Source organism: Choloepus didactylus, chromosome 1, assembly GCF_015220235.1.
Source record: "Choloepus didactylus isolate mChoDid1 chromosome 1, mChoDid1.pri, whole genome shotgun sequence".
NCBI classification, from domain to species: domain Eukaryota; kingdom Metazoa; phylum Chordata; class Mammalia; order Pilosa; family Megalonychidae; genus Choloepus; species Choloepus didactylus.
Window position 1 is genome coordinate 97,259,331 of NC_051307.1, and position 71,070 is coordinate 97,330,400.

The following is a 71,070-nucleotide window of genomic DNA, read 5'->3' on the forward strand; positions in this document are numbered from 1 at the left end:
TTCCCTATTTCCATACTGCAATTACAGTGTCTAGCACATTTCACTGTAATTCTTTGTGTTCTGATCTCCTTAACTGGGCTCTGTGGGGTGAAAGCCATGTGTTAGTCTTTCCCCATGGTGCTGGTACACACTTGGCACATAGTAGGTGCTCAGACTTAGCTCCTGAACAGATGACTGTGTAATACATAAGTCAGGTACCCAGAACGGGACCCGATGAGAGGTCCCGTTGTGCTATTAGGAGATTTTGTCCTTTGTCCTTACTGCCCTTAAAAGAGTTAACTATTCTTCCTTATTTAGGTTTTGGAAAATCAGAATTTGCCACAAATATTTAGTTATGATGAGCCACAAGGTGCCAATGACTCTGCTCTTTCTGAGCAAGTGGTGCCCTCCTGTCCGAGTCTCTGATCCTTAGGTCAGGAGATCAAGTCACAGGGTAACAGGAAGGAGAGGGGGGGAGTGGATAGGCCGCCTGTTGGATCTCCAGAAGGAGGGTGGTTTGACATGTTGCCCTGCAGTTTGAATGCTGCTTCAGTCCCGGGGAGCTGCATATTAATCAAATGGAGAGAATTCAATAGAAAATAATCAGGCTGGAAGGTAGGGAGGTGTGGAACTGGAATCCAGTCATGTGGAAACTGGTTGAAAGAACCAGGGGTGTTCAGCCTAGAAAAGAGGTGAATGGGGGTACTGGTTACTATGTTTAACCAGTTCAAGGGTTAAATGGGGGAAGAGTGAGGATATTTGTTCTCTGTGTTTTCAAGGAATAGAATGAGGGCCAATTGACAGGAAATACAGAGAGGGAGATTTCGGCTGAATCCCAGGAAGAGCTTGGCCAACACGGCCCACCGAAGGGATGGCTGGCCACACAGGGCCAAGAGCTCCGGTCTCGGTAGGAGTTCAAACTGAGGCTGCGCAGCCACATGAGAGAAGGAGATCCAGTGTTTGATGGAGGTAAATGTGAGGCTGGAAAATGGTCTTTATGATCCCTTCTGCCTTATCCAGCCTGTGATTAATTGGCCCTGCCCTGGGTTGAACTGGGTGGATGTGGGTGTAACCCACTGCCTGGGCATTGGTCATTTGGGACACTGACCGTGGCCTTGTCAAGCTGACCTGTGCTGAGTGGAAGAACGATTTGCTGGCACTGTGTTGGCTTGGGTGCTTAATGCCCTGGGATCAGTCCATGTCCTCAAATAAACAAACACATGTAAAACCAGCCGTCCAATAACAGGCTTTTTGCAGCTTGCTGTTTCCAGGGGATGGGGCCTCTCGCTGGCCTGCAGGTGCCTCCTTGGATTTTATATTCTTGCCTGGCTTTGAAAAAGCTCAATCATAGCTTCACATGCAGTCCTTATGGGGCTGGCCTCTGGCCAGACTGAGGGGGCAGAAGTGTGTGTCTGGTTTTCTTGCATCTTCTCTGTGCCCCTTCCTCTAGATCCAGTACCCCCTGCCCCTCCCCTGGGCACCCTTGTAGAACTCTCCTTTCCAGGAGCCCTTCAGGCTTCTGACCTTTCTCTCCCTCCGGCCCTTTATCACAACTTAGTTCTGGCCCTTTCCTTCTCTGCCAGGTAACCCTCAGAAAGGCCCTGTGTGATGACTTTGCTGGGAGGTGAAGACTGGTAATGCTGGAATGGGTCCCCTGGTCCGTGATCGGGAGGAGGGGACCTGTCAGATCTCACCCACTACATTCAGAGTTCAGAAATGGGACTAGAGAGAGAGAAGACGGAAGAGTGGCCAGGAGTTCCTAATCTTCAGGTTCAAATCTTCACTTTGCTACTCACCAGCTGTGTGACTTTGAGTGAACACTTTCCACTCTCTGAGCCTTAGTGTTCCCACCTATAAAATGGGGCTTTGGACTGGAGGGCCATTCCAACTCAGATGCTACAGGGACCAAGAATCCTGAATTGAAGTGCTCATTTCACTCCTCACTTTCCCTCCCTTGTCTGTCTACCTCCTTTCAAAGACACATCCCTGTCACCTGTTCCTGCCTTCCCAAGCTGCACCTAAATGCTGGCTCTCCCATCTCCCTCCCAACACTCAAGCAGCTGCACAATGAATGGGAAATTGGTTCCAGTGCCTGCCCGATGGCCCTGTCCCATGCACTCCCACCAGTCACATCACACTTTGCAGAAAAGCATCTTGGCTGCTTGTTCTTGTGGCTCCTGGTTGGAGGGAGCCTTGGTGAGGTCCTTCCGGTTCAGTTCATGCTGTGGCTGGGAGCAAGGCTCCCTGCCAACTGGGAACACTGCCTGTGTGATCCATGGCAGTTCCTGGCTGCCCAGGACTTGCCCACAAAAAGAAAGCTTGTCCTATTGCACTAGGACATGGAATCTTATTTTTCCTAGTACAACAATAAAAGGTAGGCTGGGTTATTGCAGCCTATTCTTACCTCCACTGATGGCTGGGAATAGGTGTCCTTCGAACAGTCATAGTGGGAACATGGATGAGAAAATGCTCTGTGACCTGCACAGCACTGGGTGAGGAAGTACCACCTCCAGAAGGCCAGCTGGGCAGCCACGATACACAGCGAAGCAGACTCTCCCCAGGACTTTGGTCTCCCTGTGGTAGCATATGGGGAGGCAACTAATAGGTCAGCATGTGTACCAGGGTTAGAGGGGTTGGGTTCAGATGCTTCCTGGAGCGGGGGGAGGGACAGAGGAAGGGAGGGAGAGAGAGAGAGGAGGCATGTGCTGGACATGGGGCTCCCTACTTGGCTCTGCCCCTCACTGAATGACCCTGAGCAAATTCTTTCCCTTTCCAGACTCAGTTTCCTCAACTGTACAGTGAACAGGTTCATTTCAGTTCTGGGGACTTCCACGTGCTCCTGCTCTGGGCAAGGCTCTGCAAACTCAAGCGCCCTCTCTGCTTCCCTGGGGTTCCTGGACCACACAGCCCTTGAGTTGCCACTGAGGCTGAGGCAGCAGGGACACCAGAGTGGCCTGGGCAGCTCTGCAGTTGAACACTGGAGCCAGTGGACACTCGAGATCCCTGTTTGTGCTGCTCCGCGGGCCTGGCCCCTCCCTTACCGAGGAGGGGCCTGTGGAAGAGAGTGGGGCTGATTCACAAGGACCCGTCCCTACCACGGGAGACATGGCTTCCCAAGCATGTCATCCTCCTGACAGACCTGCCATGTCATCCTCTTAAACTGAGCCCAGCCCTATGGTCCTGGTTTATAGATTGAGTTATGGGATGTTACTTAAATGCCCAGTTGGAAACCAACTCCTGCATCTTCCTTCTTCCTGAGAAATTCCTGCTTTTGCTTAGATTAACCAAGTAGTTCCTTTCTTGAACATGTCAAGACACTTCCTTTTTTGGCAAATTGATTTTATAAGAAGAGGTGAACTTCAGCGTGAGTTGGTCTGTGTTTTCTGGAGATGGGAAGTCCTGCATTTTGACAGTTGACCAAGAGGGTGGGGTCAGCCTCATGGCCACTCAACATTGTTTAAAAGCACCGGGAAGAGGAATAATATTTAGGAGAGTTGCTGGAAAGAGGCCTGCTGTTGATCAGACCTTCTGGTAATCTAAAATATGACTCTCAAATCAGCCGGAGGAGCAGAAACGTAGGGTCCAGACCAGGTGTATTGGGTCCTCAAGAGAATTTGCTTCCTATTTTGTGGTGACACCATCAGCTCACACTGAGCGATGCTGTAAGAAACCACCCCGTGGACCTTACAGCTCTGTCTGTTGTTAGGATGCTTTTGTTAGGGATGTTTGTGCTAAGTGACTCTGTCCATGCACAAACACTCCGGGTCACTTGCACTCCTCCTCAGCCACTGGTCTTTGGGTCTGGGGTGGAAATGGACCTGGTTTCCTTTTCCTTACTGCCTGTTAGAAGCTTAGAGGCAAATGTCTGGCCCACTTTGGCAAGGTTCCCCTGCCTTCCTACTTCTCCGGTTGTCTTTCCTCAGTTTCCCCTGCAGGCTCAGCCCTGAAATGCTGGGAGCTCCTGAAGCATCTGGCCCTGCCTGCCTCTCCGGGCTGGTTTTCTTTTTTTAAAAAAAAGTTATTAAAAAACCTTTCCAAATGAATACTCCCCTTTTCCCCCTCCCCCAAGCCCCTGGTAACCTCTAATCTACTTTCTGTCTCTGCAAATTTACTATTTCTAATCATCTCTTATTACACAAATTCAAATACTTGTCCTTATGTGACTTATTTCACTGAGCATATTTTCAAGGTGCTTCCATTTGCAGTATGTGTCTGAACTTCATTCTTTCATATGGCTGAATAATATTCCATTGTGCATATGTATCACTTTTGTTCATCCATTCGTTTGTTGATGGGCACTTCGGTTGTTTCCACTTGTTGGCTATTGTGAATAATGCTGCTATGAACACTGGTGGACAAGTGTCTGTTTGAGACCCTGTTCTCATTTTCTTCAGGTATATACCTAGCTGAGGGATTGCTGGGTCATATGGCAATTTCATGTTTAACCTTTGAGTAACTGCCATATTGTTTTCCACAGTGGCTGCACCATTTTCTATTCCCACCAACAATGCATGAGGGTTCTAATTTCTCTGCACCATCTCCAGCACTTGTTTCTTGTCTGCTTCCTGCACTGCCATCTGTGGCCTGTGGCATTTGTCCCCATGGCTGCTATACCCCTAGCCTCATGTTTGCATTCCAGGTGGGGAGAAGAGAGAAGGGTGTAGGGCAAAATGTATGCCAGCCTAGCCTATGCCTTTCCAAAAAATAAATGGATTTGTTAAACCATCTCTCATACATACAGAAAGTGCACAAATCACATGTGTACTGTCGGATAAATGACCACAAATGGACCACCTGCTTAGTTTTACCCTTATTGGGATGTTCACTTTTACCCTCATTCCTGGCTCCCTTTTAGTCCTTCACTTTCGTTTTTCTTCCTTCTCTTCTTACCGCTTTTAATTTATGCTACCTTGTTATATTTTGTGTGAGCTTTCTGAAATCCTTTCTGGAACCAGGAGGGATAAAAATAAGTGCACAGTGGATGAGTGGGTGGAAGGGCGCATACTTCTTTCCCTGACATGGCCGGGAAGTTGATGCAACCAGGGCCACCGGTCCTGAGCCTTGGCTGGGTCCTAGGTGTGAAGCAATGCCTCCCTGGAGGGACGGGACAGGCGGGTCTGGGTCCAAGCAGGAGCTGAGCCCGGTGGGTCATCCTTATCTAGCTCTGACATCCTCTCTCCTCCCCCTCACCCCTGGTTGGTTGAATCTCCGTCTGTCCTGTTAACGACTTGTCCCTTCCCACCTCCATTCTCCCTCCCGCTATAATGAGCACCATCCCGGCCTTCCGTCTTCAAAGTACTCTGCTGCAAGAAACAAGGCCCAATCATTTCCCTTAATTTGCCAACAGGGAAATAGCCAGTGATGGACAGACCGTCTGTTGCTCCACGGATTCAGCAATGGCTCTGAAGTGGAACCATTGCCATCATGTAGCATTTATTAAACAACTACTCTAGGCTGGGCAAATCAGGTTCTATATTGACATACATGTGATGGGCTGTGCAAAGAGTCAAGAGAGTCTCAAATTATTCAAGGTGGAAGCAAATATGAACTGTGGACAGTTTACCTGCTACCTTCCCCCTCCCCTCCCTTCTTTCCCCTCCCCTCCCTTTCTTTCTCCTTCCCTCCCCTCCTCTCTTCCTTCCTTCTCCTTCTTTACCAGATGAGGTAGGCTGAACAGATATGATATTTTCATCAAATAATAAACCATAACTTGCAATCTAGAGTAATGTCACCACTTTGTGGATAGGGAAACTGATATCCAGAGGAGGAAGCAACTTGACAAGGCCCATGTTCTGTGTTCTTAGCCTTCCATGTCTTTCTTGGACTTGTTTTTCTAGTTAATGGCACTTTCCTGTTCCTTTTTGGGTTGCATACTGAGAGGAATGGGGGGTGGGGGGGTGGGGGGAGACTGGTGCTCCCTGGCTTTAGCCCACCTGCCACTGTGTTTCTGTGCAACTTGCAGTCATGCAGGGCATTCAAAACAGGCCTGTTCATTCACGTACTAATTAAGGAAAACACAACAGCTCTTACAGCACCATCTCTGACCTTTAATTAGGTGTGGTGACGCGCTGGAAGCTGTGCCAGCCATGAGGACGGCGAAGTTGTTAGTTTAATCATTTCAAAGGCTGCTCTGTTTTATTGCAGCATAAAATTTAGAAGTCTCATATTAAAATGTACAATTAAATGTAACTCGAATAAATTGCTTCAGGCCAAAGAGAACTTTTCCCTTCTTGTTCCTGCAACCAGCCCTGTCCCCCTTCCCCATCTGTTAACTGTCTATTTTCAAACTCTGAAACCTTTCTAGGGGAAGGGGTAGGTGGGTTCTTTGAAAAACAATGGTTTAAAGGCATTTTGTAAGCTTAACTGAACCAGCCTGCAGATTTGGAGACAGTTGTCAGCTGAGCTCAGAACATCCTTGAGGCTGGAGGATCTGGGTGGTCCAGTGTTTCTCTTTTTTTTTTTTTTTTTATTAGCGCAGTCGTCAATCTACAGAAAGATCTTGCAGAAAATACAGAGTCCCCATATACTGCCACCCTCGTTAGTAACACCTTGCATTAGTGTGGTACATTTGTTACCATTGATGAAAGAACATTATTATAACTGAACGATTAACCACAACCCATGGTTTACATTAGGGTTCATTGTTTGTATTGTACAGACCTATGGTTTTGTTCTTGTTGTTTTTTAAATTTGATTCCAGTAACATGTATACAACCTAAGATTTTCCCTTACATGGTCTAATTTCTTGGTAAAACAAATGAAACAACACCAACAATGAAAACCCTTGCTGGGTTCCCAATCACCTATGGAAAAAAAATCCAAACTCCTTGGCCTGGTGTACAAGGGCCTCACAATCCAGTCACCTGTAAAAACTCACTCCCCACCCCCCACCCTCCTGCCTTGGTGTCTTTCCTTACTGGCGCCCCTTGCTCGGAAGATCCACCCACCCCTTCAAGCCCTTTCAAAATCACCTCTATCTTCCAAAGCCCCACGTCATCCCCACCATGCCAGCCTTGATCCATCCTGGCTGGACAAATCTTTCCCACCTCCATCCTTCTGGGACACGTGGCTCATTCATGAGGTCAGGACTGGTTTGGGGTTTGTTGTTTGTGTGTCTCCATCCCCTGAGACAGTGAGCTCGGGGGCTGGGGGGCCGAAGCTGGTTCCTCTCTGTATCTGCAGGGCCCTCGCAGAGGGCCTGCCTGGAGTCCAGCTGCTGACCATGAAGGCTGGCTGGGGCTCCTGCTCGTGTAGAATCGGGCTGTGGAACCTCCGCTCCTACCAGGATGACTCACCCAAGAGAACATTTCTCTCAGGAGCTAATCCTGGGCAGCCGCCATCCATCCTGAGAAAGACAGGCTCGCTCACTGAGGGGGCTGGGCACGGAGCTTGGCAGCTTTAAAATATACAGAATACAATAAACGTCTTTTCCTTTGTAAAAATCACCAAGTTGATTTCAAGAAATACGAAAATCATAAAAGACGAACTTATAGGGGAAAGAAAGATGGCGAGGGGAGAAGACATCAGCACAGAGCAGAGGGGTGGGTTCTACTGTCTCCTCACTCTCTCCATGGCCAGGCCGAACTGGGGACCCACTCAGCAGGGACTCAGACTGGGTTTCTATGTTCTGTATTTTCAGGCATGTTTTCAGAAAGGCCTAATTTAAAAATTCATGGAATAGCATTTCACCAGTTAAAAAAATGGTCCTTGGTTCTCTCCAGCATAATTCAGTCTGAAGAGTGCATTTTCACGTGTGCAATCCTCCAATTCTCCCTTCCCTGCACCCCACTGCTCCCAGGCTTGAGATTCTCTGGACAAACAGCCTCCTTGGAAACCTCATGACTCTGAAACACATCATCATCAGGAACGGAACGCCAGGCTGAGAACAATTTTATGAAACTTGTTGTTGGAGAAACACCACTAATAATCAGGTATGGCTGGCGATGAGTCTGGGAGTTGTCACGGGATTTTAAGAAGGTGACTGTCTGCTTGATTGTGCCTTTATTATTATTCTATATATTTTTGGGGTTTCTGGCTTCATTCTTCCCACATGAGGATGGTGCATAATGCTTTAAATAGACTAAATCCTGCCCCTTTGGGACAGTAGGAAGTTTATAAAGTCCTTTCCTCAAAGACTCTGATTTTTCCCTTTGCACTAAAAGGTAACACATGCCATGAAAAGGAGAAGGGTTTGGGGTGAGGGTGAGGGGGCACATTCACTTACTGAGCATCTCTGTGGTCAGGCCCGAAGGTGGGCATTTGACAGAGGATTTTTCTTCTAATCCTTTCATCAGTCCAGTGAGGCAAGGTTGTTATCTGAGTTTACACATGATGACGAGGAGGCTCAGAAAGGTGGATTTGCTTGCCTAAGTCCTGGCCAGGGACTGGCAGGGCTGGGATTTGGAAACCATCCTGGATGCCCGAGCTCTTTCTGTGATAGTGAGCACATCTGCTCCTGGCTGCTGGGAGACCACACCTGGAAACACACCTGGAAACACACCTGGGAACACACCTGGAAACACACCTGGGCCCTGAGTTTGATTTTAGGAGCCTGATTCAAGAAGAAAATATCGTTCACTCTCTTCTCTTCTCAATAGCTGTGGTTATCCATTTATTTCTGTTTAATTGATTATTTCATTAACAAATTACTTAATTTTTTAGAGCAGTTGTAGGTTTACAGAAAAATCATGCAGAAAGTTCAGTGTTCCCATATATCCTCCTCCTTACACATAGTTTTCTCTATTATTAGCATTTTTCATTAGTGTGGTATATTTGTTAGAATTGCTGAGCCAATATTATAATTATATTATTAACTATAGTCCATAGTTTACATTAGGGTTCACTCTTTGTGTTGTACAGTCCTGTGGGTTTTGTTTTTTATTTTTTATTGTGGTAACATATATACAACATAAAATTTCCCATTTTAATCACTTTCAAATACATAATTCAGTGGCATTTATGTGTTTTTTAAATAATCATATTGTGTACATACATTAATCTGTGACTTGCCTTTTTTGCTTGGTATGTCTGATATACCTTCTTCCTCAGCAAATAAAGATGCATTTCATCTTTTAAAATTGGCTACTTGGTATGGATTTCCATCATATATTTAATCATCGCCTTATGGATGGACATTTAGTTATTTACAATTTTTTATTACAAATAATGGTGCAGTGCACATTCTTGAATGTATAGCTTTGTGCACATTCTCAATCATGCCGTGGGCAGACCCTGGTGAAGTTTACACAGTGTGAATTTTGACAGCTGCTGCTCTATCAATTTATATGCCTACCTCCTTGCTAATCCTGGGTGTCATCCATCTTTTTTATTTTTGCCAGTCTACCAGGGGGGCCTCATGGTGAAGTAATGATATCCCCACCCCTGGGGTGGACCCAGCAGGGGTTTCAACTCCATCAATCAAGGGTGCTGTGGATGACATGACCTCCGATTCCCTGGATTCTATGCTTATTAAATAGAACAGAGAAATGTGTGTGGGTGGGAGGCATCAGACTTCCTTGAGCCTTGCAGCAACCCAGGCCAATCTGGTTCTCCCAGGGGGGCTAGAAAGTGAGCCCTGAGGATTACAGGCTGGAAAAGTCCTGTGGGCTGTGAATCAGCCTTTTACTTTCCGGTCATGATAATTCCAGCAATAATAGACCTCACTTCTGGGGGCTGACTGGGTGCCATTTTGCTCCCGCTATAGGAGAGAGTGCACCTTCCCCTGAAAGAGAGGGTCTCGGTGAGCTAGTGAAACTCAGAGTTCCTGTAGCTGGATCTCCACGGCCACTCCCCATCTGGGGAACTGAGCGCTTCCTGCAGGGTCTAGGGACTGCACTGAAACCCAGGTCCAGTCAGAGGCTTGAAGAGGATGAGAGGACTGTTGGGAAGTCTGTCATGTCCTGCAGACGTTCAAGGATCCTCCATGAAACCTGGAAACCCTGCCATATTAAACTTGCCCCAGAGCTGCTCCGACTGAGCTTCTCTCCTCCTCGAAAGCCTCTAGCAGCTTCCTACTGCCCACAGAGGGACATCATACTCCTCAGGGAGACTCCGAACCCCCCCAACTCAGCAGTATCTTCTGCTCTCCCTCTAGCAGTGACTTGATGATTTTCTTTAACTCACCAGAACCTCCCTCCACATTTCTAGATACCACTCACCTTTTGAGGACACCTTCCATGTGAAACTCAAGCCCCATCCCTCCAAATGCACCTACATTTATTGACCTCACCCTGTGACCTCGGCCCCTCATCCTCACACAGTCCACTTTCTGCACCACTCTTAAGGCAGTCACCCTTCCAGCCTCTCATGGATCATACATGTCCCAGCACCCAATCCAATGATGGTGGAAACAACACAGACCTACAGGCTAGGGTTTGAATCCTGACTCTTTCACTTAGGGTACATCCTTGGGGAAATTAGCTAACTGGCCTGGGCCTCAGTTCCCTTATCAGTAAAACATGGGTGGTTATGCCCACTCACAGGATTATTTCATAGAATGGTGGTTCTCAACAGGAGTGGGGTTTGTCCCCCTCTCCTTCCTCTTCAAGCCCAGTACTATTTGGCAATGTCCAGACAGGGCAGGGCTACTGGCATCTAGTGTGTAGAGGCCATAGATACTAAATGTCCTACAATGGACAGTACAGCCCCTCATGACAAAAAATTATCCAACTTAAATGTTAGTAGTGGCAAGGCCGAGAACCAGGTACCAAAGAAATGAAGTACAGATGAAATAGGTACTCTTAGGGTTTCTAATTCATCATGGGTCCTTCACAAATGTCCATCCCTTCTTGCTTCTCCCAGAGTGTCAGCTACTTATGGGCAAGAAATGTATCTGATCCATCTCTGGATTGGCCACAGCTCCCAGCACAGTGCCTAGCCCAGAGGAGCCAGATGTCAGGATTAGGAAGAAAGGAAAGAAGATATTCTCATTCTTGCAGGTCCTATAGAGAGGAAGAGGAGGACCCCGATTTTAGGATGTGAAAGCACCAGAGTGACAAGAGGAAGAGCATTCTCCACGTGGACTATCCTCTGGAAGGGAAGCTGGTAGTTGAAGAGATGAGCTGGGGGTGATGGAGACTGACCTCCAGCACTGCCTGCCCCTCCTGGGCTCGTGTCACTTACAGGACAGGGAGCTCTTTGTTTCAGGCTCTCAATCCCAGAGCCATGGTGAGGAGGAGTGTGGCATGACTCAGGCGGTAGGGCTTGACCACGGCAAGCCACCCAGATGAGTATTTCAATAATAACACTACGCACTTTTATATCTTCCTTTCATCGCAGATCTAAAAGCACAGTGCAAACGTTCATTAAGGCTCTTGGCATTCCACGAGGCACTGTATGTAAATATCACTCTCCCCACTTGGCGGAGAGGGTAAACTGAGCCAGGGTAGGGCAGGGTGACTTCAGCTCCAAACAGCTCGTGCCTTGTAGGGGCTTCATCCTGCAGGAGAAGCTGGAGTTTGGCAGCCTCCCTGCCTCTCCAACTCTGGCTTCTGTATCTTCTTCCCCAGGCCCTCCTGGTGATGCCATGCACAGAAATGGTTTCTGGTCCCTCAATGGGGTAGGGGGCAGAGGTGGGCAGCAGGGCTTGAGTGTCAATGCAGAGATCAGGGGCACAGGGGAGACTTGCATTCTTGTATGTGCCCTGTGACCTTCTATCCCGAGCCCAGAGACACATCTGTATGCAAATCTGTGAGATGACAGTAAGGGGACGGAGGATGATGTCAGAAAGGAGTAAAAAAACATCATTTTTAGGAAGGACACAGAGTGGGAGTAACTTAATCTTTCCTTGAAATTTAAAATAAATGACTTTTTCAAAAGTTCCATAGGCGAATGGGTTTAAGTGTCTGAGTGTTTTTTGCATTATTTTTGCAAATTTTCTGTAAATTTGAAATGAATTCCTCCCCCCAAAAAAAGTTTAAAAAAGAAAAAAGAATGAATGCCTTTTCTAGAGCCACAGTGGGAGGAAATTGCCACTACTTTTGCCAGCCCTGAAGGGGCAGCCTCTGACTCCGGCGGCCTCTGTGGGGCTCGGCTCCTTGGGCGGTGCAGGGTGAGAGCCGAGGTTCCCAGTCATTTAGGGAGGAGGATCTGTTTTGGGAGGTTGGGGGGGGGGGGTACAGTGTCCACTGCGGCAAGTGAATCCAAAAGAAACACTGGGGGGAAGGAGAAAAAGAGGAAAATGCGGTCCTTTTAAAAACGTGGCAGGACATTTCTTAAACTTCAGAACCCAGGTTGTGCTTTCTTGGGGAAGGGCCGGGACAGCGGACATCACTGGATGTCGGAGAGCTGCAGTTGCGCGCAAAGTCGGTCCTCCCCCCGCTCCATTACCCCCAACCCCACCCCCGACACTGCCCCCTGCGGTGACTCACGCCGGGATCCTTTAAATGCCGGGAGCGCCCCGCGAGCCACACTCATGCTGCAGCCTTGAGCGGCCCCGCGTCGTCCTCTCCGGCTCCCTCTTCGCCGCGGAGCTGCTGGTAAGTAGGCGCCCCCCTCCTCCCTCCCGCCGGCCTGCCAGGGCCGGGTTTCCCGCCCTCCCGTCTTTTCTGCTGTCCCCTCACACCCGCCCCGGGAGAGACTCGAGAGTCCCCGGGAGGGGCAGGGCTGGCCCCGCGCCTGGGGATGCGCTGAAGAACCCCCAGGTGCATCTTGCGCTGCAGGTGTGCGTGGCCGGCCCCCACCTCCCCACCGCCCAGGGCCCCCACTGCGGAATCCCTGACCAGCTTCTTGCTTCACTGGCTCCTACCATCCGGTGGCCTCCACCTGGGAGGCTGGGAAGATGTTTTCCTCTGTCTGGCAAGGTGGCAAGGTGGAGTTAAAGTTGACAAAATCACACCAGTCACCCACGGATCTTAACCTCTTTCTGGATATTTGCTCCTTTGAGGAAAATGTTTCTCTTTTTAAGCTTCAAATTTATTGAACCTGCATCCTCTTTTCCTGCCCTTACTGTGGTAGCCAGTGGTGGTGGGCCCTCCACTGAGGTTTGTCCAGAACCCAGAAGACCTTCCTCCATGGGGTTTTGCTGTGGGAGAGATCTCTTTTCATAGACGAGTTGCTACAAAAGCACCAGCAGCAGACACGCTGGTGCCTGGTTCAGACTGCCAATTTGGAATTCAGCTGTGGGCTTAGAATTGTTTGGGGTCCTGCTTAGGAGACCCTGTTTGACAGTGTTCCCCTCTTGCCAGCTAGAAGTGTCTGGCCTTGACTGAGGCTAATGGCTTTGAGCAGGATGAGTATGTGATGAAGTGTGGTGTGGCTTTAAAATCTGGACCATTGTGACTTTACCAGTGTCTCCACTCAAACATAAAGGCAGGACCTGGGGCCAAAGAACCAACTGTGGAAAACCAGAACTGCCAGGGCCAAATGTGTTCTTGAGGGCAGCCTACACCTCTTTCTTGCATGCCACACGCACCACACTGAGGGGGCCGGATGCCTGCCTGTGACCCTCTCAGCTTCTCCTTTAGGGTTATCTGGGATTTTATCACCTTATCTTGGCCCACTCTCAGATGTGTTGGCTCCACTGGCTCTGTAATTTAGAAATTCTCTAACAGTAGTCACTTCTTCCAGTCTGCATCGGATGAACATCTGGGGGTAAATACAGGGCCAGATGTTCCAATTTCCCTGTGGTCTTGAGTCAGGCAGGCTCAGCAGTGATGAAACAGGCGTCTGAGAGAGGACAAAGCCAGAGGAAAGTGTTCTAAATATATCTGGCATAATGTCAGAGCATGGGTATACTACCTTGGCTTGCTCAACAAAAGGGGGGCCTGGCAGGGTGAGGGCGGGAGCAGTCCCAGACATGGAGCGATAAGAGGAGGTGAGAGAGAAGCCCAGAATTTGCTGCGCCCACTCCGTCCTGCCTGCAAACACTCTGAGGCTGGGATTGCAGTTGGCAATTTGCTTCCCTAAATCCTGACCACAAAGATGGACTGCAGCTTCTGGTTTCACTGACTCCCTTGGCTTTGGGGACACAGAATTTAGAAACCACTGCCACGATGCTTTGATTAGAGTCTGATCCATTTTTATCTAATCTTGACACCCACCCCACCCCACCCCCAAGAAGGGGGCTGTTTGGGGACCCCGGCTGCTTTTGTAAAAGCCCCGTTTGGGAGGTTCTCCCTGTTCTGCTGGGAAGTTTGTCCATATTCTCTGCCACTTATGCCACTCTAATTACAGCCCAGCTCCAGCTCCTGTAGGAAGCTGGGTTCTATGCCCCCACTCCCACCCCAACCCTAGGAGGATGCCCAAAAGAGGGACTGGTTAAGGAATGGCTTTTTCTATTCATTTTCTTTTTTAAACAAATGAGCAATGTTTTGGCTTTGAAGGGCCATGGGAGATGGAGGTCAACAATTGTGCAGGTTTGGGGATGAAGATGTGGCAGGCTCTGTCTAGCCTTACCTTGGGGTTCAAGGATGCTTTGTGTTTGGTCTAAAGTGTCCCTAAACAGACCATGAATGGAGCTGTGTGTTCAGGTTACTGAGGGCCACTCCTTCTGGAGACCCCTCGCCCTTCCCATCCCTTGCTTCATGCCATCCAGGTGAAAATGAGCAAATGTGAGCACTAGAGCTGTCTTAGAGCAGAACATCCCTGATAACATGCAGCCTGGGGGATGGGAGAAGCACTTGACGTTGGTTAATAACTCTGAACAGCTTAAGGGTTGATTGTGCATGAGCCTCCCAGATCATTTTAAGATGGAAGTAGCAAAGCCACCTCTCCTTCCCTCCCAGCCATTTTGCTGAAGTCCTGAAGTTAAGGGGTTCATCAAGCTCTAGGGTTAGGGGCCCTGATCTGGTGTCAGGGGTCTCCAGCAGACCATGTAGCCTTGGACAAGTCACCTCCTCCCTCTGGATCTCAGTTTTCCCATCTACAAAATGACCAGATGGTTTCAAAAGGCCCTTGTGACACTCTGGACTCTAAGTGCTGCTTCTGGAAGCAGCTTCTACTTCTGGGTTCAACTCAGCACAAACCCCAGATTCCTGTCGGGGATGCAGAAAGGGCCAGAGAGGGAATTACTGATAGAGGAAGCGGGGCCAGGCTTGTGACCTGACGTTTGTCCTCCCCAATCCTGGCTTCTCTGTGTCTGATCTTCTTGACAGTAAATGACACAGAGCATGGGTGGGGACTCCCAGCTGCTCCAAGCTGCAAGTGATATTTCTTAGTGTGGTCTGGGGACCTCTGCATCAGAATCGCTTGAGGAATTTGTTAAACATGCAGAGCCCTGGGCCCCACCCAGGCCTATGGAATCCGGATCTCTGTGGGTGGGGCCCCCAGAGATCCTGATTTTGCTCAACAACAAAAATAATAATTGTAGCTAATCTTTATTGGGTACTCACTTTGTGTCAAGAACTAGTCTAAGCACTTTTCATGTATTAGCTCATTTCATCCTCACAGCAATGCTATGAGGCTGACTCCCGTGAACGAGGCTCCTGGGTGATCTTTTTGTCCTGATCTGGAGGAGGGGGCAGTAACCCCCTGTTTAGTGAGAGGGGGCTGGGGAGGGAGGGTGGTTCTTGCTGTGCAGAGGTCTGAGCTCAAAGTGGAGCCTGTCAGTCAGATGGTGACCTGTTGCTAGAAGGAGCTCCAAGGCTGGGCATTTCTCTTGGGAACCTTTGGGCCCTCACTGCAAATGAGGTCATGGTTAGGGAGCCCTGGTTCGGGGAGAGGACACGGGCCAGGGGAGGAGGACCTCTCTCTGGAATTCAGTTTCCCCAGGTGTGCCAGGAGGCAGTGGGGCCAGAGGATCACTAAGGCTCCTCTCAGTTCTTGGATTCCATGAAAGGGCTATGGCTGGATGTGACGATGCTCCAATTCACAAGAGGGATTGCCCTGCCTGGAAAACTTTTGAAACAAGGTGGGCCTGCAAAGATGGGTATGTGTCCCTTAGACTCCAGCATGACAGTGGCACTGCTGGTGGGCTGGCGTGACCTGGAGGAAAGAGGGAATGAAGAAAATCAGGCCCAATCTCCTTCCTGCCTCCAGTCAGAAGATGGAGCTGGAAGGGACCCTGAGAGTCTTTACAGGAGGGGAAACTGAGACCCGGAGAATTTACCAAAACTCACACTCCAACTTTATGTCAAGACCAGAGGAGAACATCAGTCTACCAGGCTCTTTCCAAAAGCTTTGCTCCGTGGAATTGCACTAAGAAGGCTTCTCCTCCCAGGGAAACTTGTGTTTGCGGAATGTGAATGACAGTGTTAAAGCAAAGCCAAAAAAAAAAAAATCCCAACCCACCAACCAGCAGAGCTCAGGGCTTTGCGGCTAATTATGTGTTTGCTCGTGAGTCACAGGGTGTCCTTGGTAACGAGACCCACAGCTGGACCATCCTGATTCAAGCGCTTCTACCCCTGGGGAGGGAGTGCTTTGGAGTGTCCAGGTGAGCTGTTCGTCTGTCTGTCTGCTTTGGCTCGCTGACTCCAAGGGCCGGCTACAGATGCCAGGCTGCACCCCCTCCCCAGGACAATGGCAGTGACTGAGGACGCGCTCTGCTGCCTGGAGGAGAAGGGTGTAATTAGGATAGCTTCGTGGGCCTTTAACTGGCATCTGCCACAGCTGCCAAGCAGCACCGGACAGCGTGGGCTATTAGGCCGCTGTGTGTGCAGCTCCTGAGGGGACCGGGGCCACTGCACTTGCTGAAAATCCAAGGGCCAAGCTGTCCAGCCCAGCTTCTGCTGCCCCTTCTTCCCGGACAGCTCTGCAGCTGGCTTTGAGGGGAGCTCCCCAAGATCCCTTTGGAGCAGTCTGTGCCAGCTGTGGCGGTGATGAGTGCCGGAAAACAGGAAACCGCTGAATGTGGTGCTTGGAGAACTCTGGAGATGTGAGGATTTATAAAAAGGAAAATCCACAAATTCTTGCAATATTTGTCAAACTGAGTGTGGCCCACTTTAGACAACAATGGTTCTGTTCCCAGTGAGGGAATTATCTTTTCACTCCTCCCCCCAGGCCATGAGGCCTCCACCCCTGGCTATGGGCCTTTCAGGGGTCGGCTTGACCCCCACTTCCCACCTGGAGATGCAGACCAGAGAAAGTCACGTGGAGATGGGTCCTCAGGGTGCTTCATCCCATCCCTTGTTTTACAGATGGGGAAACTCAACAGAAACTGCCCTGGGCTGGCCACATTATGGCCACTTAATTTAGTCTCTGATACTTAGGCTGCAATAGCATTTTGAAGTAGGCTGAGCCTAGGAGTATACATTATAAATACATAAAGTGCTGCCAAGTATGTCACCAGGAGCAATTAGAGCTTCAACTTTGTAAGTCAGTCCAGAGGATAACTCTCTCTCTCTCTCTCTGTCTCTCTCTCACACACACACACACACACACACAGAGACACACACACACCTGGGGGATGGGCAGACACCCACACCTGTCCTCACAGACTCTGTAGATGTCCTGGTAGATGGATCTCACATCCATGGTCTGGGACTCAGTCTTAGAATCGTAAAAACTTAGGCATGGACATCAACTGTCTTCCCATCCAGTACCCTATCAGATTTAGGAATCTTCTCTCCAGCCTCCTTATTAAGTGGTTGCTGAGCATCTATTTGAATATTTCTGGTGACAGCAAACTTAATACTCTGTGATGCTGTCTGCTCTGACTTTGGAAAGGTCTCTTTGGTGGTGAATTGGAGTCTACTACCTATAGCTTCTACCCACTAGTTTTGACCTGTGGGGCCACACTAAGCATGGCTGTTTCCGCCATCTCATGGCTGCCCTGCAGGTATGCCAAGAAGGTTCATGTGGGCTCCTCACATCTTTTCCTCTCACTGTTCATCCATGGTTCCTTCAGTGGATGCTTGGATGTTGTGGTTTTTGGGTCCCCTCACCATCCTGGCCACTCTTCTCTAGATACCCTTCAGTTTGTCACTGGCCTTTTTGACATGCAGGGGTGGAACCGAGTACAGCAGTAAAGGGGTGGCCTGATCCGGGCAGTGCAGTGTGAGACCATCACCTCCCCTGTTTCAGTCTTGATACTTCTATTAATGCAGCCTAAGATTATATTATCTTTTGTGGGCAGCCCTCCTTCTTTGTTGACTCAGATATACTTAACCATCAATAAAAAGTCCTAAGTCTTTCTCCTGGGGTGGATGTTGAGCCACCTTTTCTGTGTTCCCTGCTTAGGCAGTTAGTTGTCTGCTCTCAAGTTCTGGACCTGACATCTGTCTCTATGACTTTGTCTTTATAAATGTGTCCACGGCAAAGCCTATCCTATTCCTTTGCATCTAGACTCTTGGCCAAACCATCTTCCTCTTCCCTTCTCTTTTTTTCTCCACTGTTTTAAATACTTAGTTAAGTCCTTCATGTAAAAGCACTACAGGTTAGGCCTTGGATGGGCTGTGAATAAGTGAAAAGTCAAGGTCTGTTTGGGTGGTGGATGAACTTGGATTTGGTCTCAGGGTAAGTTGGTTGGTGGAGACTGGGGTGGTGGACCGGGCTGAGGCCAGAAGGGGAGGCCTGGGTTATTCATGAGTTCAGGGGCACAGGGGCCAGGGAAATACCTTCCCCATCCAGCCAGGTTATGTCTTATATTCTGTCATTCGAAATCCTTCCTCTGACTCAGGATTTTTGCTCATTAAAAGGAAAGGTGCAGCATTAATCCTCCAAGTGCTTGCCTGGGAGCCCAGAGACCTGGATCTTAAGCCCTGAGCCCCTGTTTTCCTGCTCCCTGCATCCCCACAAAGTGATGGGGGTGAATGGTCATCAGGTTTTAACCCTTTGGGTGTAACAGACCTCTTTGAACCTCTAATGGAGGTTTGCACAGTCCTGTGCGGGACGCCTTCACCTTCATCTCCCATCTGCTCTTCACGGCAGCCTGGGGAGAGGGGGCAGAAGTTACCATCCCCACTCAACAGATGAGAGAGGGGATGGGGGCCTCGAGCAAGTGACTCTTTCAACGTCAGACAACTAGTTTGCGGGCCTTACATACTCACGGAGGGGACTCTCTACATTTTATGTAGAAATATAAACATAATATAAAATCGTGAACATCAGCGACCTCAAACGTCAAAACTTTCATGCATTTGGCTCCATTCCCACAGCGGCCCTGTGTCTGAGTGAGTGTTAGTTCCTACTGCCTTTTAGCTCAAAGCACATCCTAGTTTCTGGGACTTTCTCAAGGCCACCCGATGTTTCTTTGTGGAAACTGGAATTAGTACCCAGAAGTCGGTCCGCAGGCATTGACTTCCTGGCAAGACCAGGAAGTGGTGCAGACAGATAATTTCCTTTTATTGGGGAGGAGGTTTGAATTAAATGTCGATGAAGCACATGTGAAAGGTAAGCAAAGGCTGTTGATAGTGATGATGGGGTGGGCTGGGCTGGGGCAGGGCAGGGCGAGGGAGAGGCCAGGCTGAGCCACCCCTGCGGTCTCTCCCCGCCTCTGCCGAATGCTGCTCTTCCCGCAGCCACCGTGTTTGCGCCCTTAGCATCTTTCCCCAGACTCAGGTTCTGTTTTTGTTTTTGTCATTTCTTTGTTCTTCCTGAGGGGGCTGGGTTCAACCAGCATGTTCAACTGCTGTGAGGGAATGAGATACAGACCCTGCCTTAAGCAATGTGTAGGGATGAAAGATGAATATCCTCATCCCTGAAAAGCTTATTGACTAGTGGAGGTGACAGAAGGGAATGTAATGCATGCCACACTAGGCTGGCTGTGGCATGGAATGGAGGGTGAGGAGACCACTTAAGGAAGGATAACTCATTCTGACTCCTGGGATCTGGGTCAGCTACCTAGAGGTGTTCACATTTGAGCTAGACTTTGAAGTATGGAAAAGCTTTGGATGAGGAAGAAGAGACCCCAAGTGAGTGAAGCTACGGAAGTGGGAAGACATGGGGGAAGGGGAACGGGCTTGTCCTACGCTGGCAAGAGCCCAGGGCAAGAGCCTAAGTTGGGTGTGTAGTGATGGGGCTCAGAGACAAGCCAGGGTTTGGCACTGAGGATTGGCATTGGCCCAAAAGCAGCCACCATGTAGGTGAGATGACCCTGACTAATGTGTGCTCTTTCCCCTTGCAGAGGCCATGCCACTGAAACATTATCTCCTTTTGCTGGTGGGCTGCCATGCCTGGGGCATAGGGTTTGCCTACTATGGCTGCCCTAGCGAGTGCACCTGCTCCAGGGCCTCCCAGGTGGAGTGCACAGGGGCACGCATCGTGGCGGTGCCCACGCCTCTGCCCTGGAACGCCATGAGCCTGCAGATCCTCAACACGCACATCACTGAACTCAATGAGTCCCCGTTCCTCAACATCTCGGCCCTCATCGCCCTGAGGATTGAGAAGAATGAGCTGTCTCACATCATGCCTGGTGCTTTCCGCAACCTGGGCTCACTGCGCTATCTCAGCCTTGCCAACAACAAGCTTCAGATTCTGCCTATCGGCCTCTTCCAAGGCCTGGTCAACCTTGAGTCGCTCCTTCTGTCAAGCAACCAGATAATGCAGATCCAACCGGCCCACTTCTCCCAGTTCAGCAACCTCAAGGAACTGCAATTGCATGGCAATCACCTGGAATACATCCCTGATGGCGTCTTCGACCACCTGGTAGGCCTCACCAAGCTCAATCTGGGCAAAAACAGCCTCACACAACTCTCACCCAGGGCTTTCCAGCACCTGGGCAACCTTGAGGTCCTCCGGCTGTATGAGAACAGGCTCTCTGACATCCCCATGGGCACTTTTGATGGGCTTGGCAACCTCCAGGAACTGGCTCTCCAACAGAATGATATCTGTACGCTCTCTCCAGGCCTCTTCCACAACAACCGTAACCTCCAGAAACTCTATCTGTCCAACAACCACATCTCCCAGCTGCCCCCTGGCATCTTCATGCAGCTGCCCCAGATCAACCGACTCACGCTGTTTGGGAACTCCCTGAAGGAGCTCACTCCAGGGATCTTCGGGCCCATGCCCCACCTGCGGGAGCTTTGGCTCTATGACAACCATATCACTTCCATACCTGACAACGTCTTCAGCAGCCTCACCCAGTTGCTTGTCCTGATCCTAAGTCGCAACCAGATCAGCTTCATCAGCCCAGGTGCCTTCAATGGGCTGACGGAGCTGCAGGAGCTGTCACTCCACACCAATGCCCTGCGGGAACTGGATGGAAATGTCTTCCGCATGTTGGCCCACCTGCAGAACATCTCCCTGCAGAACAACCGCCTCAGAGTGCTCCCGGGGAATATCTTTGCCAACGCCAATGGCCTCATGACCATCCAACTGCAGAACAACCAGCTGGAGAACCTGCCCATGGGCATCTTTGACCACTTGGGGAACCTGAATGAGCTGCGGCTCTATGACAACCCCTGGAGGTGTGACGCAGCCATCCTTCCGCTCCGCAATTGGCTCCTGATTAATAGGCCCAGGCTGGGGACAGACGCCCTCCCAGTGTGCTTCAGCCCTGCCAGTTTCAGAGGCCAGCCCCTCATCGTCATTAACATCAATGTGGCTACCCCCAGTGTCCAGGTCCCCGTGGGCTCCGAGGTGCCCAGCTACTCAGAATCACCCCAGTCCCCGGACACACCCAGCTACCCTGACAGATCCGGCTCCACTGACACATCCACCTACCCTGACACACCCAGCTACCCTGACACATCCAGCTACCCTGACACCACATCCATCTCCTTCACCACTGGGTACACCACCTCCATGGAAGACTTCACTGACCTGACCACCATCGCGGTCACTGAAGACCGCAGCACGTGGGGCATGACCCAGGCCCAGAGCGGGCTGGCCATTGCCGCCATTGTCATTGGTATCATTGCCCTGGCCTGCTCCCTGGCTGCCTGCATCTGTTGTTGCTGTTGCAAGAAGAGGAGCCAAGCGGTCCTGATGCAGATGAAGGCACCCAATGAATGTTAAAGAGGCAGGCTGGAGGCAGGGCTGGGGCCGGGGGCCGGGGGATCCTGGAGGTATGGCAGGGGATGTCATCGTTCCGCCTCCACCCTGGGTCCACGGAGCTGTTCCCTGATCTCTATCTCTGTGCCCTGAGAGAAAAGTTTCCCCACCTTTTCCTGACCTCTCAGATTCTCCCGCAGAGAAGCATGTCTTGGAGGGCCTGGTAATATCAGGGAGATCCAACTGGCCATGGTGAAGACCCTGGGGGATTTCCAAGTCTCCTGCCTGGGCTTCCTTCTCGGAGGCCCCTCCTCCAAATCCTCACCACCGCTACTCCAAGAACAGCCTTCTCTCTGCCCACGCCCCCTCCTGGCCTCTGTAGACTCAGTTATTCCAAAGCCTGCTCACTTTGTGGGAATAGTTCTCTGCTGGGGACAGCCTCTCTCCTAAAAGTATTATGTAAGTTGATTTCTCTTCTCTCGCTCCTCCTGTGTCCTGGCTCTCCTTGATTTTCTGCTCCTGAAGGCAGGGTGAGTACTCTCCTCAAAGAAGGCCTCAAACCACTTAGCTGGTTTCTTCAGAGCTGCCCAGTGCCCCGGCTTTGAGGAAGCGGCGAAAGAGAGGAGAAACGATGCCACCCTGTTCCTGGAACCCAGAGCCATCATCAGAGTCTCTCCTGTGATTTTTATCTGGAAAAGGAAGAAAGTCACCTGTGCAATAAGTTCAGCCTTATAGAGAATGATATTTCTGAACTGCAGCTTTGCTTCAAAAATTTCAGCCCTTTAAGGAATAAAATCATGCAGAACGTCTGACCTCTAAACACATTAAATTCTGCAAATTGGTACTGGGGGTCTGTGCACTCACCCCTAGAGTTGTTCTTTTTTAACTTTTCATCAAAGGATAACACAGATGCAGAAAAGTGGGGACATGTTAAGTGTACAGCTTGATGAAGTTTCACAAACTGATCACACTCATTTAATCAGCAGCCAGATCACGAGAACAAGGCACCACCGGTATCACCAGAACACGGACTTTTACCCGAGAAGGCTGGGGCTTCTGGAGATGGTGTGGGCTTCCCTGAGAACTGCTCCCCAAAGGACCGGCCCCTTGCTGCCCTCTCACCACCAGTCCTTGCAAAGACCCAGCTGTCAGGCATGGAGGAGAACATGTGGATACATTCAACCTGGAGACCACGTGGCCCCCGGGCTGGCCAGGTCAGAAACACCCGACCGTAAAGGCCCACGTGGCCCCCACCCTTTCCTGCCAACGTGCCGTCTGCTGCTCACTGGAATCCTCTCCGCCCGGGCCTTTTATGGGCATGATATGCCTATATCTGTTTTTAATTTTCATTCTCTGTTTGGGTGCAGTGAAATAGCTCAGAGATGAGATCCTTTAATTGAACAGCCAAGTGTAATGGAATCCAGCAATTCCTCCAATGTCGTGGTAAAATTCCCCATCTCATTACAGCCAGCTTGCAGCTGAACTTCAGAATTTTCACATGCAGCAGGCAGCATCGGGGTGCACAGACAGCTCGCCCAGGGTCTGGGGGCTCTCTCGGGAGCTCCTCTTGCCTGTGGTCTGGTTATTAAGAGTCGAGTTGTTTGGTTGAATACCTGCATTTCATACACACACTGTTAAAGAAATTACATTCATGGTGACTTGGGTTTTTCTCTGGATAACTGGTCCATGAGTTTAGAAGTAGAGATGGCGGTGGAAAGGAGAATTTCACCTCAATCTCCATGCATCCAAGAGCGCCAGGTGATTTGGAAAGCCACCACCAGTCCTGAGGGGCTTTTACTGATCCTTCCACCTCACAAGACACACAAGAATTCCCCTGGGCCTTAGCACCAGGGTGCTGACAGGCAGACAGGGTTCCCCTCCAGCTCCCTGTAAGAACCAGGACACTTTGTAGCTTTTCACTCTATCTCAGGGAATCTGGGAGAGATGGGGACTGGCAGAGTCAAAAGACATCGTCTCCCCAAGTTACACATGGGTCTCCGGTAGCACCTGGTGGACACGGAGCAAGGCTTGCCAAACTCACCAGGAAGTGAGCCCCGAGCTTGGGGCGGGAGCCTGCTATATTCATCCAAATGGGGAGCCTGGTGTCCTCTCCTCCAGACTGGGGGTGAGGTCTGGCACTGCATCTCACCTGCTCAGGACTGCCGAGTGGCTCTTTGTGCGGCTCTCCAACGACTCACTATGTAAGGGCACACACGGGCCAATGGGGGCAGAGAGGTGACGAAGGAACCTTCTTCATCCAGCGTGCCCCACTGGGCTGCACCCAGCACTGCTGGACATTTCTGGCATTGGCCATGACATTAGAGTAACTTTTCTCTGGCCCAAGTTATCAACGTGTGTCCACTGGCCAAAAACCAGTGTGGGGGCAGCTGTCCTTAGGTGACCCCACCAGGAGCACCCCTGGTGGAGGGTGATGGACCCTTTACCTGGCCCTCCGAACTTGCCTGTTCGTTTCTCCATCAGTGTGGGTTGGATGAGCCAGCAGGCCTCCGCGTCTTCCACAGGCCTCTCAGTCTCCCTGAACCATGTTGTCTGGCCGTGGAGCTGCCAGAGAAGCTGGATGGAGTCTCCTTTGCAACAGGATGATGCATTTGCATCTCACCTCTTGGGGCTAGAATGAACCACTTGCCCCTTGAAATAGTTCGGGTAGGATAAGAGTTCTGGCTTATTTTTCCCCTCTTCTCCCTAGCTTCTCAGTCACCTTGCCACCCACCAGCCTCCATCTGGAGTGGGAGGGGGGATCACTGTTGGAGGAAAGATAATAAAAGCAAGTCAGACCCATCATTTTAAAAAAGTGCCCATTCTGCATACGTCCCCTTCAAAGCCTTCGACGTACATTCTCTTTTTAACCCTCGCCACAACCCTGTGATGTGAGTACTATCGTTTTCCCCTTGTGAAAGGGTAAAAAACCACTTGTTCTGCAACATTATTCAGTAGGTGTGGGTTTGAATTCTCTCTTCAGACTTTGAACGAGAACTGTGACCTGCCTTGGGCTCTCATCACTAAACCTAAGAAAATGGAGTCATGGTCCCGTTGCTTCCCACCATCTTAATCATTGACCCCTCACTTGGTACCATCTGGACCAAAACCTTTGTGAATTTAGGAAAAAATTGGGCGTGTATATTGTTCCACCTCTTTAGAGTTTAGAGGTCCAGTGAAGTTCTCAGAAGCATCTGTGACCCTTTTTCATGGGCAGCAACACGGTTTTCAACCTTTCAGATATCAAAGTAGAGCAGTTTTGGGACTCTTCTGTCCAACCTCAGGAAGCCTGTGGAGAGCAGACAGCTATAGAGTTGTTTAAAAGACATCAGACGTGTCCTGTCCCTTGGCTGTAAACCACTCAAAGAATTCAGCCCACAGCTCTCACCATCAAAACCAAACCCGGGGAGTTGGGGAAGACATTGGTGGTCCTGGGGGATGTTTGTGGGGGGTGGCATTGCTGTGGTTCAGAGAGGGTGGGCTGGCAGGCCACCTCCAGGTGAAACTCTTTCCAGTCTGAGCTTTCTTCTTCACCTAAAGAGAGATTTTCTCACCAACCTGTTGTCTTCACACTGCCTTCAACAGTAGTGCATGTTTGCTTTGCTTAGAAAATCATTGCAAATAGTTTCAGGTGCTTAGCAATGTGTTTAGAGGTTTCTAGGCCCCTGAGGTTTTACAGAATGTGAGCCCTGGTGGGCAGGGTCTGGGGTCTGTCCTTTGCTGGATGCTGCTTGCAACGAATTTGGTGTACAGAATCAACAATAAATGGTATACACAGGACCCGTGTGCGCTCTATTGACGTTTTGAGAATCAACACCCGTTGCTTCTGCTCGTCACATGTGTGCAAGGCTGACCCCGGCAGACCCTGGGAAAATGGATCTTAGGCCACGAAAAGCCCTTTGAAAAGTGAGTGGGGACCAGAAAGGAAATAACAAACGATATCTGTAGGCCACTGTGGCTGGATGGGGCCTTAAGAATCAGTTCAACCCATTTTATAGATGGAGAAAATGAGACTCAGTCAGGAAATGAGTGCGTTTCCCGTAGTCACATAAACTAGTGGCTGAGTGCAGCCTCCACACTCCGGGCTGGGGTTTCCTCTGTGCCACCTGACAGGCTCTGGATTTCATTCAGCACTCCTCCGACGGGCACACACAGACTGCATGCAGGGTTATGTGGGGTTATGTGGACTCCCATCAGTGCTTAGCGGAGGGTTCAGTGAATCACAGGCTCTTGTAAAACACCATTGGAAGGAAGAAAACTCCCTCCAAGTGTGCAGGCCCCCCAGGAACTCTTTCAGGTCTCTAGGCTCAAGAGGCTGCCATGGCTGGCTGCTGGTGCAGGCCTGGGGTTGAAGGAGGGCACTTTCTGTCCCTTCATCCCACTGCTGTGCTCAGGCAAGGGGCTTCCAACCATATCCACCTGGGCTCTCTCCAGCTCTTTCAGTCCCTTCTCCCTGCTTATTCCTGGGGTGGAAGCCTGTCCTGGGAGGGCTGGGCCAGGACAAGTTTCAATTATGTCCAGCATATCACGGGGCCAGACCCCTTCAGCGACTGGGGCAGGGCTTTGAAGCCCTTCCTACCTCTGGACTTTAGCCCACTCAGATGGGTTTCTGGAATTTTGGATATGGGGATAGGGGAAATGGGAGCAAGGGGTCGGAGTCTTCACCCCTTATCTCCCAGAATATCCCTGGAGTCTTCAAAAGCAAATCTTCCCTCCCCACATGCGGCGATGCCCCTCAAGCTGCACAGATCTGCAGTTTAACTTCATGCACACACACGTACACACAAGCATGCACATCTTCACCCCATCCTGCAGCACCTGGTTGAACACCCCCAGAGAGAGGAAATTCACTACCTCCTAAAGCAGCTTCTTTTGGCCTTGGATATCCTTGAGTATGAAAACGTTCCTCTCCATATTGAGCCAAAATTCACCCCCCCATAACTATTTTCCCCTTGAAATTCATTAAACAATCAAACAAAACAAAAAACCCACAGCCGTCGTAGACTCTCCCAGGACTAGAGCGGAGCGGGTGCTACCAGGGGCTGCCTGGTGGGCGGTGGGCTCATGGGCTCACGGTCTCGCCGGAGCCGGCCTGGCCATGGGGAGCCGTGAGGACGGCGTGCGAGCATGCACCATGGCCCCAGCCCTTGCCCCTGGGGCAGGCTGCTGGGAACCTTCTGGATGGAAGCCCTGGGGTCCTCAGGGTGCCAACCCCGTGACCTTGGCTGGATTCTGGCCCTGCTGGGGATCTGTGTGTGGGAACAGGTCAGGGTCATTTTGTGATCTCCAGAGGCCTTGCCCCGGATTCTCTCCTGCTGTGCTGTGACCCTGGTGACATTCCGGGAACGCCCAGGCCACAGTGGGGGCGGGACCACTGCCTGGAACTTTGATCAGCGCTGGGGCTGGGTTCCCGCTGGCCACAGCCTGACCACACGCCCTCTGCCCCTGAGGGAGAGCCAGGCAGCCCGGCCCTGCCTGCCCAGACCCTCACGGTAAGTCTCCTGGGGTCCTCTCAGGGCCCCAGGGTCTGCGGGGAGGGAGACGGCACTGCGGAGGACAGTGGTGTCTGGCCTGGGGTCCCGGCTAGGAGGCAGGAGAGGGTCTGGGTGCTCGTCGCAGGCTTCCAAGGGTGTCCCCAACTCCATGCGGCCCCTCCCCTAGAGGAGAAGCCTCTGAAGTACTTATCCGGGATGGTTCTGGGAAGAGGCAGGAGGAAGGTCACACAGGAGGGATTTCGAGGTGAAGACGACGCAGGCCTTGCCCTCAGGAGCTTGCAGTGAATGGTGGGGATAGTGGGGTGGTCCTGGGTCTGGTTTGCCTGTTCTGCCCTGGTATTGTTGTTACTAGTTCTCTTTCATGCTCAGAAGTGCTCAGGTTTGGATGATAGAGTATATGGTCACTCTGGGAACAAAACATGGATGTAGCTCCTTTTATTGGGCATTTACTATTTGCCAGGTACACTGTGTTAAGTATTTTATATTTACTGTCTAATTTACCACAGTTATTTACCCTAAGGGCCGGGGTTACAATTGTGTTTGGGGAAATTGAGGCTGAGAGAGATTGCGGGACTTGCCCTAGGCCACAGGGCTCAGAAGAAGTGGGGTCAGAATTGAACCAGGTCAGAAGCCGCGCGCCTCCCCATCTGCCAAGAAGGGTGAAGAGCAAGGCCTGAGCTGTGGGGTGATGAGAGAGCCACACACGCACTCCACTCAGTGCAGCACACAGGGCCTGGGCACTTCTTTGTGGCAAGCCTGGAGCCAGGCCTGGGAGGCAGGGCCTGGGCCTCAGGGCTCGCAGCCTGGCATGTGCCATCTGCTAAAATGCATCACAGAATGACCCAGATTGCAGAACGACAGGGGCGTTAAACAGAGGACAGGAGTGACATGCGGGCCCCACAGAGGGGGGAGTCAAGGAAGGCTTCTTGGAGGAAGCATGGCTAGTGCTGGCCTGGGAGGGTGGGAAGGATTGGGACAGGTTGAAATGGACAGGCAGGCACAGGAACTCTAATGTGAAAGGACCTGTAGGAAGAAAGGACAGTGTCCAGTTCACAAACTTACCTTATTTTTTTTAATTCAATTTTATTGAGATACATTCACATACCATACAATCATCCATGGTGTACAATCAGCTGTTCACGGTACCATCATATAGTTGTGCATTCATCACCCCAGTCTATTTTTGAACATTTTCCTTATACCAGAAAGAATAAGAATAAAAAATAAAAGTAAAACAAACAAACAAACAAAAAAAACCACCCAAATCATCCCCTTCCTCCCACCCTATTTTTCATTTAGGTTTTATTCCCATTTTTCTACTCATCCATCCATACACTGGATAAAGGGAGTGCTATCCACAGGGTTTTCACAATCACACTGTCACCCCTTGTAAGCTACATTGTTATTCAATCGTCTTCAAGAGTCAAGGCTACTGGGTTGGAGTTTGGTAGTTTCAGGTATTTACTTCTAGCTATTCCAATACATTAAAACCTAAAAAGTGTCATCTATATAGTGTGTAAGAATTCCACCAGAGTGACCTCTTGACTCCATTTGAAATCTCTCAGACACTGAAATTTTATTTCATTTCATTTCACATCCCCCTTTTGGTCAAGAAGATGTTCTCAATCCCATGATGCCGGGTCCAGGCTCATCCTAGGGAGTCATATCCTGCATTGCCAGGGAGATTTAGACCCCTGGGTGTCAGATCCCATGTAGGGGGGAGGGCAGTGAGATCACCTGCCAAGGTGGCTTAGTTAGAGAGAGAGAGGGCCACATCTGAGCAACAAAGAGGCACTCAGGGGGAGACTCTCAGGTACAATTATAAGAGAGGTTTAGCCTCTCCTTTGCAGTAACAAGCTTCATAAGGGCAAGTCCTGAGTTAGAGGGGTTGGCATACCAAACTGCCAGTCCTCAATGTTTGTGAGACTATCAGCAACCATTCAGGTGAGGAAGTCCACCTCACCTTATTTTTAAAAGTTAGCTCTCTTTTCTTCAAGAGCACTAACACACCTGATAGACCAGCACCCATGAGACTTTGCAATGTCTTTGCAGAGAAGGTAAAAGATCAGGGAGCCCTTATTATGTGCTAGGAACTGTGCTGGGTGTTTGACACGATTATCTCAATTTTTATAATAAAAGAACTTTTGCCCATTACAGAAGTGATACATTGTTATCATAAAAAAAATAGAAAATATATTATTAAGCAAAAGGAAAAAAATTAAAATCACTCACAGTTCTACTTTTCAGAGATAACCACTGTAAATATTTTGTATATAATCTTCTATTGTATTTTCTATGCATAAAAATAACTTAAAAGTGAAAACTTAGCATTTTGGGACCCTTAATGTATTTCACTTAATATATTGCAAACATCTGGTCAATACATACATATCTACAGCATAATTTTAAAGACAGCGGAGTCCTTTTCCACTGTATCCCTGCAGCCTAATTCATTTAATCACGCAGGGCATTTGTTTTCGATTTTTTCCTATAAACCAATGCCTTTTATCTCATTTAATCTCCACAATAGCCCTAACAATGCTGTAACTTAGGTATCATTGTCATTATTTTTATTATTATTTTAAACAGTTTTATTCACATACCACACAATCCATCCAAAGTACAATCAGTGGCTCTCAGTATAGTCAGAGAGTTGTGCATTCATCACCACATCAGTTTGAAAACATTCTCATTGCTCCAAAAAAACACCCCAAAAAAACAAGAAACAAAAAACAAACCAAAAAAACCCATACTCCTTATACCTTCTTTTATTGACACTTAGCTTTGCTTTGGTACCTTTGTTATGATTGATACAAGAATATTACAATGTTACTGTTAACCATAGTCCATAGTTTGCAGTAGGTGTATTTTCCCCCATATTCCACCCTATTAGCCAAACCTTGTAATAGTGACACATATTTGTTATAGTCCATGAAAGAACATTCTTACATTTGTACAAGCAACCACAGTCATTGTGCACAAGAGGGTTCACTATGATACACAGCCTCATGTTTCCTCACCTAGCTTTCCTTCTAGTGACATATATAACCCTAAATTTCCCCTTTCAACCATAATCACACCCATAAGTCAGTGCTGTTAGTTACCCTTACATAATGTGCTACCATCACCTTTATCCATTTCCAAACATTTTCAATCAAACTTATTAAAAATTCTGCACAAATTAAGCATCAGTTCCCCATTCTCTACCCTCTTTCTCTCTCCTGGTAACCCATACTCTAGATTTTAACTGCAAGAGTTTGCTCATTATAATTAGCTCATATTAGTGAGACCATACAATTTTTGTCCTTTTGTGTCTGCCTATTTCATTCAACATAATGTCCTCAAGGTTCATCCATGTTGTCACCTGCATCAGAACTTCATTCCTTCTTACAGCTGTATAATATTGCATCGTACGTATATGCCACATTTTGTTTATCCACTCATTGGTTCATGAACACTTTGGTTATTGGTATCATGTTGTTATTATTATTCTCAATTTACAGATGCAGAAAGCGGGAATCTGAGAGTTTACTTCACTCCCCTGGGACGCAGCTGGGCAGTGGGGTGGGCCGGGCTGGCCCAGGAGGGAGCAGGGACTGGCCGCTCCATCACTTGACTTATTTTCCTGGCTAGAGAGGAAAGGGCAGGCAGGACTTCTCCAGGCACACTGGGGGTTCTGGTCCCATGCAAGTGTGTCTTCTGGCTCTCAGAATGCTGGAGCCTGAGTGGCAGTCGACAGCTCTGTGGGGCGAGGCAGGCAGCCCCAAGCCATGGGGTTTGGGGTCAGGGTTCTGGGCTCCCACCACCCTCCGGAAAGAGTGAGGTTTAGTTCTGTGGTGGATGACAGACTGGCCTGGGGCACACACACAAATACGCCAACCAAGGAAGAAATTTGAGGAGAGGAAGGAGTCCATTTGCAACTAGCCAACAAAAAAAGCCAGACTTCCTTGGCTTGTTGAAAACATGGAACATTTTTGTGGGTACTTACTGGTCTCTGCACAAATGCAGGGATGACTTCCCAGATGGAAAGCAGGAAGCTTCTGGCTGCTGCCCCGCTATCCCCCCTGGTGTCAGCCTGCATGGGCTCCAGAGCCCCCTAGTGACCCGGTCTTGAGGGTGGGTTGGGGAAGGGGCCCAAGTTTGGAGCATCTTGACCAGATCCATCAAAATCTGTGCCCCCCTAACCCACGGACAAAACAATCATATGTTTTCTTTGGCTGGGGAAGAAGGAGCCAGAAAAAGTGCTGCAGAGAGGCATCTTGCTTGTCCCTAAGCGGTGCGGTCGGATGAGCTCATCGGTTTTTCCTTAGCTCACCGCTGTAACTACTTCAGAACAGAGCTGGGGTGATCACAGGCTGAACTCACAATAACCAGAAACACAACGCTGCTGAGCGCTCATGGTGTGCCAGGCTCTGGGCTCAGAGTTTGCCATGTATTTCTCCTTCATTCCTCACCACTGCCCCACAAGGAAGGTAGCAGTGTGCTCACTACTTTGAAGGTGAGGAAATAGAAGCACACGTGGAGGTTAAGTAACGCAGCCAAGTCCACACAGCTTCATAAGGGATAGAGACAGGATTTGGAGAGTCTGGTCAGACAGAACATAAATCTCAGCCACTCTAAAATGCCACCTCCCAAGGGAGCACTGCAGTTGGGCCAGTGATGGGAGAGGAAGTCTTAGGCTGCGAGTGGATTGTCAAAATTATCACCATTCTGTACCCTCACTATGAGTACCATCCCCTGCCCTTCCCTAGCCCCTCACAGAGCCAGCAAGAAAAGTCTTCCCTAAACTTTAGAGGGCCTTATTCTGACCCTCCTACCACAATACCCATATAGGGTGACAAGCCTGCAAGGTCAAGGGGATATGCCCATCTGGAGGCCACGCCCCTTTTTAAACCCCACAGCAGGTACCGGGGACCTACAGCCTGCATGGGCTGCCTCCTGCTCTATCTTCCTGAAGGCTGATCATGCCACAGAAGCCTGTGCATGCCCTTAGGCCTGTGGGGTGACAGGGGGCAGCTATTTGTGGGGACATGTGAGCAGGGTCTCCACTCACAAAACAAAAGAGAGTAGGGCTGGGAAGAGAAGGGAGCAGACAGTGGGAGGGGCCCCCTTTTAGCCTTCCATCCTGGGCCCTGCAAATGTGAGAGTGTGCCTGCCCCGCATGCCTCCCCCTGTCCCGGTACAGAAGCCTCATGGTGTAGAAAGGACCTGCTTAGAACTCATACCTTTGGGCTTGATCCAGGCCAGGCACTTCTTAGCTGTGTGCCCTTGGACCAGTCTTTGTATCTCTGGGACTGTCAGTTGCCCTGTCCTGAGCATCTCCAGGTTTGCTCTGAGGAACTGTTTGGCAGGCAGGAACAGGCCCCCAGCTCAGCCCACCACCTCCCAGAGGAAACCCCTGCACCCCAGACCCAGCCAAGGCTGGTTTGCCTAAACTTGATTTTTCTGGTCCACCAATGCCATTGTTTTGATCCAAGGTCTGAATTCTAGCATTACTTCCTTTGTTGGAAGCTTCTAAAGCACGTTATTTCCAAATGAAAATGGATTAAAAGTTAGAGACCCAGGCCCAGGGGAAGAGAGACAAGGCTCACCCTCCCCACCAGGCTTTGGTTTTCTTTTCATCACGCACCTTCTGCTTTGGTCAGGGTTTTCCTGGAAGGAGCGATCAGCAAAACCAAGAGATCTGGATTCTAACCCAAGCTCTGTGTTGGTGCCTTGGGGGGCATCGGGGATGGGGTGGGGAGGGGCTCAGGAGAGTCCTTTGCCTATCTTCCCCGTGAGGAGGCTGGCCAGGTACTGTTATATGATTCTTCGTTCTAGTGGAATTTTTTTTCTGGAAACTGCCTTTGAGAACCAATAAGAGGGTTAGGGGTGGGTTAGCAAGGGAGGGTGACTGGTACATTAAAAATAAGAGTTGCTCCCCTCTTACTCTGGGGAGGATTCGAGGCTGTTCCCGAGGCCTGGCTGGTGGTCAATTGGGCCTGGATGGAACCATTTCCGGGAAGGGCAGTTGTGCCTCCCAAGCCACCCATCTCATCTGTGGAGACTTCAGTTCAACAAGCCCCACCTGAGCCCCTTGAGGGTCAGCACATGCTGGGGTGCTGGATGCTGGGGGGACAGGGATGAGGCACATACATCTTGCCAAAAGGGCTGCCGTGAAAGCTGGTTATTTCGGGGACTAGGCTTTGTGCTAAGATGGAGAGATATACCTCCAAGTGCCTTGTTCCTGGGGCAGGGAAGGCTTCTTTTCAGGACATTTGGGGGTTTTGTATAGTGTCCTAGGGGCAGCCCAGGGGGTGGTGGCAGACTGGGGTAGGACAATGGCCACCACATCCTTCCCCAGCCAGAGCCCTCTTCTTTTTATCTGTCTTCTATGTCTACAATCTCAAGAGCATAAACAATCTCATGCTGTAAAGTTAAATTCTGAAACTGCAGGTCCGGAGATGTAGAGCCACAAGGCACACACTTGCCCGGAGCCTTGTTCCTTTCCCTCACGGGTGCTCAGCATCAAGGACCTTTTTCCTGGAAGGAGCAGTGGCAGGAGTCAGGTTCCTATCTCAGCTCAGCAGTTCGTCCTTCCCTATGGTGGTGTACAAATCCACCCCCTGCAGCTTACCCTGCAACTATGCATGCATCAGAAGAGCCTCGAGGGAGCTCCGCATTTGCTGAATGGTCCCTTCTGTAATGATTAGGAAGACAGAATTCCTGGAAAAACTCAGAGTTGATGAGTGTCTGAATGGGAGGAGGGTTAAGGGAACTTTTGTAAACACAGTGTTTGCCTGGCACACTTTTGCCTGAATCTTCAGGTGGGGGAGGCCGCCAGCAGAGGGCAGCAGAGAGGCAACCAGCAAAGCGTGCTAGGGGGCAGACGCCCACATGCTGCTCTGAGTTCTTACCGATGAGGGGTAAACTGAGAAAAGTGAGGATGGAGTTTTGAGGTTTTTTGTTTTTTTTTTTTTTAAGGGGTGTTTTAGTTTTCCTACCGTTTTGGTGTTCAAAGAACCTGTTCTGTAGCTTGCAACATTTCACAGTAGTTAACGTGGCTTCTTAACGGCTCCTGTCAGACACAGATCCAAGAGCTTTATCTCTATTTACTCATTCAATCCCCACACTTACCCTAAGTGGCAGGGCCTGTTATTATCCCCTTTTAAAAGATAAGGAAATTGAGGCACAGATTAAGTAACGTGCTCCAGGTCATATAGCTAGAAAGGGATTCAAACTCACGAATCAGAATCACTACAAGCCCTGGAAAGGAGTGAAGAGGGAGGGAAAAGTAGTTGCGTGGGAGTGCACACCCCCTCCCCACTGTGGGGCGGGCTCACTAAGCCCAGCTGGTGCTGCTGGGTGAGAATGTGAGTACCGGGTCATCTGGAAATCTGGACTTTTAGTATGTAATTTCCCAATTTTTCAATGTCAGCTACTACTTCACATATAAAAAAGGCCACAAACACCTTTGTTGGCTGTGTCACCAATTTGTGACCTGAGGGTAGATGGTGGCAGTTTCCTAAAAAGTATATTTTAAATTAATATTTAGTAAAATAAAAATTCAGTCCCTTGCCTTCTTTAGTAAATCTACTGGTCTGTGGGATCCCTGAGTCAGGGACCCTCCTCCTCACAATGTCGGAAAGTTCCGGTGGGCTCCCCTGGGGTTGGGTACGAGGCGGGTGGGAGGAGAACATTTCAGCAGTCTCTCCGAGGAGCCTGTGGACTCATTTCAGAACAGAGACTGCGGTTGCACTTGCCCTCAGCGGACCCTGCAGAGAGCAGAGGGTAAGAACCACCTTACGATTAAGCTCAGAAGCGTCCTAAGATTCAGAAACTCAGGAGGGGTTACGATTTAGAAGGGTCCAACTCAGGAAGAAGCTGTCCATATATTACACATTATCTTTAAAAAATTCCACAATACCCATGGTCTTTCTTTACACCTCTCTTCCATGCCTTTTTTTATTATAATTTTTTATTGTAGAATGTAACTTATATACATGGAAGTGGTAACTTTCCAAGTGAGATTTAACAAGTAGAGAACAAATTACGAAGACTATTATAGGTTACAGTTCCACAGTTTCAGTTATTTCCTTATTGTGAAATATAACATATACACAGAAAAGGTAATATCTTTCAAAGTATGCTTTAACAAGTAGTTTATAGGAAATTTTCAAAGTTGTTATGAGTCATAGTATCATAGTTTCAGTTATTTGCTTATTGTAAAATATAACATGAATACAAAAAGATGATAGCTTTCATTTTAGAATTTAACAAATAGCTATAGAACAAATTTCAAAGGAAGCCGTGTTACAGTTCAACCATTTCAATTCTTTCCTTCTAACTATTCTAATACCCCAGCAACTAAGAAAAAGAAAATTATATAAAGATTCAGTATGCTTAACCCTTTGTATCTTATTTCCATTTTTCCCCCAATCTGGACCTGGAAAGTCTGGGAGAGCTGAGTCTCGGTCCTGCCCCTGCCACTGGCTTGCAAGGGGACGGTGGACCGTGCTCAGGCTTGGAGACACCCTCCATGGCCGATGGAGGTGAGAACCCTGTCCCCCTGTACCTTGCAAGGCTGCAGTGAGTGGAACGAAAACAGGCAACTAAGAATATAAACTGCTGCCCAAACTGGTGCTAATCCTCGTTGGCAGCCTGACTCTGTCTTCTGGCTCACAGACCTGTGCTCTCTGGTCAGTGTGTCCCCTGCCCTTGACAAAGTCGCCTTTCCTGCTTTCTCTTTTCTGTCATTCTCACATCTAGGAGATGCTTTCTGGAGCCTGGCGGTGCTGGGCCTCCCTCCTGCTCCTGGCCAGGCTTGCCCAGCCCTGCCCCGTGGGCTGCGACTGCTTTGCCAGGGAAGTGTTCTGCTCGGACGAGAGGCTGGCCGCCATCCCACTGGACATGCCACCCCATGCCACGGCCATCGTTTTTGTGAAGACCTCGTTCGCCACAGTGGGAACCAGGGCCTTCAGTGGCAGCCCCAACTTGACCAAGGTGGTTTTCCTGAACACGCGGCTCAGCTACCTCGGGCCCGATGCCTTTGGGGGACTGCCCAGGCTCGAGGACCTGGAAATCACTGGCAGCACCTTGTCCAACCTCAGCACCCACATCTTCCCCCATCTGACCTCACTGGGCAAGTTCACACTCAACTTCAACCTGCTGGAGGCACTGCCCGAGGGTCTCTTTCACGACATGGATAACCTGGAGTCCCTCCAGCTGCAGGGGAACCAGTTCCAGACCCTGCCCGGGATGCTCTTCCAGCCTCTGTCCCGTCTGAGCTCCCTCAACCTTGCACAGAACCACCTGGACCAGCTCCCTGAGGAGCTGTTCCACCCACTCACCAGCCTGCGGACCCTGAAGCTGAGCAGCAACGCTCTGTCTGGCCTCCCCCCAGGTGTGTTTGCCAAACTGGGCAGCCTGCGGGAACTGTTCCTGGACAGCAACTCAATTTCAGAGCTGCCCCCAGAAGTGTTCTCGCAGCTGTTCAGCCTGGAGAAGCTGTGGCTGCAGCGCAATGCCATCGTGCACCTGCCACTCTCTGTCTTCTGCTCCCTGGGCAACCTGACCTTCCTGAGCCTGCAGGGGAATGCACTGCAGGTGCTGCCTGCTGGCCTTTTTGCCCAGACCCCAGGGCTGGTAGGGCTGTCCCTGTCTCACAACCGGCTGGAGACGGTCGCAGAGGGCTCCTTTGCCAACCTGTCCAGCCTCAGCTCCCTCATGCTCTCGCATAACGCCATCGCCCATCTACCAGCCGGCATCTTCAGGGACCTCGTGGAGTTAGTCAAGCTCTACCTGGACAACAACAACCTGACAGCTCTGCACCCAGCCCTGTTCCAGAACTTGTCCAGGCTCGAGCTGCTTGACCTCTCCAGGAACCTCCTGACCATGGTCCCCCAGGGCACCTTCGAATTCAACTACAACCTGTTCAACGTCGACCTGCGTGACAACCCCTGGCAGTGTGACTGCCACCTGGCCTACCTCTTCAGCTGGCTGCGCCACTTCAGCGACTGGTTCTTCAACACCCAGACCTACTGTGCGGGCCCCACCTACCTGAAGGGCCAGGCAATGCCCGCCTTGAAACAGGAGCAGCTGATGTGCCCCGACACCCGCGACCGCTTGGGCTTCCAGGCCCCGGGGCCAGACTGGAGGGGGCCGGGGGGCGGCTGGGATCTGGCTGTGGAGGAGAAGGCGTCCCGGAGCCAATGCACCTATAGCAACCCCGAGGGCACGGTGGTGCTCGCCTGCAGTGAGGCCCGGTGTCACTGGCTGAAAATCCAGCTGGCTCCTAAGCAGGGCGTGGGCACCCCGGGACTGATGCTCAATGCCAGTCAGGAGTGGGACTTGAGGTCAAGCTGTGGCTCTGTGCGGGTCACCGTGTCGACTGAGGCTCAGGCAGGGGAGGCCTAGGTGCAGGGTACACAGAGCCAGGAGCCCGGGCAGACGGCTTCCAGGCCAGGCCAGGTCAGGTCTGGGGATGATGCAAAAGCAATGGCTTCTCAGATACAAGGGATGGGGCTACATCTCCAAGGGCGGGTGTGTGTGTCAGGCACACTCTTCCCCCAGTCTTCTCCTCTTCCTCTTTCTTCCTTACTCCCCTCTTTGGAGTAAGCACCCCTTTAAAGCTGCTTCATGGTCTGCGGAATAAAATACCCACCCCCAGCCCCTACCCTGGTGTTTTTCTATGGTTTAATACCCACTCCTCTCTCATCTCCACCCTGAAGTTCCAACTGAGAGGTGTATTCACCCCTGTTCCAATTATACAAAACGGAGGCCACCCCCTTCTGACATCCAGTTCAAAAGCCAATCGTCTGTTTCAATTTTCCTCCCCAGACTTTTGTTTTTAATTGATATAGAGGGGAATAAAAAGGGGGAAGGTGACAGAAGCAGAGAAGACCAGAAAAATGAGGGGCAGTGGTCTGACTTTGGTGTGTGGGGAAACCATGTCGTTAGCGTAAGCCTCCAATGCTGGCGATCAGGAGAAATCAAGATGAGAAATCAATGAGCTCTTCTACAGCTTTCATTCCGTGAAGTCCCCAGAGGGCGTGATGAGCTGTGGCTTTGTCTGCTCAGCAGTGAAGCTGAGTGCAGCAGGGCCAGCCCTGGGCTCCAGCTCGGGCAGGAGTTCTCTGGGGGCAGAGGGGCAGGGGAGAGAGCAAAGCGCTGAGAAGAGAGGCGGGGGCCGGTGAGCTGGGTGGGCTGGCTTGGACATGCTTCTGTCCTTGGCTGTCTTCACCTCTCGCAGCATCTGACTCTGTGGGTCACTCCCTCACTGAAACTTTTCTCCCTGTTTTCAAGGCAGTCCCCTCTTCTCCAGCCAAGGCCGCTCTTCCCCAGCCACCTCTTACCTCTGGGTCTCTCGGGGTTGACCAGCATTCTGCTTTCCTGGCCAATCTCATGCCTGCCATCGAGTCAGATGCCACCTCCCCACAGAGAGCCCCAAATCTCCACGTTGGGCTCAGGTCTTTTCAGCTCTGTGCAGAGACATCTGTCTGCTCAGCAGCAGCCCCGTTCTACCCTTGTGGTCAGAAACATGGTGACACTAAACTCTCGTCCCCAGCAAACCCAGCAAATCGCCAAACCCAAGAACTGGGAGTTGGTTTCCGATCTTCCTTCTCCTTAGTCCTCAAGAATGCTCTGGCTTTTAGCTTCCAAGGGTTCCTCCATCCATTTCTCCATTCCCATCCCTGGCCTTTTTGTGTCTCCCTGGACTGAACTATTCAACCACTGAACAGCCTGGTCTCCCTGCCTGCGGTGTGGACTGGCCCAGGGGAGGGAGAAATGAATCTGAAGCAGAGCGGCTCCCCCGGGAGCTCACGGTCTGGCTGGAGGGAGCAGGTGGGGAACAGAGGGAGCAGAGCTGGGTAAGGGATGGAAGTTCAGAGGAGGCAGAGGCCACAATTAGTGGGACCTCAGGGAAGCCACATTTCATTCGTAGCCTTGAGGGAGTCAACAGGCAGAGCAGAGAAGACATTCCAGATGTGTGTGGAAGCACGTGGGAGTCAAGGGATGGAGATGGCGGTGGGCCAAGGTCCAGGACACGGGGGTCGGGAGCAGGTATTGGATGGGGGTGGGGGAGAGGAGAAGATGAGGCTGCAAAGCCAGGTGGAGCCTGATTTTGCAGAACCTGGAAGGAGGAGGGACTGAAGGACAGAGTGAGAAGTTTTCATATTTATCAAGGATACCCCGGGGCGGTTATGCAGAGGAAGGACATGTCCTGCCTATGCTTTAGCCAGCTGGGTCGGTGGAAGGGTGAGGAGAACCAGAGGCAGAGAAAGCAATGAGGAGACCGTCACCTGGGTTGAGATGAGAGCCGAGAGGGCTAGGGATGCATATAAGAGAGCTACTAAGGAAATACAACGAAAAGGTTTCAGCATCGTAACAAAACACACACAGAGTAAAAGCCTAAATGTGAATTTCAGAAATGCAAATTGAACAATAGAGGCATCACTTTTCACCTACTAGTCCAGCAAAACCTAGAAAGCTGGAAAATGCTGATGGCAGGCCAAAATGTGCTCCTTCAGGAATCTCCATGGATTGCTTGCGGTCATAGCTGCTCTGAAGAACAATCTGGCAAGTCTAAGTCCAAGAGAGGGATTGGCGAGGGAGTGAGTGGACGGGAGCTAGGGGGAGAGGCAGAAGCCTGGGGTGAGTCCTTGCTCTCGCTCCTGGGTGGCTGGAGGACAGCGAGGCCATTAACCAATGGCAGGGGCAGGTTTGGGGAAGGCGGGGCAAGATGCTGCATTAGACAGGAAGGCACAACTTCTCTCACATTTCCACTGAGTGCTTAAAAAAAAACAAAAACGCTTCATGAGGCTCAAATCAATTAAATTCTAAGGTGATGGTGGGTAATTTGGCAGATTCACCAAAGGAACAGACTCTCTTTGCTTCCAGCAATTTAGTTTAAGAATGATTTTTAATGCAATTTTATTGAGATACATTCACATACCATATAATCCATCCAAAGTATACAATCAATTGTTCACAGTTATCATCATATAGTTATGTGTTCCTTGCCACAATTCTAGAACATTTTCATTACTCCAAAATAAAGAAAAAAATAAAAATAAAAAAGAACACTCAAAATATCCCATACCCCTTATCCCCTCCCCATTATATATATATATATATATATATATATATATATATATATATATATATTGTCCTTATTTTATTACTCATCTGCCCATACACTGGATAAGGGGAGTATCATTTGTAAGGTTTTCACAATCGCATGGTCATACTATAAAAGCTATAGAGTTATACAAATATCATCAAGAATCAAGTCTACTGGAATACAGTTCAACAGATTCAGGTATTACCTTCTAGCTATTCTAATACACTAGAAACTAAAAAGGAATATCTATATAATTTATATGAATAACCTTCAGAATGACCTCTTGACTCTATTTGAAATCTTTTAGCCACTGAAACTTAATTTTGTTTCATTTCTCTTCCCCCTTTTTGGTCCAAGAAGTCTCTCTCAATCCCCTGATGCCAGATCCAGGCTCATCCTTGGAGTCATGTCCCATGTTGTCAGGGAGACTTACACCCCTGGAAGTCGTGTAGTGAGTTTATTTGCAGAGTTGGCTGGGAAAGACAGGCCAAGTCTGAGCAACAAAAGAAGTTTAAGAATGATTTTGACCAAAATATGCAGTGCCCCCTTGAGGAGCTGGTGGAGAATGCAGCGGTGTTGGGCTTCCCCACCTCAATGGTTGCTGATGTGCTCACAGACATAGGGGACTGGTGGTTTGATGGGTTAAGCCCTCTACCGTAGGTTTTACCCTTGGGAAGACTGTTGCTGCAAAGGAGAGGCTAGGCCTCCCTATGGTTGTGCCTAAGAGCCTCCTCCCGAATGCCTCTTTGTTGCTCAGATGTGGCCCTCTCTCTAGCTAAGACAACTTGAAAGGTGATATCACTGCCCTCCCCCCACATGGGATCTGACACACAAGGGTGTAAATCCCCCTGCCAACATGGAATATGACTCCCGGGGAGGAATCTAGACCCAGCATAGTGGGATGGAGAACATCTGACTAAAAGGGAGATGTGAAAGGAAATGAAATAAGCTTCAGTGGCTGAGAGATTCCGAAAGGAGCTGAGAGGTCACTCTGGTGGGCACTCTTACGCACAATATAGACAACTCTTTATAGGTTTTAAGGAATTGAAATAGCTAGCAGTAAATACCTGAAACTATCAATCTACAACCCAGAACCCATGAATCTTGAAGACGATTGTATAAAATTGTAGCTTATGAGGGGTGACAATGCGATTGGGAAAGCCATATGGACCACACTCCCCTTTGTCCAGCGTATGGATGGATGAGTAGAAAAATGGCAAAAAAAAAAAAAAAAAAAAAAGGGCACCCAGTGTTCTTTTTTACTTTAATTGTTCTTTTTCACTTTAATTTTTGTTCTTATTATTTTTGTGTGTGTGGTAATGAAAATGTTCAAAAATTAATTTTGGTGATGAATGCACAACTATATAATGGTACTGTGAACAACTGAATGTACGCTTTGTATGACTACATAGTATGTGAATATATCTCAATAAAAATGAATTAAAAAAATTGCAGAAGATACTAAACAAAACAAAAAACAAAAACAAAAAAACAAAACAAACAAACAAACAAAAAGAATGATTTTGACCAGATCCATTTGGAAACTGCCTCGCTCAGGAAGGCCAAGGAAGGAGTCTTGGAGAGACTGGCCCTTCTTTAACGCCAGCCCCAGGCCTTGGTGCTCTCACTGGCTGAGGCCACAGGCAGGGCTACAGTAGGCTGTGGACTTGCATTTAGGTGTGATGTCCTGCCTGGGGCAGGGAGTGCCACACCTAGCACATAGGAAGAGCTCCAGAAACCTCCATCAAATAAATGCCTGTCTGAGCTACAGCTCATGGTCTGATAGTCATGTGTCCAGTGGCAGGGATACAGGGACAAGATAATGTGGTGAGCATTTCTCTCAATTACCTTTTTTTCCCCAAACACAACTCTTTAATAAATTAAAATATACTAATTTCTCTCTGTGCCTAATGGTGTTGTGGAAAGAGCACTGACCTCCAGCCAGGGGTTGTATAGTTTGGTCAAGGTGCTTGCTCTCCCATTCATCCTGGATAGCTGGGACCAGAGTCACTGTGCCCTGCGGGTGGGAAGACAGATTTAGGAAATAAACGTACAAATATTGCATGGGACATACCTATATTAAAATGCTTTTTGCTGGGTGTCCTGCATCGTATCTGGCAACCCAACCTCCCAATGGGGTGTGGAAGCAAAAGGGGGAGGGGTGGTCCTCCTCAGGTCCCGGCACACCAGGGCTGAGTCTGCAGTGGTGGGAGTCCAAGCCATTCGGGGGCACCACAAGGGTCCTGAGCTGACAGGAAGCAGGAGGCGCCGAGCATCCCACCAGCTCAGACTGAGAGGTAAGCAGGGCAAAGAGGCGCTGCAGGGATCCTCGCATCCTGCTGCCTGTCTCTTTGTGAGGTGGTCCAGACTGGGGCGGTAGTGAATGGAAATCAGGAGACCAGTTCTGCCCTTCCTTAGCATAGAGCTTTGGGCAAGTCATGCCTCCTCTCTGGGCCTCAGTGTCTTTATCTATACAACAAGGAAGTTGGTTCTCAATTCTGGTTTAACCTGGGGAGCCTGAGCCCCACTTCCAGAGATTCTGATTCAGTTGACCTGGGCGGGACCTAGGTAGCAGGGTTTTTGTCTGTTTGTTTGTTTGTTTGTTTTTTTAATTCCCCCAATGATTCAAAACACAGCCATGGTTGAGAGCCCAGGTCTCCGGCACTGTTCAGTTCTAAGTCTTACGGACCCAGGGCAGTGGAGCGAATGCCAGCCCTGTCAGACCCAGCTGGTATAATGCTCTGGAAGAGGAATGAATGAAACAAGCTCCAAAACACCGCATATTAAAAATTTCAGTTTTTGTTTTGCTTGTTGATGTTTTTATTTTATCATACTTAATGCTCACAATATATTTTGCGTTTTTGAAGAAACAATAAGCTGGATGCACGCTGCCTTGTTTCTTTTTTTTTTTTTTTTTTTTCCCATTTTTATTGAGATTGTTCAGATACCATACAATTATCCAAAGTGTACAATCACTTGCCCCTGGGTACCCTCATACAGCTGTGCATCCATCACCACACTTAATTTTTGCTCAATTTTTAGAAACTTTTCATTACTCCAGACAAGAAATAAAGTGAAAGATGAAAAAAGAAAAAAAGAAAAGGAAACTCTAAACCTCCCCTATCGCTAACCAACCCCCCTCAATTGTTGACTCCTAGTATTGATACAGTACGTTTGTTATTGTTTATGAAAAAATGTTGAAATACTACTATCTGTAGTATATAGTTTGCAATAGGTATATAGTTCTTCCCTATATGCCCCTCTATTATTAACTTCTAATTGTATTGTCATACATTTGTTCTGGTTCATGAAGTGATTTCTAGTATTTGTACAGTTGATCATGGACATTGCCCACCATAGGATTCAGTTTTATACATTTCCATCTTTTGACCTCCAACTTTCCTTCTGGTGACATATATGACTCTGAGCTTCCCCTTTCCACCTCATTCACACACCATTCGGCGCTGTTAGTTATTCTCACATCTTGCTACCAACACCTCTGTTCATTTCCAAACATTTACGTTCATCCTAATTGAACACTCTGTTCATACTAAGCAAGAGCATCTACATTTCTTCCACAAGGCAGGAGGGAGAGTCAAAGAAGGTAGAGAGGCAAAAGAAAGAGGAAACAAAAAAAAAAAAAATGACAGCTAGGAAGCAGCAAAAGGAAAAATAACCTTAAATCAAAGTAGAATAAAGAATCAGACAATACCACCAATGTCAAGTGTCTAACATGCCTCCCCTATTCCCCCCTCTTATCTGCATTCACCTTGGTATATCACCTTTGTTACATTAAAGGAAGCATAATACAATGATTCTATTAGTTACAGTCTCTAGAGTTTATGCTGATTGCATCCCTCCCCCAATGCCTCCCCATTTTTAACACCTTGCAAGGTTGACATTTGCTTGTTCTCCCTCGTAAAAGAACATATTTGTACATTTTATCACAATTGTTGAATACTCTAGATTTCACCAAGTTACACAGTCCCAGTCATTATCTTTCCTCCTTTCTTGTGGTGTCTCACATGCTCCCCATCTTTCTCTCCCAATCGTATTCATAGTTACCTTTGTTCAGTGTACTTACATTGTTGTGCTACCATCTCCCAAAATTGTGTTCCAAACCACGCACTCCTGTCTTCTATCACCCCGTAGTGCTCCCTTTAGTATTTCCTGTAGGGCAGGTGTCTTGTTCACAAAGTCTCTCATTGTCTGTTTGTCAGAAAATATTTTGAGCTCTCCCTCATATTCGAAGGACAGCTTTGCTGGATACAGGATTCTTGGTTGGTGGTTTTTCTCTTTCAGTATCTTAAATACATCACACCACTTCCTTCTTGCCTCCATGGTTTCTGCTGAGAGATCCGTACATAGTCTTATGAAGCTTCCTTTGTATGTCATGGATTGCTTTTCTCTTGCTGCTTTCAGGATTCTCTTTGTCTTTGACATTTGATAATCTGATTATTAAGTGTCTTGGCGTAGGCCTATTCATATTTCTTCTGTTTGGAGTACGCTGCGCTTCTTGGATCTGTAATTTTATGTCTTTCATAAGAGATGGGAAATTTTCATTAATTATTTCCTCTATTATTGCTTCTGCCCCCTTTCCCTTCTCTTCTCCTTCTGGGACACCAATGATACGTACATTATTGTACTTTGTTTCATCCTTGAGTTCCCGGATACGTTGCTCATATTTTTTCATTCTTTTCTCCATCTGCTCCTTTGCATGTAGGCTTTCAGGTGTTTTGTTCTCCAGTTCCTGGGTGTTTTCTTCTGCCTCTTGAGATCTGCTGTTGTATGTTTCCATTGTGTCTTTCATCTCTTGTGTTGTGCCTTTCATTTCCATAGATTCTACTAGTAGGTTTTTTGAACTTTTGATTTCTGCCATATACATGTCCAGTGCTTCCTTTACAGCCTCTATCTCTTTTGCGATATCTTCTCTAAACTTTTTGAATTGATTTAGCATTAGTTGTTTAAATTCCTGTATCTCATTTGAAGTGTACGTTTGTTCCTTTGACTGGGCCATAACTTTGTTTTTCTTAGTGTAGGTTGTAATTTTCTGTTGTCTAGGCATGGTTTCCTTGGTTATCCAAATCGGGTTTTCCCAGACCAGAACAGGCTCAGGTCCCAGAGGGAAGAAATATTCAGTATCTGGTTTCCCTGTGGATGTGTCTTAGAAAATTGCTCCACCCTTTGATGCCTCGGGTCACTGTGCTTTTCTGCCCAGCAGGTGACGCCTGTTAGCCTATAATTCTTGACTGGTGTGAGGCGGTATGGCTGTGTTCCCCCAGGCTCTGGGGTCTGGTTCTGAATGGAAAGGGCCCCACCCCTTTCCTCCTAGAGAGGACAGACCCCTCAGGTGGAGGTCATTAGCATTTCAGTGGTCTCGCTCTCAGCTTGTGGTGTCTCCGCCCTTCCCCGAGTCACAGCCCTGGAAACTTAAAATGACTGGGGCTTTCTCCACTGAGCCGAAAAAGAAACAGATAGTCCCCTTCAGACCCAGTCCAAGGCGACCCTCCGGCTCTCCCAGGTCAGTCGTCACCCAAAGCCTCTGTCTGTTTTTTGGGGCTGCATACCTGTAGTGAGCAGTTCACACTTGCTACTTAAAACCCCAGCTGGAGCTCAGCTGAGCCATATTCGTATTCGCTTGCTGGGAGAGAGCTTCTCTCTGGCACCACGCGGCTCCGCAGCTTGGGCTATGGGGGAGGGGGGTCTCCTGTCCTGGTTCCGCAGGTTTTGCTTACAGATTTTATGCTGTGTTCTCGGGCATTCCTCCCAATTCAGGTTGGTGTATGATGAGTGGATGGTCTCATTTGTCCCCCCGCAGTTATTCTGGATTATTTACTAGTTGTTTCTGGTTTTTTGTAGTTGTTCCAGGGGGACTACTTAGCTTCCACTCCTCTCTATGCCGCCATCTTGCCCGAGTCCCGCTGCCTTGTTTCTTGCAGTACTAGGATGGCTAAGTCATTTCAAAGCACCTCCTTCCAGACAGGACTCCTTGCCAGGATGCGCTCAGTGTTCTACAGTTCTTCAGTGATTACCTTCCACTTGCCAGGAATGTAACCTTGGCCAAGTTACTGAACCTCTCTGTGCCTCAGTTTCCTCATCAAGGTGGACATAATAGTACACAACTCATAGTGTTAGTGGTGAAGAATAAATTAGTGCATTCACGTAAAGTACCCAAAACAATGACACGTGATAAGCTCTCATAAAAAGTTATTTTGCATCATCATCATCAGTAGTAGTATTTATAGAGAAGTGGGAGGGTGGCTGGAGTGGTGGGAGATGGTGGAGCAAACGCTGGCAAATTACTTGCAGTTATTTTACTTGTTCCTGTTATTTTGTTTCTGGAAATAAGTTGAAACTGCTGTTTACATATTAAAACTTTTATTGGGGAGGAATGGTAATACAATTTACAAAATGGTTCTGTGCTAACAAATGGATACTGGAAAATTGGACGGTGCTGTCAAAGATTAGACAACTTAGCACCAAACAAGTCCAATAATGAATTCTTTCTCACATTGTGTTTTCAGCTGCTTCCATCCTGCACCTATCTCCAGGCATTTCCAAATTTCACAAAGCCTGCAAACTCCCAGGGTGTTTATTCCGATTCTGGGGCTCAGCGCGCCCCCTTGTGGCCCAGTGGAAGAATGGCCTCCTTTAGTCGGACGTTGCCGCTCCCATGTCCGAGCCCGGCGGGGAGTGCGGGGTAGGGGGTGGGGGTGAGGGTAGGGGGTGGGAGATGGAACGTGAGCCCGTCTGGGCCCCGCCCGGGCCCGCCCGGGAACCGGACGCCGAGGAAGGCGAGGGGCTCGCGGACGAGATTTGTCCGGCCACCCGCCTCTCCCCATTCAGAGATTATTATGCGGAAGTCAGAACCGGGGTCCCCAGAAGGGGCAACCGAGCCCCTAGGTGGCCGGGGGACCCTTCCCGGCAGGCGGGCGGAGCTGCGGAGACCTCTGTCTTCGTCAACTCTGCAAAGTGCCGAGTCCCCCCGACCCCGAGGAGCGGCCGCAGCACGGGTCTCGCTCGGCCTCCGGGGAGCCCCTTTGGCCAGTGGCTGCCGACTGCGGAGGCTGCTTCTCGGCCGCGCGGCACCGCCACCTAGTGGCGTTTGGAAACGTTGGGGCGTTTAGTTTGTCCCAGCGGTGCTGGCTGTGCTGCACGTGCGGCTCAGGGCTGCGTAACAGCCCCTTGTTCCGCGTCTCCTACGACCTCCAAATGCCCTGCCCTGTGCTGATGTGGCTAAAAATCCTGTTTATAACGATATCAGCCTAGAATCTACTCTGCTATACATATAAACACGAAATTGTTATCTTTGTTGATATTTGCACACTGAGTTTTCCAGGACTGCACCTGCCAGATAAATTGTGGGAAGAAGGTGACTTGCTTTCTTTGGGATTTTGCCAAACATTGTTCAGCATTTTGGAAAATGTCTTTACCTTAGTACTGCTTTGTTCTTGATTCAGAAAGTAAAATATAAACAAAAAGTGATTTTTCTTAAATTCATCCTTTATTCATTATAAGTAGGTGAAAGCATCTGACTGCTCCACGATGTTTTCCCGTGAGATCTTATGCAAGCATTTACACACTGAAGAGGAAGATGGTATTTTATTAAAAATGACCTTTTATTTCTAATTTATATTGCAGTTAGAACGCTTTATTTATTTTTAAATTCTCTGTTGCCTGATTACATTATCTGTGGATTTTTATTTCAGGAGACTGAAGGCAGTGTTATGAATTACTTCTAGAAAAAAGAGGTATTGGATCTGTCTGGGATGAGAACCCCTGTTCCAAAGTACCAGAAGGAGGAAGCGGGATGGTCTCCATTCATGGGAAGCCTTACCTTTATTTCCTGGCATTTTCTTCCTCATGAGACAGAGGTCTTGGGTCTCTTCTCTGTGGCTCCCCGCTCCTGCGGTGTGAATGCACCCTCACTTCCACTTTTACTAGTAAAGGTGAGTAGAGATTCAAGTTGCATTTGAAGGGAAAGAAAAGATCAGGAATCCTGCTTTGTGGCATCAGTTCTGCCTCTTCTTTGCATCTGTGACTGAGCAAGACACTTCCGCTCTCTGAGCTGTGTCTGTTAACCGGGGACTGAAAGCTTTGAGTGCAGATGTTCTCTTCAGATGCTGTGTGGAAGGTTCCAGCTCTTGCCCCACCCATCCAAGATCTGGTACATTTCTGGCAGGCACCCACCTCCTTGCCTGGCCTGGGGGATGGTGGACATCTTGCCAGGGGAGGGCACAGCCAGAGGCTAAACTCTCAGAACTCTAGGAGTAGCCAGATTCCCTGGGGCACAGCCACTGTGCAGAGTTCCATTATGGCCTTTAGCCTGACTGCGCAAGAACCGCTTCTGCAGCCTCCCTGTCCACTGGTTGCACACACTGCTGGTCAGCACACTCCTTCCTGACACAGCCCCGCCCTCCCTGGGCAGTTACGACTCTCCAAACAAGCCTCCGTGTAACGTCCCCTGCTGGCCCCAAACAGGTGAACACTCTTGTCCCCACCAAAGCCCTTCAGATGTGAAAGCAGCCTTCATGTCCCCTCAACCATCCCATCCCCAGTCCAGACATCACCAGGAGCACCTTCTTACTGATAGCTGCTTCTCACCAGGTGTAGTCTTCAGTTCCTCTGCCTCCTTGTCATAGAAGCTCAGGATGTGGCTTCCCCTGCTGAATATGGACTGAATATGGCTCACAGACCTGGCCACCTTCCTACAGGGCTGGGGCTCTGGGCTAGTGGTCCCATGGTAGATGGGGGGGGGGGGTTCATTTTCCTTGATTCTAGTGCCTGGCAGATTTCATCTAGGTATTTTTTTATTTCTTTCTCAGAACAGTGTGGCTGGTGTGCGTTGCATCCTTTGGTTCCAATCTTGTAGGATAGATTATCCCAACAACAGCCTTGAAGGCCAGCCTACCCAGCTTTCTTTGTCAAGCTGGATGTCATGGCGATTCCAAGATGATGGGGTCAGGGGTGGTGATGGTCAAGGATATTCCTATTATTGGATGGGAAGCATTAAATATCCTGGAAGGTTGAAAAAGGGAAAATTGTGCAGCATTTATCTAAGACCTTTGAACCAGGTGCACCAGTAATCGGAAAGGATTGGTGTGTATAAAGATTCTAGAGCATTCAATTCATGAGGCACATCTCTAAGGTGCTTCAGAGACCACGTTGCCAGCTGCAGAATCTCAAGTCTTAAGAATGACGTAATGAATCAGGAGAAGAGACTGTTTAATGACCCTGAGAGTTGAGTACTTTTCTTGAACAATACTGATGTTCCTTTCCTGCTCAAGGGAACAGGGTGCTGGCTGGCTTTTGTGCACTTGGCCAAAAGAGATATCTCTGCCTTCCCCAAGAGAGCATTTCGGAGACTGCCCTGGCTGAAAACCCTTTCCACTAGCAGAGACCAGAATTGGATTCCAGGCCTCAGGATTCTGGACAACCTGGTGCACTTGATTCAAATGAGCATTCAGGGCAATAGGACTGAGTTTTGTCCAGAACCTCCTTCAGTTGGAAATGGTGATTTGGAAAGCAACTTCCCTGAGAAGCTCCCATCTTCTGTCTTCTTTGAGCCAATCAAGCACAACAGGGGAAACTCAGTTGAAGCTGGCTGTGGACACTCCCAGTGCAGTTATGCAGTGCTACTTTCCCAGGAGTAGGGTTCAAGCTGGGACTTCTGACAGCTCTGTGCTTCTGCCAATTTCCCCTCAACCAAGAAACTGCTCATTTCTCATAACCAGATTTGAGCTCTGCCTTGGGGAATCATGGATTTGGAAAACTCGCAGTTTTCAGCTTGGAGGCAAATTAAATCACCTCTTTAGAGTGTGATGTGATTTCTTCTCTTGCAGTATTTGAGTAGGCTATTTCTGGAATCATCCCTGCAGTAAGCTTGTCTCAAGGGGCTTTGTTTGCATTCCCAACTGTGATGGTTGGGTTCATGTGTCAACTTGGCCAGGTGATGGTGTCCAGTTGTTTGGTTAAGCAAGCACTGGCCTGATTGTTACTGTGAGGACGTTTAGTGGACTTAAATCATCAGTAAGTTGATTGCATCTATGACTAATAACATCTACAATTATCTGAGGAGATTGCCTTCAGCCACGAGAGAAGTCTTATCCAATCAGTTGAAGGCTTCAGAAGAAGTGATGATTTCATCAGTCAAAAGAGAGAATTTCCATCTCTGCTTCATCAGCCAGCTTCTCCTGGAGAATTCATTGAGGGCCTTCATTGGAGTTCCTGGCTTGAAGCTTGCCCTGTGGAATTTGGACTTGCACATCCCCATAGTCACTTGAGACAATTCTTATAAAAATCTCATAATGTTTACAGATATCTCCTGTTGGTTCTGTTTCCCTGGAGGACCCTGACTAACACACCATCTAAGCCCTTAGACATGCAATTCCTTCACGGGTAGCCCCAGAGGATTCCTGTCTGGGTGAAGTTGTCAGCATCTCACTGCCATCCTTTGTGCCATAACTCAGAGTGACTTAAGTGAAGGGGACCGCTTTGCTTACGGATCCCTTGCTGAAGCTGCACCAGCCTCAGAAGCATCAATAACATCAACAGCATCCTTATAACCACTCAGTTCTGATGACACCCTGACCACCACCGGATCCCTAACCACCTTGCAGCCAACCACACACGGACTCCAACCACATCCTCATCAAACCCCTGTGTGCTAACTCCAGCTCCCAAACCACACAGCAGTGACCAACCCCAGTGTTTCAATTTCCTGGCTGCTAAAATAAATACCATACAATGGGTTGACTTTAACAATGGGAATTTATTGACTCACAGCTAGGAGAAGTCCCAAATCGAGGCATCAGCAAGGTGATGCTTTCTCCCCAAAGACCATGGTGGTTGGAGGCTGGCTGCTGGCAAGCCTTGGGGTTCCTTGGCTTTACTGCCATATGATGCTGTCCCCTCCTTTCTCTTCTGGGTTCCATTTACTTCCAGCTTTTAGCTTCTCCCTGTGACTTTCTCTCTGTGGCCTTCCCTATAAGGCCTTCAGTAATAGGATTAAAACCCATCCTGATTCAGTTGGCCACACTTTAATAACTAAAAATAACCTAATCAAAAGATTCTATTTACAGTGGGTTTACACCTACAGGAATGGATTGAGATTAACAACATGGGTCCATAAATTCAATCGCCACACCCGGTGACAGAAATTTCACCAATTCTGATATCCTTTTAGGCAACCATGGCCCTCAAACCCTGGCTATCCTGGCACCTGCAGCCATGCCCAGAATACCAGTCTTTGAAGTCTTCCCACTGTGCCATTGCAATGGAGCCTGGAGCGCCCTCTACCTGGACCTTTGGACCCCACCAGCAGGGAGCACATGGCTACCATTCGGGGCTGAGCCAATTCAAGAAGGAAACTCCACAGTCACTACTGTGATGGTTATGTTCATGTGTCAACTTGGGCTAGATTATGGGGTCCAGTTGTTTGGTCAAGCAAGCACTGGTCTGATGGTTAATGTGAGACTATTTCATGGATTTAAATCATGGGTCAGTTGATTGCATCTATGGCTGATTACATCTACGTCAACAAAGGAGATGGCCTTCAGCAATGAGAGAAGTCACATGCAATCAGTTGAAGGCCTTAAAGGGAGAAGTGATGAATTTAGCAGTTAGAAGAGAGAATTTCCATCTCTACTTCAGCCAGCAAGCTTCTCCTGGGGAAATCAAGGACCTTTATTAGAGTTCTCAGCTTGCAGCCTGCCCCACAGAATTTGGACTTATGTATCTTCACAGTCACATGAAGCAATTCTTATAAAAATCTCATAATATTTACAGATATCTCCTGTTGGTTCTGTTTTCCTGGAGAACCTTGACTAATGCAACCACTTTCCTAAGAAGGTCCCCATGGCCATGGCTTCCCTCTCAACCTTTCCAACAAAAATACCCTAAATGCTTTTGCCTACCCCTGTGTCAGAAGCACAGAAAACACTTGTCAGATAGCTCCACTGTCCTCCCTTTTTCTTAACCTCACCATGCCCAGGGTTTCCATGTGGATTATGCTCAATGGTCCTGCTGGAGTTTGTTCTTACACACGTACCCAGTGCTTGGCTAGTTCATGGCCTTAACCAGCTGTGTTCATCAGTGGTGGCACCCAGAGGCCTGCCCCAGCCCCTGGGGTCCAGAGCCTTGCAGGGGAGGGAGATGAGCCTCAGGGCAGAATTCCACCCCCCTGGGGGGTCCCACTGAGTCACCCTGCAGCCAAGGTGAGCACATACTTCCCCTGCCCACAAGGGGGAATGAATGACTCTTCAGGAGAGGAAAGGGGACCTCTGCATTAGATTTGGAGGATGAATGGCACAATTTGCATTCAAGGCCTGCTTGATTTTACTTTTCTCTGAAATATGTCTGTAAACCACTGTTTTTGTGTGTGTGATATTGTTTTGACATCTGCAAAGCTGGCAACTAGTGCACTCTCCTGGAGTCTAAAATATCAGATCTATGAAATTGGTATATCCTGATAAATGGCAAGCCCAAAACCCCAAGGCACTTGCAATAAGTATCACTAGACTCACTGCATTCACCCAGAAACGGGTTGAAATATAAGAACTCGCCCATACGAAACTTCACTATCCAACCTCTACACACTTCAAAATTGAGCTCTAAGCCAGGAAGAAATAAAAATATCTCCTGAAAAGCCAAAATAAGTTTCCAGTGCCTTAGATGAAAGCTTGTGCATTTGCTCAAAAAACATTCTTGCACTCCAAGTCTGCTCACTTTTCCTTGAGATATATGTCTCTCAAGTGTGGTCCTATTGTTTCCAGACTGTACTAGATTGAAGGCAAAAATAATAATTTGGCAGGAGGGTGACAGTGCTGCTGGAGCAAGACTTGTTAACAACAAAGAAAGGGGAGAGGTAAAAAAAAAAAAAGTAAGAAAAAAAAAGAAAAAGGCAAATTCAGACACAAGCCCTGGAACAAAAGAACAGCCTGAGCCATTTAGTGAAAGACACCTTGGCAACTCTTGAGGGCAACACGTTCTAGCACAGAGTAAAGGCTGATGGATATGATGACCCTGGGTTTCCTGGAAAAAGTTGAAATTATGTGTAATACTGTTTCAGTTTGTGTTACCTTGAAAGGCAAGGAACTGGGTGCAATATAACTGGGAGATGAGCTCAGAAAGCAGGACCATGAGACAGGAGAGGGAAGGAGGAAAAACCAACACAAGGATGCATCTTAGAGGCTGCACATTGGACAACTGGGCTTGATTCCATAAGGACTTCCAGGGAACCATCCAGAAACACCTCTGGATGGTTCTCCAAGAGGATAAGAGGCAGAGCATTTATCTGCCGGCTCTTGTTGCTGCCAGTGCAGACTGCCCCCCACCTCCAGCCCTGATGTGGCCACACGTTTGGGCTCACTGGCAAATGGGCAAATAGGACGGCTGCCTGGCAGAGAGAGAATGGAAACTGGAAAGCCGCACTAGAGGGGGGCCTCTCCCTTGTGGCTGAGCTTACACAGAACTCTCCACGAAGTGGCTGCTGAAGAAAGGGTGGGCTAAATGCATCCAGTACAGGTACCCTCTGTTTAAAGCAGCAGCAGAAAGTGGCATCTGCTTTTAAAAGAGTGTAAATGTTAAACGAGGGTAAACATTAAACATTTCATCACATTACGGGGCAAGCCCTGAGTTATCCAGGAGATGAGCCAGTCCAGAATGATAATTCACAGAGGGCTCTGGATAAACATGGTGTCCTTGGGGATGTTGAAACAGCTGGTGCACTCTGTGGATATGTCAGGTGGTTGCCATGTTGCAGTCATGGAGCCTTTTTAAGTGGAGGAACCTGGAGACTTTTAATTAATCCTAGCTCCAGCCCTCAGGATGCTTAAATGCAGCTTCTACTGCCCACCCTCCTCTGGTGGGGCTGCTTCCCTGGTTTGCCCTGTCCCCTCCCTAGCTGGTGTTAGGGTACGATCCATTTATTCAACAAATATTTACTGGTGTCTTGGGTCAAGTTCCCCAGGAACAGACCTTGTGATAAGGGTCCAGATGCAAGTGATTTATTAAAGGCAGTGATCACAGGAGACATTGTTAAGGGGTGGGGGAAGCAGGACAGGCAAGGGGGTGGAGGGACCAGCAGGGTGATTTCAGGTGAAGAACCAGCCGGATCCTGCAGAAAAGCTCTGGCGTTTAAATTAAATTATTTCTCAGAATTTGCCGAAACTCAAGGCAAGGGAGCCAGGGTTTTATACCCCTCGTCAGTCAGGCATTGGCTAAGGGCTGTCCCCCTCCTCACCCGCACCTCTCCCCTACCCCAGATGAACAGCTGCTCCAGAGGCCCGAGGACAGTTCTCCAGGGTCACAGGTGCTGGTGTTAGATCCAAAAGCACCTGGAGGCTGGGGACACCTGGGACCAGCAAAGGGACTGCAGGGATCCAGGCAGAGCATTGCCAGTGGCTGCTGCAGTTGGGCCTCTACTCCGTGCCAGGTGCTGGGCCAAGGGTAGGACTTGCTGACATGTTTAGTCTCTGTCAATTCTGGGACGAGCCAGCTTTGCTCACTCCTGCTGCCCAAGCACACTGGGCTGGGACCCAGGAGACTGCCTCTTTGTGCTTCAGTTTCCCAAATGTAAGTGAGGGGTTGATTCTCTAAGATCCCCCCCCATATTAACCCCCACAACTCTGTGGCCACAGAGGCTTAAAATTATGGGGCGTGTGTGTATCTACTAATAGGGAGTGCAGTTTTTAGCAATCATTCGGGCATCCTTTATTTTTTATCTAGAGCTGTTAGTAAAATACCAAATTGTTTTATTGGATGGTAGACTGGAAACATATAAGCATTTTTCCCCCTTTTTATAAAGATTTTACTTATGTAAATTCAATCATAGGAACACAAGAGAGGGGGTGAGGGGGACATGGGGAAGTGGTGCTTTTAAGTGGGATGGTTGTAGGGTGGTGAGAGAGTTGAGGCCAATAAGGCTTATGAACAAAAGGTAAGAATAAAAGGTAATTGCCACTTGATGCCAAGACAAAAGAAGTGTAAACAGTCGAGCTGAGGTGTCCTTTGGCTTTTGCCCACCCACACAGCGCAGACCCCAAAGGCCAGCTTTCCCTGCAGAGCGAGTAACTGAGTAACCGTGACAGGGCGGAGGGAGGCCCTGTATGGGATCTGTATGGGATCATCTGTGGTGTGGAATCCACCATGACCCGATGGATGGCAGGGACATAGCCCTGCCTTCTGGAGCCCATCTCGGGTGGGGCGGTTTTGAGTGATGAGAGTCTCCCTGCCCCCATCTCGGGCATCCATAAAGTATATTGGGAGGACACGGGATTGCTCAAAGCCGTGTGCTCCCAGCTGACCCATTCCTTGCCTGGGAAGAAACATCGCGCCCCAAAGAATCCCAGCTGACCCATTCCATGCCTGGGAAGAAACATCGCGCCCCAAAGAATGCCAGGGGCCGGGGTCGGGTCACGGCGGAAGGCTGAATGCCAAGCAGTCATTATGGCAGATTGATGGAGGAGGGAGTTGCAGCAGGGCTGGGGGCCCAGGCGGCCTGCTGCGGTTTCATGGCTGTAATTTATGGCCTCGCTGGGGCGTCAGGAACCGGGTTGACAGCTCGCTGTAAGCTGACCCGGCGGCCGCCCAGCCCGCGGCCTTCTGCCAGCCCACCCCTCACCCCCAGGGGTGTCAGCCTCCAAGACAGTGAGCAGACGTAGGAGGTGTGGAAGGAGAGGCTCCAGAACGCCTCCTGACCCCGAGACCTCTTCACCCGGAGGGACGGGTGTGTGCAGGGACGCACGCAGCCTTGGAGACCCTAAATGTTTACATCAGCAGGCATTTGTGAACAAGACACGGTGCAGCCAGCCTGATTCGTATTTTCTATGCAAGGAGAGAGGGGCACAAATGATCCCACACAGTAAGTGATCCAAAAAAGTTCGTGGAAATTGGCTCGGGAATGCACATTAAAAGTTTAGTTTGTTTTTCCTTTGCTCTGTTTGTGTGTGTGTGTGTGTGTGCACACACACGTGCTTTTGTGTGTTTCTTTTGGCAGCAGAGGTAGCAGCCTAATCCTATTTAATTTACCTGACCTGGGTTTCCTGTGCTTACGGTTACTGACACAGTGGGTTGAGGAGGTCCAGAAGTGTGCTGGGTGCTGGCAGCTGAGCTGAGATGGTCACATGTCTGTGGACAGGGCCACTGTCCCCACGTACACACAGCACCACTCACCACTGCAGTCAGCAACCGCCTGTCGGACGGTGGTCTGGGGGCGTGAGGCCGTCAGAATCTGCAGTCCGGGTGCCACTGACCACTTCTCTTGGTAAAATGGACCTCGTGATCCTGGCCTGGTTTGTGTCTGTGTCGCTATGCAAGTCTTCAGCCCTCCAGGGAAGGAAGCACAGGCCCAGGGCCCAAGGCAGACTCTGGTCTGAGAGGAGGAGAAGCGATTCTGCATTTGAGGCCCTTGGGAGAGCAGCTCCCTGTGGGGTCCAGCCTGGGGAGGGGTGGGCTGCTGGGGCCCTGAAGAATCCCAGGAGGGCTGGGGGCAGGGGGTGGTGAGGGGAGAGGAAGTGGTGCTCCACCGCACCAGGCCTGCCTGTAATTTGGGGAAACTCTGGAGTCACAGTTTAAGAAATACAAAGAAGTATAACTCGGTGGCCCCTGAGAACATCCAGGCTGCAGAGGCAAATGCTTCAGAGACCACGGCCTAATACAACCAGTTCATCCAACTTGAAAGTTTCTCGTGACTACATTCTTACCAAGACTTTATTAATTAAAAATAAGTATATATGTTATATGTTTAGAGTAGTACCTAAATTATTCCTATCGTCTGAGACTTGGGTTTTACTGGGTACATGTTTGTTGAGCCCTTGAGTACTGTGATGGTTAGGTTCATGTGTCATCTTGGCCAGGTGATGGTACCCAGCTGTCTGGTCAAGCAAGCACTGGCCTAACTGTTGCTGTGAGGATGTTTGTGGCTGGTTAATAAACCAACAGGCTGGTTTATTAAATCATCAGTCAATTGGCTGCAGCTATGACTGACGAAATCAATGAAGGGCGTGTCTTCCACAATGAGAGAATGCAGTTGGCTGGATTTAATCCGATCAATCAGTTGAAGACTTTTAAGCGAGACAGATAGAGGACCTTTACTTCTTTTTCAGCTGACCAGCAAAGCATTTCCTAAGGAGTTTGTTGAAGTTGCCAGTTCATTTCCTAAGGAGTTCATCGGACACGTTCATCGAAGTTGCTAGTTTGTTGCCTGAGGAGTTCATTGAGCATCTTCATTGGAGTTGCCAGTTTGCTGCCTGCCCTATGGAATTTGAACTTGTACATACCCACAGTTGCATGAGACACGTTTATAAATCTTATATTTATAGATATCTCTCATTGATTCTGTTTCCCTAGAGAACCCTAACTAATACAAGTACCAGGCAGTGGGTGGGGCCCAGGGCAGTGAAGATGGGAAGGTGGTCTCCACCCTAAGTGCTCACCATCCATGGAGGGGCAGAGCTGTCAGCCAACAATGTAGCTCGGGGAGAAACTGCCCTGGTGGGTCGAAGCACGGGAGTCATGGTACTTGAAAGAAGGGGCTCTCACCTGTGTTCGTTGTCTTGTTGCATCACAAACTGCCCCAGCATATAATGGTTTAAACCAACAGCAATCATTTATTATCTCTTATGGCTTTTGTGGGTCAGGATGCAGACAGGACTTAGTGGGGGCGCATTGTCTCTGCTCCACAATGTCTGTGGCCTCAGCGGGAAGATGCAAGACTGCAGCTCCCGACACACGTCTGGGGACTGATGCCGGTTCCCACGCACTGGCCTCTCTGTGTGGCCTGGGATTCCTCGCAGAGGTGGCTAGACCCAAGGGCAGGTGCCGAGAAAGGAGGGAGGGAGTGAGGGAGACAGAGAGAATGTGGATGAAAACCAGGCAGGAGCCCTGTCCTCTGTAGGACCCAGCCTTGGAAGCCACACTTCATTGGTTGGGGCAGTCCTGAGGAGGTGATGTTTCAACTGAATCTTAAAAGACTGGAGAAAAATAAGATGTGTGGGAAGAAGGCGGGAGATTCCAGGTGGAGGGGCCTCATCCACTGAGGGTCGGCTGTTAAAGAAGCACAGGGAGTTTGGGCAACTATGAGGAGTTCCACGATGCCGGAATAGGGGTGGCAGGAGAGGGGGCTGCATGGTGGGCGAGCATCACCTGGAGGGCGTGACCCCCCCCCCCCCGGGGCTGCAAACCCCTTTGAGAATCAGAGCAGAGATATGGCCCCTCTCCAGGAAAAAATGTATCCGCAAGATTCTGCTCACCATTTCAGAGGCCCACGTCGAGAGCACCATGCCAGCTGATTTTGAAGATCTTGTGCTGCCCTGTGCTTCTGTGGGGGCCAGGCTGGACCCCCACTTGCCAGTGGCTGTGAAAGAGACTCATCGGTGTCAAAGAAGAGACTCTAGCGGGGAGGGAGTGAAGATTCATCTCTGAGCTGCATCGGGAAGGGGAGTGTGAGCTCTCTGCGGGCGAGGGAGGTATCCCTAGGCCAAAGCTGGTGGCAGAAGAGTCCCCATGTTGTCTCTGCTCTGTCCCCATCCCCAGTCCCCTTGGAAAAGTAGGTGGTTGTTGAGACATGATGCATCGATGCCCCACACCGTGCTGGGATAACCTGTGCCCGGGGCATGGAGCTCCCAGGGGTAGTCTTCAGGGACTATCAGGGCCACCAGTGGTGTGCGGTTCCCTCAGTCCCCCTCTGTGTGTGCACGATGAGTTGAGAAGGTGAGTGGGCACTTAGATTTCATGGACCAGTAAAGCAAGCAAACAAAAGCAAAAACAAAAACCCCAAATAAAAATGGGGATTTATCTTGCCAATTAAGACCATCAACTATCATTTCCCACTAATAACATAATTTCATAAAAGATGTTTGACATCATAGAAAGAAAGGACATACTAGCAGAATGAAGTACAGCCTTTCCTAAGAAAGGATCTTGACAATTGTCCACAGGCTCGTGTGAGCGTGACATGCACTCTTGCATTGTCTCATCGTCCTCACTGACTGCTGAAAGCTTTCTTATACTCCAGCGCTGATCTGAAGACCCCCAGCTGTGCTGCTCTTGAGGGTCTTTACTCTCTGCTCAGTTGTCTCCCGGATGAGGTCACAGGCCCAAGGCTTCACACGGACAAGATGGTCTGGTTCTATTTGGGGTCCCACCTGCTGCTCTGCCTTCTAGGTCATTTCAAATAGGGATGGCTGCTCACAAGGGGGAATGGCCAGAGATGTGGCCTTGCTGCTAAACCCACTGGAAATTAGCCTTCAAGTACATCAATTGGCGGTGGGGCGATAGCACCCCACTCTGTGCATATGCAGGTCATCCCAGGGGCATGCCAGACTCAACCCAGCCCTCATTCCAGATGCCTCACCCAGCCTGGGGCACCACCAAGCCCGGGCCAGACCTTGGCATCCCTTTGCATCCTTGATAGAGCCTCACTGTTCACAAAGCACTTGCATGTGATTTTGATTCTCACAATGGTGGAGGTGTTATCTCTAGTGTACAGAAGAGAAACCAAGGCCCAGAGAGCATCGTTCACTTGTCCAAAATCACACAGCTAGTTGCTCTCAGAGCTGGGATTATGCTGCAGGTCTGACAGCCTCTCCAGGGCAGCTCGGTTTCCATGGCACCGTTTCTGCCCCACCTGAGGGCTGGCCTATGATCAAGCCACCTGACACCTCCCTGCCTGGCTCCAGGAGGCTGGGAGCTAGGCGAGAGTGTGACTCAGGCACGAGTCAGCTTTCCTCTGTCCTAGGAAAACCTGAAATGAGAACCATTTGCAGCCTTCCCCGCCTACCTCTCCAGCCCTCAGAGTCTACATCTTCAGCTGCATGCCAGATATTCCCTCCTGGGAGACACCTCACACTTTCCGTGTTCAAATCTGAACTCATCTCTTCTCACCCAGCTGCTTCCTCGGTTCCTCTGCTAGCCTGTGGCCTGTTTGCTCCCACCCCCACCCCCATCCTTCTCCGCCCTGCTCTGTGTCTCTGGGGTGATATTTCCCACGCCCTCTGCTCTCCTGGCCTCCAACTGGGTTTGACCAATGGAAGATGGGGGACTAGGACTAGCGGGCGGGTGGAGGGGAGAAGCCAGGACATTTCTTCTTCTGGCTCTCTGCTCCAGGAAGCATCTCCAGCAGGGTGAGGTCTCCGGCCTGGCTCCTGTCCCACTGGACAGGCTTGCTCTCGTTTCTGCTGGGCCTGGTAGCTCCTGGCCTCTGGGCTCTAGTCACGCAGTCTCCTTTTCCAGCCCCTCTTGCTCTAGATGGTGGCAGTGGCTTTCTCTCACTGCTTATCTCTGGGCTGCCTCAACCTCTCGTTTGGTTTCTCAGCTTTTATGTCAGTCACGTCACTCAGCTTTTATGCAACTGTTCCTGCTATTAACTTCCCTCTGTTTGAAATACTGGTGTGGCTCCTGCTCTCTGGCTGGGCCGCTGACTGACAGGATTCCTTTAGTCACCAAGTCAGGACACAGTGTCTCTTGAACCTCTTTGGAGCCCTTCCCGGCCTCTCCTTCCTCCCTGCCTCGCCTGGGGCGAGTCCTTATCGTCATTGACCTGATGACACCAACGATCTTCCTCCAGGGCACACTGCCAGCCACCCACCCGCCATGTAGCTGCCCGAGGGGCCATCCTAATGCGTTAATTCAATCATGCTATGCTTTAGGTGAGGCTCCCCATAGCTTTCTAAATCAAATCCAGGACGTCAGGGCTGGCCTTCCCAATTTGGTCCCAGCTGCCTTGCAGCTGTGTGCACACCCCTCCTTCCACCCTGTACCCCACATCCCAGCAACACCAGACTACTAGCAAATCCCCCCAAACACCATGCACTGCCTTCTCCCTCTTTGTTTACGCTGCTCCCTGTGCCTGCACTGCTTTTTCTTTTTTACTAGTAAAAGTCTTTTGATTCTTTAAGACCGACAGCAAATGCAGCCATCTGTAGGACGGCACACATCACTCCCCATTCTGCCTTCCATAGCCTTTTTTAAAAAAATAGACTTAATTTTATAGAGCAGCTGTAGGTTTACAGAAAAAATTATGCAGAAAGTACAGAGTTCCCATATATATCCCCCCACACATTCCAGTTTTCTCTGTTACTAATATTTTGCATCAGTGTGGAACATTTGTTACAATTGAAGTGCTGTTAAAATCATATTATTAACTAAGTTCATAGTTTACATTAGGGTTCACTCATTTTGTTGGACAGGTCAATTTTTTTTCTTTTTAATTTGTATTGTGGTAACATATACACAACATCAAATTTCCCATTTTAACCACTTTCAGGTGTACAATTGAGATATGTTAATTACATTCACATTGCTGTGCTACCATCACCACCATCCCTTACTAAAAATTTTCTGTACCCTAAACAGAAAATCTGTACCCAGTAAGCATTAACTCCCCAGTCCCCACCCCTACACTGCCCTGGTTCCACAGCTTCTTGTACCTGCTTCCTTAAAAGTCATTTTCACAGGTGATGTGAGTTCAAGGCTGGGCCAGGCCAGAGCCCCCCCTGGGCCCCAGGTACCCAGCACTCTGCCTTACACAGGAATCCAGTACATGCTTGTTGAACTGAATGGAAAACGATGGTTTCAATCAGCTGGGCTCCCAATCCCTTGGAGACAAGGGACTGCTGCCCCCAGGTCCCCTTCCTGTTTGAACAATAAACCCTCTAGTTAGGGGCCTCTCTTCTCCTAACACCAGGGCTATTTATTTCATTGACATTCTAAAGGATCCTGGTTAACATTTAATTTCAGTTTCTTTGTTTTCTGTAAAGCTGATAACAGGCAGTGTAGCTGAGAATGTGATAAAACAAGACCCACAGGAGAAAAATAAATACCTGCCTCATTTTTATTTAACAATTAAAAATTGATCATTTTCCCAGAGCTTTTTGGGAATGAACGGAAATGAATGCGGATCATTAAAGTGTGGTCCTCCAAAGTGATATAACCGTATCAAGACTATTAGTGATTATTTCATCACACTCCCCTGAAGCTAAAGCTTTGCATGTCAGCAATGTGCTGAATTCTAGAAAGATTCCATCTTCTTGAAGCTTTCGTTAGCATCACTTTCCTGCATTATAACTCAGATGGCTTCCCATGGGAGGGAACACTCATCTCTAGCCAGACTATCCCATTTACAGATCCCAAGCAGATAGATCATGAGGTGGGTATCACCTCCACCCCTCTGAGGACAGGTTAGAGGAGCAGTTAGGAGTGTAAGGTCCAAATTCATACAGGCCAGGGTTCATGTCCAAGCTCCACCACGTCCCAGCACAGTAGCCCTATAGCCTCCATCTTGAAGCCCACTCTGATTTCCTATGGCCAGGCATCTAGCATCTGCCAGCTCCAAATACCACCATTTCCTCCCCCACTTGGGGACATTGAAACCTCTACAGTCTCATGATATCTCTCTTACTGTCATTTATTTGTGTGTTTGTCTAAGTCTCTCCAACTGGTCTCTCAACTCTGGGGTCTGCTACCCTCAGATGGCCTGCATGAATGGTGACTGCACAAAGTACACACCTTCTGCTCACTGGCTTCGCACGAAGGCCTTCCTGACTCAGGGCCCCAAGCACTTGTTTTGCCGAGCTTCGCTGATCATTCGACACCAGCTGCGTAGCTAGACAACACAAACAAACCAAAATCTGCAGTCCAAGGTGGGGATCCAGTGCCACTTTTTGGAGACCTTGTGCAGATTTGCTTCTGGTGCCTATAAGCCAGGCCTCCAACCTGTTTCTCTCCCCCGAGAATTCAAAAGAATTATCATGAACAAGAATTGGGTATGCATCTAAACATGTAGGGTCATTGGCTGACACTCATCTTGCAAACCTGGCCCCTGCGGAGTCATCCTGCATGGGCCTCCTTTCCCGCATCTCCACTCGCTGCCTCAGCGCCTCCCCAGCAGCCAGGAGGAGCTGAGCCTCCGTGGTCTCCCAGAGTACCTGCTGCCTGTCAGGTGAAGATGATCTGGAAATTCACAAGTGCCACTTCCTGGGGAGAGGAGGGAATGTTTATGAGTATATGAGATGTGAGATGTCTGGGAATGCTAGGGTGACTATTCTGGTTTTAGCACTGACAGTCCCTTGTCCTGGGGAACCCCTCAGTACAGGGCTAGCCAGGACAGTCAGTCGCCATAGGGCTCAGGGGCCCTGGGTAAGGACTTTCCCTTCTCTGGGCCTCAGTTTCCCCATTTGTCATACAACAGAAATGGATTGGATAATCCTGAAAATGCCATCCAGCTCCCTGACCTGGAGAGTTTGGGGAGACTGTAGAGCTCTTGTCAGCATTCAGGGCAGCCTGGCTGTGTGGGTCCTGATCAAATGGTGTTTAGAGCAGCCCGTCTAAACTTTAATGTCATAGGAATCACTGACATCTTGTTAAAATGTAGATTTTGATTCTGTGCATCTGAGGTGGAACCCCAAGCTTGCATTTTTAACAAGCCTCCCAGTGCTGCCCGTGCTGCCAGAAGAGCAGTAGCAGTGGCAAGTTTATCACGGGTTCTCCATGTGTGGTCCTGAGACGGCCATCGGCAGCATCACCTAGGAACTCACTAGAGCTGATAAGGCCCCACCCCCTACATGGTGGATCAGGTACTCTGGGGTGGGGTCTAGCAATCCGTGTTATAACACGTTCTGCAGATGATTCTGATGCCCCCTCAAGTTTGAGAACTATTGCTTTAACAGAACTGGTTCTAAACCTGGAACCGAGAGAATTTTTTAAACACTGATGCCTGGGTTCTACCGTAAGGGGTTCTCATTTAATTGGGATGAGATGCTGCTTGGGCATCGGGATTTTTAAAGGCTCCCAGGTGGAATGTAGACCCGGCATCGTGGGATGGAGAACATCTTCTTGACCAAAAGGGGGATGTGAAAGGAAATGAAATAAGCTTCAGTGGCAGAGAGATTCCAAAACGAGCCGAGAGATCACTCTGGTGGGCACTCTTACGCACACTTTAGACAACCTTTTTTAGGTTCTAAAGAATTGGGGTAGCTGGTGGTGGATACCTGAAACTATTAAACTACAACCCAGAACCCATGAATCTCGAAGACAGTTGTATAAAAATGTAGCTTATGAGGGGTGACAGTGGGATTGGGAATGCCATAAGGACCAAACTCCACTTTGTCTAGTTTATGGATGGATGTGTAGAAAAGTAGGGGAAGGAAACAAACAGACAAAGGTACCCAGTGTTCTTTTTTACTTCAATTGCTCTTTTTCACTCTAATTATTATTCTTGTTATTTTTGTGTGTGTGCTAATGAAGGTGTCAGGGATTGATTTAGGTGATGAATGTACAACTATGTAATGGTACTGTAAACAATCGAAAGTACAATTTGTTTTGTATGACTGCGTGGTATGTGAATATATCTCAATAAAATGATGATTAAAAAAAAAAAAAAAATAAAGGCTCCCAGGTGATTCTAATGCGAGGCCAAAGAGTGTTAGAATATACTACAGATATCAAGCCCAGCCAGGGCTACCCGGCTCCTAGATGCGCAGGCGGGCGGTTTCCCGGAAAGCTCTCTCCCGGCCACGGCCGCTAGGGCGCGCAATCGCACCGCCCGGGAGGCCTACGGGCCGGCTCAGTCTCCTTTCAGCTCCGGGCTCGAGCTGCTGCGGGGCTGGGAGGCGGCGCAGCGCGCCCGGGGCCCGACGCCTCCGGGAGCGGCTCCTGGCCGAGGCCTGCCCTCCCCGAAGCATCTGCACCTAGTTAGCACTGGCCGCGGCCCTGCCGCGCTTGACCTCAGCGATGTTCTCCGAGCTGAGGAAACGCGGCCAATGCACAGGTTGCCCCACCCGGCGGACCGCCTCCTCCAGGCAGGCCACCGGGTTCAGACCTGGAATGAGCCTTTGGTGACGCTTTCCTCAAGACCTGGGGGCCCTTCCTCCACTTCCACCCGAAGGGAGGCACCAGTGCCCTTTCCCATCTTCCCTGGCAACTCCCTGCCTCTCCTGCCTTGTCAGGACCCTGAGGTTTCTGGGAAATCTCCCAGTCTGGGTGGTCAGATCGGCCAGGTCAGGCCCCGAAGAAACGTATTCACTCTTTCTCTCCTGGGTCTATCTCCCCCTCCCACTCTGTCTCTCCTCCTCTGTGCAGTGCCCTCCCTGCTGCTGGCTTTCCCCCTTTTCTCCCTTCTCGGGGCTTTGCTGCTCTGTTATTTCAAGCTAATGTGTTTTCATACACAGGAGTTCAGGAGAATGGGACCAGGGATGGCCTCAGTTTGACAGGACAGACGAAGTCTTTGTAAGGAACAGTGCATCTATGTTGGTCAGGGTGTGTGTGTGTGGCGGGGGGAGGAGTGTTCTGGGAGTTGATGATACTTTAGTTTCCTAAAAAAATGACTCCCCTTAAGTAGGGGCAGGGAATTTATTCTGGAGAAGAGGACCCAATCCAGTACAGTGAGGCTCCTCTGTAGCTTCCCTGGCAGACTGAAGACACCTTTTCCTTACCCTGGCAGCTTTCCCCAGCCAGGAGGCCAGAGTTGTACCTTGGTTGTAAATCCTCCATTTCATCTCTGCTCATGTCCCTGCCTCAGCTGTTTCATATTCTGGGCTTCGGCGACATCAGATTTCATTTGGAGAAAGGCTCTAAGGGTAAAAGAAGTTTGAATGCTCCTGGCCTGGATGATGCCTGATGACTCTTCTGGCTTTTGACAGAAGAGGAGAAGATGAAGTAATTCTGGGAAACAGGAAATGGGCTTGATTTCTGCCTCTGGCTCCCAGTTTGGGTGCCTCTAACCCGGACTTCCAGTGCCTGCTCCTCCTCCCTCCCTTTTGAAATCCCCTCCTCCCCTACATGGCCAGCCAGCGAGGTGGGCATGCCCTGCAGCCCCAGACGGCAGAGAGCTAGGCCAGCTAAGATGGGGAAACTGAGGCCCAGAGAGGGGAAGGGAATGCTCAAGGTCTTATAACTGGTTCCTGGCAGATGCCTTTCTTCAGAAGTCCCCACCAGGACCCCTCAGAATTCCGATAAGGAGCTGGGGTGTGACAGTTTTGGTATTGAGGGAGTGGTGGCTGGACTCTAAGGCGGGTCAGTTTGATTTGAAGAACACTAGACTCTCCTTGAATCTGTATAAGCAGCCCCTCGCCAGAGGCATATGCCATCCCAGAGCACAGTCTGACCCCGGGGCAGCTTCGAGTCACAGCCCTAGCAGGGACTCTGGGTGGAAACCTCATCTCAGAAGGGATTTAGCCTGAGAGGCATCAGCCCCCACAGGGGGCCAGGGGACAGAAGGGCAGGGAAGACAGCTGGGATGTAAGTACAAATCCCGCTCCTTCCAGCGACCTCTGAAAGTAAAGGTTTAGTCCTGGAATTAGATCTCAGATGGGGCTGGGGGCTGGCAGAGGAGATTTAGATGGCCACACATTTGGGCAACTTTCCCTCTGCCTCAGCAATGCATCTGGCCAGAGCTCAGCTGGAAATCAGGGACTCATGAAACATCAGCTCTGGGATGGCCATGAGGGTGGTGAGGGCCATGCTTTTGTTTTAGGGGTGAGAGCCCGGGGGCAGGGAGGCCAGACGGGTCCCAGGTCACTGACCAACTAGCAGCAGAGTGGGAGCTTGGACACAGGCTCTGGGCTCTGGGGTCATGTGTCCTTGCCACTGTCCTGTCTTCTGCGTGGACAGATGGCCGGATCCTGCTTTGCAGGGGCTGCCCTCTTTTCTTGCCTTTGGGGTGTGTGATGTGTGTATGTCTTTGTGTGCGTGTAGATATTTCCTGTTTTCTGTTTCTGTTTGCCTCCAAATCCTATCTGCTTCGTAAAACCTAGAGAAAAAGATTCACCTATTCCAAGCTCACCATCAGGAAAATCCTTTTTCCCACCTCACCTCCAGGTGGGACTTACTCCAAGGGCCTCAGGGAAACAGACTGGGCTGAGTTTGGGGAGGAATTCCCAGCCAGCGGTGTGCAAAGCAGATGGGGCTGTCTCAAAATCCTGACAGCAATCCCCAAGCATGCGCACTGCGTCTGCCCGAGTGCTCGAATGACGCTGATTTTGTGGGGTGCTGATTCCAGCGTGAGATTTATAGTCTGTTTACTCAGAGAAGCCGCTTGTTTGTTTCTGCCAGTGGGGAGGGACGGAGGGAAGGCGGGAGATGACTGTGTGTCCTCTGAGCTGTACAGGCCGCTCCGAGGGGGCGGCAGGGATGACTTACACACTCCCCTGATGTGCAACCTCCATTAAGTCTTCCTCCCTGCCTCTCTCCACCTGCCCAGAAACAGGGAATGCACTTTCCTCCCACCCAGGAGATTTCAGATTCATTTTCTGCTCCGAGGCCGTTGAATGCAACAATCCCACCCATAAGAAGAGGAAAGAGAAAAGAAGCGATGTTTGTGGAGGACTGCCCTGTGCCTGATTTTTCGTGGGAACTTCCGCTGTTGCAATATTGGGACACGGGGACCACCTTCATTTCACGGATGACAGAATGGGTGCTCAGGGAGCCTCAGGACTTTGTCTAAAGAGAGCAAGTGATAGGGCTGTGATCCAAACCCTTGTCTGGCTAATGCCAAAGCTCATGCTCTCCCCTCAACCAGGGTTTCTCAAAGTGTGCACCTCGGGACACTTGCATTGGAATCACTCAGTTATAAACAAATAGTTCCTGGCTCAGACACTGTTCCAGAATCTGGAGATTTCAGCAGTGAACAAAATAGACCTTGCTCTCATGTAGCTTCCATGTTTGGGGAGAACAACAACAAAGAGAAAGTATAATAAATAAGTAGATTATATGGTAGACTAGAAAATGGTAAGTGTTAAAAAAAATAAAGTGCTATTTGAAAAAAAGGATAAACGGATGGAAAGTGAGGTGGGTAGTATGTGTGTTGCAATTTTAAATATAGTGGTCAGGATCAGCTTCACTGAGAAGGTTAGGTATGAACCAAGACTTCAAAGAGATGAGTGTTTTCAATGTCTCCTATTGAACACGTGCTTCCTGGGTCCACTTTGGACCTGATCATTCAGAACCTTGGGGAATGGGGCCTGGGAATGTGTATGTATTTTTAACAAACCGTTTGTACACACCAACATTTGTAAATCCTTTCTCCACACCCTGATGCCTCTTCTTCATGCAAGACTTTCACCTAACAGGAAAAGAAATACTTGCCCAAATCCAGGTGTGGCTTCAGAGGTTCAAGAATGAAGCTGGTAATCCAGGGTTCTGGTGATGATTCCTGTCAAGACTTGGTAATTGGCTAATACTTAGCAACTACAGTAAGCAAAAGGCATCCATTTCGAGCAAAATGCATTCATCTGGGGCAGGATGCCAATCCCGGTGCCCGGTCAGTGCAACCATGGCAGAGAAGCAACTGGCCGGTATTATGGGAAGAGCATGACTTAGAAGATTTGGATTCTCGAGCAGGTTCATCTGTGGTGATCTTGGGCAAGGCATTTGATTTGAGGAGTTTCAGCTTCTAGATTTATGAAATGTTGCTGCTGAACCTTTCCTCACAACACTGCTACCACCTCTACCACCAGCCTGTCCATCCTTCCCTCCCTCCCTCCCTCCATCCATCCATCCATCCATCCATCCATCATCACTGCCATCTTTATTTCATTATTTTCAGCATTCTTGGTATGACCTATATTCAAATCAACAAAATTCCAGTTCAGTAAAATAATTTGGAACATATCTAGAATCTATTACGAAGGAATTTGGCCTGAAAAAAAAAAATGAAGAAATCAACAGTGTGGGGTAATTAACTGTGATTTTGAAATCCTTAATCTTGGAAGATCTGTTCAACGAGGTCCAAAGGTAGGGCTCGTGCCACTAGACTGGGGGAACCAGACAAGCGCCTGGTAACTTCAACTGTATTGAAAGCTGCTTCAGATTTTCCTTGATGGCAGGCAGCCCTGCCTCAGTGCCCAGCCCTATTAACTGTTGGCTTCCCAGTTGCTGAATCCAGCCAAAAACATCCTCTGCCTTTTGAAGTGCTTATTGGAAAAGCAGATTTCATCTTGGCTGGAGCTCTGAGCAGTTCCTTGTGTGGGGTACTCCCCAGGGCTGTAATTGAACACAAGAAAGCATCGGCCTCCTTTTGGCATTCTTGCTTTCATCTCAAAGTCACATTTTAAAATTTATATTGAAAAAAAGTCAGGGAAAGGGGCCAGCACAGCTCACATGGCTACTGGTGCCAGAACACCCAGCCCAGCAGCTCCAGGAACGAGGGCTGCGGAGGATTAGAAGAGGGAATTAAGACCATACAGTGTGGTAGTACTTCACGCCAGGCTTCCAGGAGCTCGGCTGTGCGGTCTGAACCATGAAGTGCTTTTGAAATTGGGCCTTGGTGGGATACGGGCTTTGCAGAGCAGGAGTTCTGAGGGTTCAGCAGACCCTTCTGTTCAGACCAGGCCACACTTGCACCAGCCCAGTCAGATGAGAATTTTCTAAAGGCCCCAGAGAATGCAGAGTCCAATCCTTCCTGGACATCACCAGCCTGGCCAGAAAGAAATGCTCTCTTTTCCCAAACCAGATCCATTGTGCTGCAGGGAAACATGCTTCTGGAAGCTTTTTTTTCTCCCTTCATGGAGAATTGAGATAAAATAGCATCCTGGAGAAGGAATAGTCTTCACAGTTCAAATACGCACCCAAATATCCAGTCTCTCCGGCCCAGCTTCCCTCTAGCACAGAGTTGTTATTGCACCATCAGCTTGTGCCCCACCATGACCCCTTAATCTTTTTCAGGAATTTTTGTTCATAGGAAATTATTCTTTACTATTTATGCAGCCAGTTTCCTTTCTCTGAATATAGGATCATACATTTATTTCTGTTTTATACTAAGATCACGGATAGCTTGTGTTTTGCCACCAAAAAGAAAAAAAAATGGGTAACTTATAACAAAGAACTTACATGCAAGATTATTAAAGTAGTCATCCTATTTTCAGGAACACCTGAAGGAGGAAGGAAGTAAATATACAAAACCTAAAACCTAATATAGAATTTAGCTCTGAGGCTCCTGGCAGCTAAGGTAAAAAAATAAAAATATTTTAAAAAGAGGGGAAGTATATTGGTTCCTTAGGAGAGACGAATTTACCTTTTGAATTCTAAGAGAAATTTCTGAAAGGAGCTCCTGGAGAATGATACGATGGACAGTGTATTAACAATTTTACGCTAAATGCAGAAGCAGTTATCACATGGATGTTTCTGTTATTCTTAACCAGTATTTAGGGCATCATCGTGACTAGTCTGGGAAGTGGAAGGTAATCTTGGGGGTAGAATAAAATACAGGAAACTCCACAAGGACTGATAAACCATTCCCCCTGTTCATCCCATTTGCAAGTCATGCATGCCATATTTATGGGGACTTTGAGTTGGATCTGAGGCAAAAAAAAGAAGAAAGGCAAGCCACAGAGTGCATAAACCAGAATATATCTCAGGGGAACATTAACTTGACACCACATAGCCGTCATCAAGTGAGCAGAAAACCAATCATCTTGGATCGGCTAATACCTAAGTTTTGGTGTTGGAGCCTGTATGCACGTGGGTGATTGTGGGTATGTGTATTTGTCGGGGAGGGTGTGTGTGTCTGAATGCAAGCCCTTTTCCCCCGTCCTCCCACCCCCACCCCACTCCCAACACCCACCCCTCCCCCACTGCAGAGCTTGGCTCTCAGCATCCTGGAATCCGCTCCTCTGTGGGTAGTTGATTTTGATAACCAGCCAAAAATACAGGATCTTTCCAAGCTCTGAAGATCATTAACTCTTTAGAAGAACAACA

The 71,070-nt window shown here is 49.1% G+C and overlaps 2 protein-coding genes across 2 annotated transcripts; both read left to right on the forward strand.

Moving 5' to 3' along the window:
• Positions 1–19,974: 19,974 nt before the first annotated feature.
• On the forward strand, positions 19,975–21,810 carry LRRC15 (leucine rich repeat containing 15). Its single transcript, XM_037843197.1, has 2 exons — positions 19,975–21,458; positions 21,531–21,810. Exons 1-2 carry the CDS (start codon positions 19,984–19,986, stop codon positions 21,808–21,810), a joined length of 1,755 nt encoding a protein of 584 aa, XP_037699125.1. The 5' UTR covers positions 19,975–19,983.
• Positions 21,811–27,165: 5,355 nt separating this feature from the next.
• CPN2 (carboxypeptidase N subunit 2) lies at positions 27,166–38,083 on the forward strand. The gene is made up of 2 exons (XM_037843286.1): positions 27,166–27,275; positions 36,027–38,083. The coding sequence occupies exon 2, from the start codon at positions 36,030–36,032 to the stop codon at positions 37,671–37,673; it is 1,644 nt and encodes a 547-aa protein (XP_037699214.1). The 5' UTR covers positions 27,166–27,275; positions 36,027–36,029; the 3' UTR covers positions 37,674–38,083.
• The last annotated feature ends 32,987 nt before the right edge of the window (positions 38,084–71,070 follow it).

Excerpts from the sequence above, each read along its gene's own strand:
- CPN2 (XM_037843286.1), top strand. The coding sequence starts at position 36,030 with ATGCTTTCTGGAGCCTGGCGGTGCTGGGCCTCCCTCCTGCTCCTGGCC.
- LRRC15 (XM_037843197.1), top strand. The coding sequence starts at position 19,984 with ATGCCACTGAAACATTATCTCCTTTTGCTGGTGGGCTGCCATGCCTGG. Across the intron at positions 21,459-21,530 it reads AGCTACTCAGAATCACCCCA|CTACCCTGACACATCCAGCT; the intron begins GTCCCCGGACAC and ends TGACACACCCAG.